This window comes from Pyrus communis, chromosome 2 (genome assembly GCF_963583255.1).
Source record: "Pyrus communis chromosome 2, drPyrComm1.1, whole genome shotgun sequence".
Taxonomy (NCBI): domain Eukaryota; kingdom Viridiplantae; phylum Streptophyta; class Magnoliopsida; order Rosales; family Rosaceae; genus Pyrus; species Pyrus communis.
Window position 1 is genome coordinate 12110715 of NC_084804.1, and position 60552 is coordinate 12171266.

The following is a 60552-nucleotide window of genomic DNA, read 5'->3' on the forward strand; positions in this document are numbered from 1 at the left end:
TAATTCACGTGTTTGGAAAAGTCTACCTGCGTGGTGGTGGAATGTGGGAGAAGGTGGGCAACACAATTGCTTCAGCCTGGACAAAAGAAGGCAGGGAAGCACTGATAAAGCAGATGCTCGGAGAACAACTCAAGGATGAAAAGACTGACGCTCAACTAATCGAATTGTAGTCCTGTGATCGTCACACAAATAAACCCTTAATCCAGCAAGAATTTATATATTACAACTCAATTAAATACACGACTTTATTAAAAAAAAAAATAGTAAATAAAAAACCAACACAGTCAAAACTAAATAACTTGGGCAATCACTAAAATTAAAAAGCTTCATTATAAAGAAGGGAGACGGGTACAGACCATGAAAAAATTTGGAAATACTGAAATTAAAACCCAAATTCCAGAAGGTCTAAATGTAAATTCACAGAAATCATTCAAACCAACTCCGTATAATTCGCATAAATTATTCTATAATTCAAGAAATTGAAATTGCTCACCTTGAATAAAAAGGCCCATAATCTTAAAACCACCGTCTCCGAAACCAAACAAATTGCTTCATCATTCACCTAAACCCTCAATGTTATAAATTCGAATAAAACCCAATGAATAAAAGTGGCTACTAATCAAAGCATCCTTTGATCAAATTAAAAAAATTCAAATAAAATTAAACACCAAAATCTGCAAAAATTTTCAGCAAAACAAAGAACACTTCTCTTTTAACACCTTCACCAACACTCTCAACAATGTTGTAAAAAAACAACCGTAGTGATTTGAAAACAAATTGCATGATGTGATTCGTGAAATTGGTCCTATAATATTTCTTCAGGTCCCTTCATGAAAACATATATACCAAAACATCACAAAAGCTTAAAATGCCCTCTTTTATTGAATCGAAAGAAAAAGAGAAATCATCTTGGCCAAACTGAAAAGAAAAAAAAAGATTAATTAAAGAAACATCCTGTATACAAAGTAATGTCTAAAACCTGAGAGGTGAGCACAAAAACATACCAAAATAGCTCAGCAGCTTATTAAGAGTCATGACAGAGAAAATAAGAAGAGAGGCATGGGTAAGAACAACATTACAGAAAAGGGCACATCTTTTGGGTGCATTGAAGGGGAGGAAAAAAGATAGACACAACGAAACAAAAGATTTGAAACCAACGAATAAAAAATTAATAAAACTTCAAACAGGGTAACAGTTAAAGAACTTGGAAAATACGAATCATTTAGAGATGCACTAACACCACAATTCATGATCATTATCCAAAATCTTCAAAGTAAACATACGTTCAAATATACACCTCTCTATTTTTCATCTCTTTCCCTATTATTTGGTATTGTGATAAGGTTTATGATAAGCAATGATTTTACCAAAATTTAATAATAAAAAACATCACTACTTAAACACAAACATGTTGATCCTACCATCAGAGAAGGAGTCGATCTCAACCTTTGATATGTTGATCCTACCATTCCCCTGCATACTTGATTCCTTTTAAGGCCACCTGTTGGGAAAAAAAATAAACACAAACATGTAACACTACTTAAACAAAAAGAGACTTCTCAATTAGAGACAGCTTCAGTTTCATGTAATTTATTTTGTTAACAATGCAATATTAGAACTTGCATTTGGTTCAAAGAAGTAAGGTAAATTGATAAAACAAAAGGAAACTAAAACTAGAATCTATACCGATTGGTTTAAAATTAGCAATCGTTATGGCAATGAAAAATTCATATTGAAACCTTGTGAAATTATCATGATATGTGTTCACTTCCTATTTTTTATCAGACCAGTTCTCAATCTATAGCTCTTGCGTTTAATTTTTCTTTGGACTCACTATGTACATCGGTTCAACCTCCTTTTGTTTTTCCTAGAATTTTTTTCACCGAAATACAAACCTGTGTGAGCATTAAAAAACCTGCATAGTTTATGCATATTAACAAACTGATAGAAAACTTGTTACAAAATATATAGGGTAAATTGCCAATTTAGTCCCTGAATTATCACCTTAGTGAAAATAAGTCCCTAAACTATTTTTTTCAGAAAAATTAGTCCTTGAATTATAAAAATCTGCCAATTACATTCCTAATGTTATATTCGAAGCTACTATATTCAAATTTCCATCAATTTAAGCCACGTTACTTGTAGAAGGACACATTGGAGGGTAGATTGATAGTTTTTCATAAAGAAATAGTGTATGGAGTTAACTTTGGAGGAGAAATATGTAGTTTTTCATAAAGAAATAGTGTAAGTTAACTTTTGAGGGTAAATTAGACGTTAAATTCGCAACCTATATGAAATGTTAAGCACTTATAGACGAGAAAATGATGGTATTACACTCTAAAGTGTGTCAAGTGACTTAAGTTGATGAAAAATTGGATAAAATAGCTTTGAATATAATAGTAGGGTTGAAATTAGCAATTTCTAATGAATTTAGGGACTTATTTTACCGAAAAAATAATTCAAGGACCTAATTTTCACTGAAATGACTAAATCGGCACTTCACCATCCTAATATATATATATATATAAACAGTTGATACAGCAATAGTACTTGTCATCAACATGAACTTTTCATCCAAATTGGCATTTAATTTCTTTAATTCTTCATCATCTATGATATAAGGTACTATTTGGTACGCAGATGAGACGGGACAGAACGGGATGGGATGGGACGGGACGAGACGAGACAAGACGCGACAGAACGAAGGTTTCGTGTTATGTTTGGTACGCGCAGGACGGAACGAGATGGTTGTTCCGTTCTGCATTTGGTACGCGCTGGACGGAACGGAACTAAAAGATTGAATGACTAACTTACTCCTATTCCGTCTGTTGTTTGGTACAATGTTTATGTGGGGGATGGGACATGATTTCTTTATTTTCTTTTTCTTTTTTTATTATTTTTATTTTTAAACTTGTTCATATTTGAACACATATATGCTTATCTATGATATATTTTTTATAGTAGTACATGGCTGAAGATATGTTATGCCATTTCTTGACTGAAGACATGGCAGAAGAAGCAAAACGAAAAACAATGGCAAATAATTTAGAGAGAGAAAGTGAATGACTAAAGATTGTATTCCTTGAACAATGAATGAATTACAAAGAGAGAGTTGTTTGTTATTTATACAAGTATTCTTTGCTTCACTTATGAGCTACTAACCAACTTCCTTATATCCCTACAAATCCCAACAGACTAACAGCCTTCCTACAATCTCAACAAACTAACTGCCTTGCTGATGTGTCTGTAGAGCCATATTGAGTTGTCACAATTCTAAAGAGAGCATCAATCATCGTATTCATCCTCTCTAGTGTCATCTTTGCTAGCGCTATCACAATGGGTAAAAACATGCATTCCCAAAATCAATGAATTTGCACTTCAGATCAATTGATGCCAACAACTTCTGCCTTATAGTGCGATTGCCTCTCTTACTACCCTAACTTCCTGGACGAGAGCTATTTGGCACACCAGCATCTGATGATCTATTTGCATTGACAGAACTAGTAGATTGGTCTTCGACAGAACGCACATTCAATCTTGTGTTAGGAGATACCTCTACCTCAGTGGATGTTTCTACATCAGCATCAGCTTCATCTCTATTCACACACTCTTGAACTGCACGCTTCGCCTTTCTTCTAATCTTTTTCTTCTGGTTCCGACTCATTTCCCCATTTAACGTTTTTGCTTACCCTGATTCCGATGCATCCTTGTCTTTACCACCTGCAAGAATAAGAGGTGCTCTTGATTTTGTCGGATCCTTGAGCGAGTCTATCATTGACATCAACAAGATATTCTCTGGCTTCAAGTCAGTGTGCATAATCGACAGCTGTTTCTGCAAATAATCCAATCTAACCAAAACATGATAACAAATCTCCTTAACCTTATGTAGTGGCACTCCCCGGTAATCACTATACTTAAGCGTCAACAGATTATCACCCAAGTACTCAAAAACCATACAAACTTGTTGCCCATTCGGACCCGAATGCTTAAAATGGTATAGATGCTTCACCATGCATTTTTTATCATCTGGGTCTCCCTCTGCAATCTGTTTCAAGATGGTTATCTCATCCATGGCCGCCTCGGTGTAGTGGTCATAACTCTTTTGCACTTTCAGAGCAACAAATCTCTAGCATTTTTGTGCAATTCAACACCCACCCAACAAAAAACAAAACACATTTGTCATTAATCCTCCATTAATTTACTTCAAACTAAGCATGTCAAAGATAAAAAATAAAAAATAAAACCAAGAACAAGATTAAAATTGCAATTACTTTCCCCCACATTCTCAAAGCCAAGCTCACAACCAAACCCACTAAATCTCACAGCTCGGAACCAGATCCAATCTTTACAAACCAAAAGCCATAATAAACCTTAATATTCAGACTTTGTTCTTTTTCCCCAACATAAGTTAAATCAAAGAAACCAAGAAAACTAACTTATTTTCTCATGATCATCCTATTTTCCATGGAAAAATCAAGAAAACGAAATTGGAGATGCAGCGGCTACGGGAGAAGATCGAGATCAAACCTGAAGATGCAGCGACTATAGAAGAAGATCAAGATCGAACCTAGAGATGCAGCTGTTACGGGAGAGGATGAGGAGGAAGGCTACGGGAACAGGCAGCAATAGGTAGAGAAAATGGAACGAAGAAGAGAATTTTAGGTTTGTTTTTTGGATGGTGTAAATATTGAAAAAGATAAGGGGTATTTTTGTCTTAAAAAGTTATAAATTTGTGTTCCACAGATGTGGAACGAGTCGTTCCTAGGGGTGAGGCGGAACCAAAATTCACCCAAAACTCGTCCCGTAGAACAGCGCGTTCCACCCGTTTTAGGCAGACCAACATCGCCACCAGTACCTACTTTCAACTTTAATGGCAATATTGTTGAAAGAATTAGAAATCCACCTCTGAGGTATAGGCCAAGGGTACCAAAACTCTCTTATAGGCAATAGGTTCTCTTAGATAATTTTTGGAATATCCAAATCAAACAGCCAAACATGAGGTTAGGTCATGAAAAACTAATTAGAGCCTTAGAACAAGAGTTTGATAGTTTCAATTTTAATTTCCATCAAAGACAGCATCATATTCATTCTCTTGAGCACAACCTTCAAGCCATTTCTAGAGACCATGAGTCATTACTTAGTAAGTTTACCAAAATGAACCAAGAACTCCAATCTCTTAGAATGCAGCAAAATGTAAATGACACCCTAAAAAGAGAATTGAAAATAGGTTTGGAAACTGATTAGCATAAGAATAAAGAAAAAAGGGTATTAAACCTATAGAACAAGAGGCTAATGAGCCCATAGAAGAGATTAAGATTAAGCTCTTAGAAGAAGACATTGAAATGGAGCAACATGAGCATCTGAGTGACAAAGAAAAACAAGAAAGATATGAAAGTTTTCTTAAGAATATGTCTTTAGACTTGATAATAGATGATATCCTATTAGAAGAAATTTCAAAAGCAAAATTAAGAATAATGCCACCAGATATGCAAAATGAGATCCTGAGCAGAGCATCATAATCCATGAAAAAGTTACAATTACAATTACAATGTGCTTTGTATCAATCCATCTTTGATCCAAAACCAGGGATGGATATTATTACAAAGATGTATCCACCATGTCTTTGTGATAGTAAAGAGAGTTGTATTTGTAAACCAAAAGTTAGCATAGCTGTAGCCAGGATTAACATGAGAGATTTTAGACCATGACATTTTAGTTATGAGCATCGAAAAAGGCATAATGTACTAGAAGTTACCCTAGCCTTACTATTAGAATTTGGCTATCTTGATAAAATATTCATCAACCATATTTCTCAATTAGAATTATTTCCTAAAAAACTTATAAAAGTAGCAAAAGATTATCAAGAAAAATGGAAGGAAATTTGCATAAGTTTTATTAGTAGTCCTCCAGATTGGTATGTACATATGCATAAGGAGAAAGCTAGGCATATAACTATGATTAATAAATAGTCGTTTAGACTATCTCATATCTCCCCACACAGGTGGACTCCTTTATTCAAAAATATTTTAAGATTTCGAGGGATCCAAATGTTAGCCTTAGATGAGTTTGTAGATTTTAGGTATGATATGATATTAGTAGCAGAAAAAGAAGAAATGTATATTTATAGCAAGTCAAAAACGCGTCATCAGCCATGCTAGAAGCCCTAAAATTTCAAAAAGGAAACATAAGATATGTATTACAAGGTGAAAGAAGATAGAGAAATAAATGCAGAGCTAGTAGAAGGTGATGGACAATACTGGAATAATTTGACAGAAGAATAGCTGCATAACATCGACAACATGATGGAAGTATGAAGAGCTGGCAGTAAATTAGCATAAGTTGAATAGCATCATGTAAAATAATGTATTTTCAGACAAAAATGTCAACATCATTGTGGACCTCTTTTAATGGCATAAGAGTAAATAAAGAAAAGAGCTTGACCCATTATAGACTTTTCATACACAAAATGTCCTTTTGATTAAGAATGTATAGTGCTATGCCCTTTTCATTAAAACTCCCTCTTTTTTTTTTTTGACAAAAAAAGTAAGCAGTCTTTTTTCCTTTCTCCTACCAGGTTTACCCTAAACTTAAGAGAGTAATTAAGTTAATACAATCCCTAAAGTTGAGGATTCTCTATTTCTCCCTAAAATTTAGGATTATCTATATCTTCAATTGGTATGATAGCATTTAAACTAAGTCCGAATGTGTGCACCACCTTAATGCAGTGTCACGTGCTAATTAACTTAACCATAATGATAATGCTAGGGAGACCAAATCTTTAAACCAAATTTACAAACCAAATGGAACAAAAAAAATTTTAGGCATATCAAGGACTTTGATAAAAAAAAAATTAAAAACCAATAAGATTCCAATCAAAGAACATTGGAAGCTTATTGGTTTTTAATTAGTATGATTCGAGCAGCGTTAATGGTATGTATCAAGATGCGTTGTGGTGCAGTGGATATTGAGTCTAATTCTCAAGTGATAATTAGTATGATTAATGGGGAGTAAGCTATAGATGCTACTTTGGTGTGTTTTATCCATGATATTGGTTATTTGGTGTCTCAATTAGGAGATGTGAGGTTTTTGTTTGTAAAGCGAAAAGGAAATATCGCTGCTCATGTTGTAATCTCATGTGTTACCTTGCATGAAGTTGCTTTTAGTTGGAATGCTTTCCTATTTAATATTCTTGCTGAAAATGCAAACGTTTCTATTAGAATTTAATAAAATTCTCCTTTGACCCAAAAAAAAAAAAAAAAATGAAGGCTAAGACTGCATCCAAAGTCTCGCATACAGAAAAGAAGCACAAGCACCATCATTCCTAACTGTAAAAAACCACAAGGACTCTGAACCTTAACCTAAGGGTCAAAAACTTTCAATGCATCCTTCTTCTTTCCAGTAAACTTGGCGGGATCCAACGGACAGATCTCGATGCCGACCTGTTCGCATGAGTAAAACATGTCACACGGGAATATCTTCTATATATTCTTTTGGACAAAAAGCCTTGCACGGCCAGTTCAAATCTTGCTTCTCCTCTTCATCCTTCTTGGCCATGTCAGTTCCTTGCATGTGATATGGAGTAACAGTTGTACAACTATGAGAAGCCGACACCATCAATCTTACTATGAGTTGTGAAACACCGCTCTTGATGTGGTTCCTGTTTGCTGCTTTAGCAACCCACAGGACTTTCGCCATTGTCACCGCCATGACACTATAACAGCGCTTCAACGAGAAACAGTGTTTAAAACCCTAACCTATGTAATTTCTAGGTCTTCTTTATATATGCGTGAGAGAGAGTTGGCAGGGGGAGGAAGAGGGTTAGGGTTTAAAGTTTTAGGGGTGCTCTAACTAGACCAATCAATGGATCCGGTGTAATTAGTAGGACATAGGTTTGTGATTTCCACCCAATTGTCCGTTTATGATCCAAATTCGATTACCTGTTAGTTAACAGATCAAATATGAATTAATGCTAATCCTATCCGACAAACTTACTTGAAAATACCCTCCAAATTCTCGGTCAGTGGATCTTCTTTGGTTTTTCCTTGCATGAACTCGATATCGTTAAAAGGGTTTTGACTGCCTATACTTCCTATTGGGTTTTGATTATGATTTTAGTTGGGCTTCAGTTACCTTCAATTGGGGTAATCATTGTGACTCAGAATTTTTAGAATTTTCTCATTAAAACTTCTTTGCTCTTCAGTTTCTTTCAATTGGGTTATCATTATTCAACTTGATTTCTTTAACTCTATTTTTTTAAGTTACAATTTTGTTTTGTTAGAAATATATGAGCGTGCAACATATATAAATACTCAAGATTTAGATATTATACATAGCGAAAAACCTTGAGTCGAACAACCGTCTTGTTCTTACAACCGTCCCGAGCAAGGAACTACGAACACACATGAATTGGGGCTTTCGTGTACAGGTTTGGGGCGTAAGGTGGTGAGTTAGCTACCTAGAGTTGGTTTGAAGAGTTATCCCTTGAGTCTCCGCCTCCATCTTGGTGAACCGAGCGTTTGCGATCGAGGGATTTGTAGTGATCGAAGAGGAAAATCCACTGAGGATTTTCGGATGTGGCTTGGAATTGGCTGGCTAGGGTTAGGTTGGAGGCTTTGGAGGCTACGCCAAAGCCACTATACCAAGCATATTCCATATCCTTCAATTAATAAATAATTAAAAAAATTTACCAAATACATATTATCATAATCGCCCTCCTATTTGAGTCGATTCTGTTGTTCTACTACGTCAAATAAAACTAACATCTCCCACTCACCCAAATATGAGTGGTATCCTCACATTCAGTCACTTTTCATCATCCCAACATTCTGACGTTCACAAAGAAAGGATTATGGCGCGACCCTACGAAAACATGTACATCATAGAACAGAAAACATCTTGCGTAGCCAATGAAGAGGTTATCTCGAAAGCGTTTCGTCTATACCCTAGACTGTTTTCATAAAACACCGACAGTACATTCTTAATCCCTCGTGAAAGAAATTTCTTTGTCCCTCAAGCGTTATATGTGCTCATGTTCTCATCTTTTATGTGAACGTTGGCCAATTAATGAGCTACCTTAAATGTGATGTAATGACAAACTGCTTTCCCTAAACATTCATACCAATCCTACTAGACTTGACCGCTTTCTTAAACACACTCCTTTAGATGATAATGATTGTTGATCACCATAAATAAGTTGCTAAAGTAGCAGTCGTCAAGTATCTTCTTTCTGACTTAGTCCCAAAGAGTACAAATATTGGATTCGAAAATCCAATGGCTCACACAGTAATGAAGAAGGGATTCATTCATTACTTCCACTATTTTGGTTGACTAAAGCACATATGTTGTAGTCTCCAACATGTATGCTATCATGTATTCTCTTACTTTCAATATGAGCATGTCACTTTGTCTGAAACAAACACTATTATGTCATAGGAATCTTAGTCTAGTTGCTATATAAACACTTGACCTAAGTCTCTCAGCATAAATGCCCTCCCGACGCCCACCTGAGACATGCATGATATAAAAGTTAGAATCCATATCCTTCGATTAATAAATAATTAAAAAAATTTACCAAATACATATTATCATAATCCACCTCCTATTTGAGTCGATTATATTGTTTAACTACGTCAAATAAAACTACCATCTCCCACTCACCCAAATAGGAAAGGTATCCACACATTCAGTCACTTTTCATCATCCCAACATTCTGACGTTCACAAAGAATGGATTATGGCGCGGCCCTACGAAAACATGTACATCATAGAACAGAAAACATTTAACTCTTGCATTGAAGAGGTTATCTCGAAAGCGTTTCGTCTATACCCTAGACTGTTTTCACAAAACACCGACAGTATATTCTTAATTCCTCATGAAAGAAATTTCTTTGTCCCTCAAGCGTTATATGTACTCATGTTGTCACGTCCCGATCCCAACATACGTCCAGAATCGACACATGACGTCATCAAGTATCCGTATATCTATCATACCCCGTCTCCGGGATATGTACAAAGCATAGCTCAAGATTCGAATTTCATAGTATTTTTCGTATACTTTATAACTGCATCTAACCTCCTCGTTAGACTGCCTACGTACCTTAAATAGGAATCAAGCCATTCATAGTTCATCATTTACTACACTCCGACACTTATTCCAATACTTTTTAATAGGAAAGCGTATCATTCTTCAATCAATTATTTGGACTTGACAAGCACGAATTCATTGATTCAAGCTACATAACGAACCCACATGACATTCAAGATTTCCATTCCATCAATCATAAAATCACTATGTTTTCAACATAATATCACAATCCAAAGCATGTAACATATCAAAGAATCAACCAAGCACAATATTTTCCTCTAGTCACATTCATTAACTAATTTAATCATATTACTAACAATTATATCCAACGTCATTCCACAATCCCGTCAATTAATCCATTCATGAATCAAAGATGCACGATTTTAGCTTTAACTATGTTAATCAATCAATATACTTGTGATAATCAATAAAAAGAAAGACCATCAATCACAGTTTATAAACCTCAAATATAAGTTTGTAATTATGAAAACATAGTCAAGTCGCCAAAAACTCTGAAGGAGTCACCCAGACATCCAACGACTTTTCCAATTTAAACCACAAAGATTCTTAAAAACTATCATTCACAAATATACTAAAATCTAGGGCTAAAGGGACGCAGTTCGGCCAAAGCCTACATAAGTAACCAAACAGGAAGTGTCCCCCTATCGCGGATTAACCAAGCAGAACCACCCCTGCAGTAACCAAGTAGGCAATGACCCCCTATCGCAGATTAACCAAGCAGAGTCACTCCTTCGCATATGTTAGGCAGTGATCACTTATCGTGGATTAACCAAGCATGATCACCCCTAAGTGTGTGTGTGTGTGTAGCTATACCAAAGATATAAGGATCGCCTATCGTAGATTAACCAAGCACGATCTATAGAAAATATGGTCCCCTATCGTGGATTAATCAAGCAGGACCAAGATAACCAAATAGGTAGTGACCCCCATCGCGGATTAACCAAGCAAAGTCACACCTACGGAACTGTTAGGCAGTGATCACACATTGCGGATTAACCAAGCGTGATCCATAAATAGTATAGTCCCCTATCGCTGATTAAACAAGCAGGACCATCCATGTACCATTGCTACATAGTGTAGACTCAAAGTCACCTAACCTCGTGACACTAGGGTTATGGTCCTTTACTAGCCCTCAGTTTAACAAACATTTCAATATGCACTTCGAATCACTTTTTCACAAATATTTCCAATCCATGAATCAAATCACATTTAATAAAAACACATCAATGGCCAATTATAAAAACCACATTATAACAGAAAACATATTTATAAAACCAAGTCATATCCACACAAGATACAAATATAGGAAAACAGGGTAATAACCATATCACGTATATTAAAGTCACTCACCGAGACAAGTAAGCCTCACTGAGTCTCTAGTAATATTAATTTTTTGTAATTCAAATGATTCAAGTCCTGTTCACCAAAAGTTAACTCTCAGTCAAAGGTGGGTTTCACAACCTAATAATTTAATCCGGAAGATTCGCACATCATATTTTGGACTCGTAACTTCCTAAGGACCACATTATGCTTGTAGAACAACATATTAAAATCTCATCACGATTTAACGGTCGAATCTCCGCTAATCTCAAATTCAAGTGGCGATCAACAAGTAGTTTTACAAACTTAAAGATTCGTACCTTGGATTCCCGATCCGTCAATTCCTAACATCCTCGAATATTATGTTCTATAACGCATTAAAGTTTAGTGCCGATCTAACACTCGGATCGTCAATTCATATAATAGTCAAACAACAATCAACTAGGCGGTCAATTATGAAACTATATTAAAACATCGAAATTTCACTACACGGATGTCAAATCTAGAATCGGGGTATCAAATTTGGCCTAGAATGGTCAGGTGGGATCTCGGCCCACGCGCCGCCACACGAGGCGGTGGCTGGCCGTCCCGACTTGTCGGAAAATTCAACTATTTCAAATTATTATCAAATTTTACAGGCATATAGATCTCAATGAGGGGAGTAATTTTCATACCTGGGACAAAGTCCAATTCGGCCGGGAAACGCCTGAAATCGCCCTCGATCCGCCGGGTGGCCGGAAATTTTCGAACCTCGCCGCTCCTCCGTCGAAGGTCCAATGACAGTGATTGTTGCCGGGTTTTACTTCTGCAAGGGAGGGCTACCAACCCCAGGTGGTGCGCCACCGTGATTGTTGCCGGAAAGGGAGCTAAGTGCTCTAGGGTTTCGGCGAGTCCGCGAGGTTCTCATGCTTCGTTTGTCAAACATGCTAATTCACAGGTGGAATTAAAGTAACAGGTTGATTGGGTTTGAAGTGAGGAGAATTTTGGCACCATTACCGTCGTCAAAGGTGGCCGGAATAGAGATCTAGAATCGGGTCGGGTCGGCGCGTCACATGGGATCTGGAATTGGCCCGTCCTTTCCTCTCTCCTTTCCCATCTTTTCCCTCGTTGTTCTCCTTCCTGATTGGCCATCCCTCCTCTCCTTTTCTCTCCCGCATCTCTTATCTTCCCCTCTCTTTTGCTGCCATCTGGCAGCATCCAGCCCTCTTTTTTTTTTCTTTTTTTTTTTTTTTTTAATTAAAACATCTCTAATTTCTTCGTTTCAACTCTGATTCGCGAACGGTTTTCGCCTACGAGCTCGTAGTATCGAACTCTATCCAATTATACTTAGTGTAACCCTGTAGAGTCCACGAATTTTAATGATTACTGAACCAAATTCAAACTTTGAAATTAGTTTAATTAAAATCTAGATTTAATTATAAATTCTCAAAAATAATATAAAATGATATCTCCTTAATACAAATACGTAGTTTGAAATAGTTAAATCCAGGAACGGGATTTCACACATGTTCTCGTCTTTTATGTGAACGTTGGCCAGCTAATGAGCTACCTTAAATGTGGTGTAATGACAAACTGCTTTCCCTAAGCATTCATGCCAATCCTACTAGACTTGACCGCTTTCTTAAACACACCCCTTTAGATGATAATGATTGTTGATCGCTATAGATAAGTTGCTAAATTAGCAGTTGTCAAGTATCCTCTTTCTGACATAGTCTCAAATAATACAAATATTGGATTCGAAAATCCAGTGGTTCACACAGTAATGAAGAAGGGATTCATTCCTTACTTCCACTATTTTGGTCAACCAAAGCACATATAGTTGTAGTCTCCAACATGTATGCTATCATGTATTCTCTTACTTCAAATATGAGCATGTCACTTTGTCTGAGACAAACACTATTCTGTCATAGGAATCTTAGTCTATTCGCCCGCGGCCCAACCCCACCGTGCTCAAATTTGTGTACAAACCTTAACCACTATGATTTTTTTCTATGTTTTGTCTATTGACATCAGAGGCAGGATCTTCATGTCTATGAACGAAATTTACAAAATTTTCGAAAAGATACAAAACTTCGTCAGGTCGAACATCATAACCCCATAAAATATCGGGATTGTGATCCTATGGGTGTGCAATGCAATACATGTTGGTGTGGAGATTTTGCACTTTGGACTATAATTTTATGTTTCAATTTGTATTTTCTGCAGGCTTTAGCTAGCAGTTTGCAGGGACAGGGAGAGGCTCCCAAACCATGTTAGGTTGACAAAATTTCCTTTGGCAGGCCATTCACCAACAGGGTCGGAAGCCATTCACTCCTTCACTCCAATTTACTTGCGCCTCATAATTCACTAGCAGTTGGAGAAGCCATTACCCTTGAGACCAAATCCTTGACTTGTAACTCGTAATCTTGCAATGATGTGTTCGTTCAACTTCTGTATCAGGTTTCACTTAGGAGCCACCGTTCTCAAAGCTTGACAAACGAGAGTCGGATAGAACAGTGAACATCTGCGTGTCCACAAATAACTGCACAAGCCGCAAATTGCAAATGAAATAAAAGACGGGTGACAAAATAATGGCTTCAGGGTACAAACAAAACATCCAAGAGAAGTTTAGAGAGGATTGCAAGTTACCTTGATAAATTGCCTGTCCTTGCTAGGAAAGGAATCGATAAAGCTCTCTTTAAGAAGTAAAGAAACCTGAAAGGACAGTAAAAGATTTACATGTCAAAAAGTTAACAAACCAGGTGCCCTGAGGACTTTTAGGAACATAGAAACTACGGTGTTAGTTTCTCTACCCTGTCACTGTTTGATTGTACACTTGTTATTGTGTAAGACCTTAGATCTGAACAAAGTGACTCCATGTAGTTCTTCATGACTTCCAAAAACTGACCTGCAGCTTCGACCTGAAACGTGTAGGAACAATATATATTTCGCATTCACAAGTAGTGAAAGTGTCGAACCGCTAATATGAAGTTTCCAAGTGTAAATCCAGCAGAATCACAAGCAGAAGCAGTAAGCATGCAAGTATGACAGTAAACCTGCACTTCGTTGCACCTATATACAGGATGCTTTTTAGCAAATGAACCTTCACGTGACAGTCTAGCATGGATGGGCCCTAATTCAGTGGCTAGATCTTTATGTCTTGGAAGTGACGGCAAATGACACATTTTCACCTGCACGAACAACAAAGTAACAGTAAGTACACTCGTTATTCTTAATATGACAAAGTGCGGGAAATTACTGAAAACTGTAAAAGACGACGTAATTCCTCCAAGGTGGCATCGAGAAAAACTGAGCATTCTGTAGTTCTGAAGAGATAACCCTAAAAGGAAAAAGGTATTCTAGAATTCATTGCTTGATTCAAACTCGAACATGCGGGAGTTCAAAGATCTTCCATAGTGTTCTAGAGACCATCTACCTCTTTATAAGCCATTGGCAAGGAAAAAATAGCGGAAAAAACTAAACGAGAATAAAAGAAACCTGATCCTTTTGCACATTAACTTGAACAGTATCCGATGTTTTCCTCTTCAGGTCTGCAGGAACCTGTTGTATCCCAGTCTGTCATATGATAAGAGCACAAAGAAAATTAAACTAGAACTAATGACGGTAGTTTTCTTACAACCCTCGAAATTTAAGCTAGAACTTGGAACATGAATTGTCTGGCAATAAAATTAGGATTTCCTATATATACCAGAAAGTAATAACATTTAGGCACAAAATAGAATTCCAAGAATTAAGACCATCATAAGAGTTCTACAGGGTAATACTTGACAGGATTACCGCTTCACTTAGAGCCTAGTTCATAAATAGTACATGCTGATCAAAAACAAACATTCAAGACTGACTGACTGAGTAATACGTAAACTAAACTAATTAAAGAGAAAAATTGTATGCAGAATGTTGTAACTGCCTAAGAAATATATGAATTTGGAGATGACATCCCATTTAGAATTCTGGCTTTGTGAATACAGAATTTGCATAGTTTTAGCACCTCACTTGGAAGAGAGAGTGAATCCTAGAATGTCGAACATTGGGTCCGAGAGAAAGTAATACGATGCAATACATTTATACAAATACAACTATAAAAATGAAACAAAACTCACAATAAATGGAACTGGGGCGTCAAGAAAGTCAAGCATTTTCCCTGGTAGAACCTGAAGATATTTAAGAAACTTAGAGAAAAAACATACATTTCAGGACATCATCAATGATATCGCTTAAATAATTAACAAGGTTATACCTATAAGCAAATATTTTACATTCAGCAATAATATCGAACTTACAGGAAGCATTAAACTCTGCCATTGAAATGGACGAATCATGGGAATGAGAGATAATACTGTAGCTGATAGCACACCCTGCATTGATTGAAGTGTCAAATGTTCAAACTCTGAAAATAAAAAGTGCTCTTAGGATTGATGCACGTAACTCCAACACAAACAATTACTCACCAGATTCGGACACACTATTACCACTTGTTTTTCCAGCAATACTCCCGTAAGCAATGATAAAATCTGGAAAAAACACCCCCAATGAATCACCAAGAGTAGACAACAATATTTACTATAAAGGGGGTGAGGGAGAAAAAGACTCTTTTTCCAAGGAGAAAAGTGAGCCCACATGGCAATATGCAGTTAGGTTAGAACTTTCAGTGGCGGTACAGGATTAAAACTTTCAGTCTCACAGTGGACTTGAATCAAAGGAAAAATGTAGAACCATTACGTCACATGATGTGAATAAATATTGCTTAAAATAAATCTGGACCAAATGGTAAAAGCCATTTACAATCTTAACACAGCTGGACTCAAGCCAAACAACTGAGCTTACACTTTCAAGGGAGAGAACTCGGCAGATTGTTGCAGTTGTCCATATTGATAGTGCAAGCGCTTCTTCAGCAGCAGCTAGCATAACATTGACCTTTAACCAAGTGAAGTAAGGTAGAGTCAATACTAAAGAATACAATAAAATTTAGGGAGAGAGAAAGAGGCCTAAGAAATACCCCAGGATCCTGAAATGAATCTAAACTATTCTCATCAAAACCAAGAGCAGCTACTGGAGGTCGCCTATAATCAGTAGCTTGAAGATGTTCAAGAGGTAGAAAGGATAATTCACTTCCTCGTTGTGGGAGAGGCAGAGCATGAAAACCACAAACAATCTGTAACAAATCGTTCTTGTTCTCCTATCATAGAGAGTTGATACAAAAATAACTGTCAAACGGAAATAAAATTATCACTTACGGGGAAAAATAAAATGAGTGAGATTGACAGTGTCGATAAACTCACCCTAGCCCATTCCATTATCAGTTCATCACCAAACTCTTTCTCACAAGTCGAGAAAAGGTCATCATCTTCATCCTCCGATACCATGCTTCTAGCTGGACTGCCAAAGATAATAATGGATTATTGAAGTTGTACATATATGGTAACAAGGGCGAGAACCATCAAGTAATTTTACGTGACATAAATAATTAAGAGAGAAACAATAACAGAGCTATTTCAAGTACTACTTAATCTCATATAACAGCGCATATTAAAAAAACCTATTAATTTATGTCTTAAGCATAAAATGATAAATCAAACGTAAGATAGCCATATATTTACCACCTGAATAAAGATTCAGAACTGCCAAGACGCTCCAATGTGCGGTTCCTGGATGAGAAAGATGTCCCAACCTCTGGAGAAGTATGGCCATTTCTGAAAAAAGAAATCAATTCATTTATGTTTTTAAGGCACAAAATGACAAATCAAATAATTAGCAATGTATTTACCACCTAAATAGAGATTGAGCACTCCCAGGACTCTCAAACGTGCGATTTCTGGAGGAGAAAGATGTCCCAACCTCTGAAAAAGTATGGTTATTTCCATAGCTTCCGCATATTCTTTCTGAAGTTTCCGAATGAGTTTCTGAGACCTCAAAACCATAGTCATCAGAACATTGTGAATCCTTTCTACCATCCTTGTCTAAATACCGTACTTGACTAAAATCTGAACTCTCGCTAGCAGAGACACTTTCAGGGGACTGCGGTTCCCATATCTTGAGTGAAGAAGGTGGAGTCTCATCATCTGGTCTAATTCCTGCACCAGCAGCTGTAAGGGCAATTGGACTGTCAACTGGTATTGCAGAGCCCATCCAATTATCAAAAGACTCCCTCTCAGGGGACTCATCATCATTATCTTGTACATTGGGCAATGTAGGGACAAAATCAGCAAGGGCCATTTCACTAGCAAATTGTGTTATTCGCTTCAGACGCTCCTGTTGAACGATACTGCATCCAAGTAAGTAAAAGCGGTGAAATGCATTGATTTTTACAAGGATAAAGAAGATTTTGAAATGTATATGAGATACTCACAAGTTAAAGAGAAACTAAAACTACATCTCACCTATTCAGCATCTCGTAGTGTAACTCAAAAAAAGGAACTCTGGATAGCACACAGTAGCATCGAGGCGCAGAAACCAAAAATCGGAAGAGTCCTCCCATCGAATGAGAATTAGGTGATGAGATGCCTAAGATAGCAGGAGGCCTCTGAACAATTTCTGACACGTGTAGGCAAACACCATAAAGTGTTGCATTGTCTGCCACCTGATCAAAGGGTATTACCTTTTTAGTGACCGTGTGTGCTACAAACATATGTAAATAGCACACTGAAGTAACAAAGGTAGTAAAAATCTTCAAGGGGGGTAAAAAAAAAAAAAGGCATAAGATACCTTGAGTGAGAAAATAAATGATAAATCATCTTTTCCTAAATGCTCCTGTCGAGAATACCCGTAATTAGAGTGCAATCTGTGTTTTATATTTATATATTTTATATAACATTAACAATAATGAGATGAAACATAAAGTGGCAAATCAATCTGCAAACTCTAAATGGAGATGGCTCCAATGATTTCCCCAGCCTACACATGACTGATTAAACTAATAAACTTAAAACACATTTTAAAACAAGATCGATCTTGTTTTATCTTCTGACTTTCAATGGTAATATCAGAGCTGTATCTCCCAGAGGTCTCATGTTCGAAACCTATATCCTTGTTACCATACTTCTTTATTAGTTTTAAAAGTGTAGGTTGGGGCTAAACCGACGTTTCTCCATCTACATATATGTTTGCCTTTCCACGTGCAAGATGGACATGGACTGCACGTTGTTGACTCATTTCCTAACCGTTTAGCTCTAGATGCTGGTATAAGAGTGAGGAAGAATAAAAAGGAAAAGGTAATTTTGTGGCACCTATTTCTCCGTTGGTCAATACCAGTTACACTTCGTATTCTTTTTTTTTTCACATGGTTATCTTTGTAGAAAAAGAAAATGCAGATAGCAAAGTATAACGAAAAGGCGATGAAAAGGCTAAAGGCTCTATTTTTCTCATATAGTATTTATGGTATTTTGTTATTAGTACCTAGATTGTGAACACAAACCCTGCTACGACAAAACTGTGAAAGAGGCAAGTTCAAACCATCCAACAAGCAAGAAGTTGTGTTAATTCACAAGATAAAACAAAGACAAATTGCAAACGTGAGAGGAATATATATGTCATAGATTACAAGAGACATTTCCATGTACCTGTCCGTAAACAACTTGATTTAAATCACTTAGTGATGGAGTCTTCTCCATTAACCGTGCCTGTAATGTGACAATCCACATATGAGAACCACATAGAATTACATCAATACAACAGAACTGTTAAATGAATACAAGTTTAATGATTGAACTTAGAATTGTGGAAAAGAAGCAACATCAAACCTTAACCCCTCCAGGAAAACAAAAGGAAGCTAAATCTTTCAAACGCATATCTAGACGCTTCCCAGGAGGATATTTGAAAAGTATCTGTAGGTCCAGTAAAACATTCAGGAAACATATAAATTATCATTGCATGCCAGAAGAGAAAACAAAGTCCCTGGGAACTTCTTATGCAGTTATACACTCAACCTGAGGTTCTAATGTAGGAATTGGAGGTCCCCGCTGCTGTAGCAATTTAAGGTCAACAATTCCAGAGTTTATCATCTCCATCTCCCATTTCTTTCTTTTAACAAATGCATCCTCCACAGTTTCAAGGTTAGCATCCGGATGAAGCCCCGCAATAATAAAATGCTCAAAGAGTGAAGTTGGCTCGGTATATCTTATATGGCCCTAGAATATCATAAACATAAACTTTAGTTAATTAGGCAGACAATTAAACCGATCAAGAACAGAGCTTTTTTAAGCAATAACATTCAAGCATCATCAGGGAAACCGGTTCCAAGATTTTCATATGGATCGATACATTTAATCATTTGCTTTTTCCAGTTTCGATGTCTAACTATGCAATCAAAAATCCTATATCTATATTCATGTACAAAGTATCCGAAAAAGGTAACTTTCTTACACAATAGTATAAACCCACTGAATTTACTATTACTCAATAGCATGAAATTCTCGAGCAATAAAGTTCGGTTTTCTCTTTTCTTTTTTGTGTAAGTAACAATGTATCAAGCAGTCCCATAGAAAGAGTACCTTTGATTTGGAGTGAAGCTGATACCACTGCCGTTTTTGGTTTGCCAAAACCTCAGGATTGAATGCCAACCGCAAATCATCCCGCGAATTTCCACCCCATCTCCACGCCCTCTGCATCTGATTTTTCAATTTCTGGAAGCTATTGCTCCGTCTGTGTCCCGTAGTTACAATTTCACTTCGGGAGCGCCTATGCCCCGGTGCCAAAGGTGGCATGCTCGAATTACCCGGGACCACATTTTGCAGTGTTTCCCCTGCCACTTCAAGTGCCTCCTCAGATATTTCCTGCAAAACCTGAATATGCGACGGAGGCTGCTCTTCGTATGCTTCAGCATCTTCTTTACCCTCCATTTTAAAACCCTTATCTCATCTTCGTAAAATGCTCATTTCACCGAATTAATACTCCATCGCTCCATTGCTTAAAAAATCCCAAACCAGCATACATTCAACCCATTTCACTACTTCTTCTAACTCCGAGAACATGCCAACACACAATAACAAGGCCCAGATGCAAAAAAAAACACAAAATCCGAAACGATTCTCTCCTTAAATGTGTTTGATCCTCGATTTCGCGAAAACCTGCATCACAGAAGCATTCAATCTACTCAAAAGATCCACAAATTTATGTCCTTGTGACATAAACTCCACTATTTTGCATGCAAGTTTTGAACTTTTTAATCAGGCAAACAATATGCACCCTGAAAAATCCCAACAGAATATGAAGCAAAACACAAAATTTGATATAAACACAATATCAATGCGGAGAAATGTAAGGGCAAAAAAATCAAGCATTTATGAATTCAAATGTATTTCAAAATTTGTGAAAATGGTATCATGGTTTCATTGATTTGTAACTGAAACAGAAGATGAAGGGGCATATTGGATGGTAACTGGCATGAGAAAATTAAATACAATGATGCAAATTAATAAGAAAAAATGAATAAATAAAAAATCATATCAGACTGGGATTTGAGAAATATTAGTACCTCTTTTTTCTTTGGTTTCAAATGTATTGTTCTTCAGATTGAGGAGGGAGGGAGGGGGAGAGAGAGAGAGAGTTGCTAAATTTGGAATGGGGTTGTATGAAAAGAGAGGAGTGGAATTATTTATTTAGGAAGAGGTCTGTGAGAGCAAGGGGCGGAAGTTAAGACACAAACACAAGGGAGAAGGACAACTCAGGTAGAAATCGAAACTCGGAGAATATCAGAAACCACCCCTTGATTTTTACATATTTCCCTATTGCACCATCCAGACATTTTAAATGGTATAAAAAAAAGGTATTGAAATTATGAACAATATTATAATTAACTATATATTATCCATGCTTTTGCATTCCTCACTTGCCACTTTCATGACATGTGGCACATGTTGCTAAAATGGAAGACTCGTGTCCTAGCTTTTTTTTCCTCTAAAAAAGGTAACAGTCTATGACGAGCTATCTATCGTTAAATTAATGATATATCATGTAAAATACAGATTTAATATTCGTCTTAAACTATTAAACATAGAAAAATGAATCATTCTTTAACTTTTCAAGTTACTTTTTAAGAAACTGTTTTATGTTCTCTTTTGTTTCTTTTTTGTTTGTACTTTGAAATTAATTTTAGAGAACGAGTCTTTTATTAAGATTATAGTTTTATTTATGATTTTCACATTTGAATTTGATTAATTATTTGGCTACCCGTTGTACCATTTATATATTATCTTATAGTAATTCAATAAAACTCTTTATTCCTATAAAACAAAGAAAAAGGTAGGTTGCTAAAATGGAATCGACCTAGTACAAATTATGCGAAACTAATATCGATGAGCAGTAGGCTTAGAAAATTATGTGTGGTTTTTTTCACTCTAATACATAGAGAAAAGTTACATGATTTATTCTTGGTAAGTTATGACTCTTACGAGACCACAAATACATAATATCAAGCAAATACTTTTAGCTACAATGAAAGAGAGCTGAATTCTTCACTTGACTTTATTCTAACTCATTTATTTATTTACTATCACTGCTTCGACTATATATATATATTTTTTTAGTACATCGATATTTTTACATTAAGAGGAGGGAGAGTTAAGCTAAGCCACATAATGGGGAGCCTGATTTGGTATTGAAATCGTCATCCATGAGATTCGAACCCAATACCTCTTACTTTATAGTAAAGAGGAATACCACCAGACCGTATACTGAGTGGCTGCTTCGACTATACTTAACTATAAAAAAAATGTGGCACAAGTACTTCCCAACTATCTATTTTATTGTAACAAGGGACAACTTTCAACGAAACAATAACCACAAAGAATGTTCTCTTAAATAATATTATACTAGCATACATTTTTTTTTAATAGAAGCAATATTTTTACTCTACACCATTTTAAAGGGAGATGAGAATTTGAACTGAGGACGCAATAAGTTGAAAAAGGAAGTTTTACACCATCTCTAAAGGAGATGTTAAATATGCCAAAGAAGATTAAAAGATATTCAAGTGTTCTCCAATGAATTTGTCATGTATGATGTGGCAGTTGAGTCATTTGACTCGTTGCCCTCTAGCTGTATTTTTTGGTAACAAACAAAGAAGGAGTCAAATATATTTAATTTAATTCTTTAATGCATAAGTCCCATTACAACCAATAGAATAAAAAATAAAATTAATTTTGATTATTTTTTCATAGCTAATGTAACTCTAGGCCCAACAAAATAATAATATAAATATTTGACATATCCTTGGAAAAAAGAAAATATAGCACTTGTATTCAATTTATAACATCAACCATCAAATAAAATTTTAATATATTATATTTAATATCTCCTTTAAAAATGCTCTTACTTTCTCATATGTCATACACATATATTTTCATGTCAAATCTAAATGCAAGTGTTGGATTGTCTTAATGGGTGTGTTTATGATATTATCAGAAACCTCAAGGCCTAAAACGCAATTATAAAAAAAAAGTGGAAAGTATCATAATTGCAATAATTTCCAATACCGAGAAAGTGTATTTTGACTTTGACATCCAACGTGTCGCATGCAGAAAGTACCCCACTTCCACCAGACAAAACTGTCAATGTAGTGGGTCCGGATATCGAAAAGCCGTTGCGATGCGATGGTGTTGTCCGATCCTGACCGTCGAATATGCCCCGATTTAAATAAAATATATTAATAATTAGTCGCGGGAAATCCTCCTAGGTTGTACAGATCAGCACGTGCCTTTTTCTCGGTACTTGTTTATTAAAATCGTCTTTTCGCGCGCGATTCCGGAACCTTTGATTACAAAGACAAGTGAGTCGAGGAGACTTTACGGGAAAGATCCTCATAAACAAAAGTTAATTAGTGATTAAAAAGAATGATTAAGCATTGAACCTACTACCTACGCGGATTAATTTTAATTTTAATTTTAATCATGCGTCGATCCCCACCCGATCCACCGCCCATGAACAATAAGGGGGTAGCTAAATATATTTTACTCATTTACATTTAGGTAGGTTTACGCATCGTAATCAAAATGATAAAAAGGAGTTTGATTTCAATTACGAATTATTTTTATGTATACTAAGATATTAAAAGAAGACTGTGTAGAGGCCACATGAAAAATGGAATCCAACTCTTTTTTTTGGAGAATTTTTTTTTTTTTTAACAAACGATGTTATTTACAGGGGTGGGAATGAACTAAGTTTCATAATGGAGCTAACAATAATGTGATTTAACTTCGCTTTAACTTCTATGGTTGGGAGATGGGAACTGAAAGTTCATGAATTGGGAGCAATTAGGAATCCATTATGCAGCCCAGCCCACCGATTGTCTACGCAATACACTCGTATCTTTGAGTTTTGTAGTAAATTTGTACGTAGAATAAACATAGATGTCGGACGTACGATTCACGTGTTTGTGCGGTCACACGTATACAAACCAGATCCCTCCAATTGGGCAACTTTAGCAGGCTTACAATCATACAATTCAAGCCCATCGTCATACCTTCCACGAACCACGACCACAAGGCCTGCATGACCCAACATCATCTACGACACTCCCTTCGTAGCCGTAAAAGTGGGCGAGACAAAATTCTGTACTTCCTTCTCAGTTCCAAAACATGCCCCCTCACAAGACCACAAATTCCAACAATATCCCTAACCTTCCTCATGGGGTCGATGTAAAACGACTTTTGAGGAGCTGAGTCACTTCTCACTCCTCATCAGTTTCTCTCTCTCTCTCCGCCAAAATCGACGATCCATTTTAAACCCTAACATTTTTCTCTGTCTCGCTCAATTCAAAACCCTAAATGCGCTTCCTCCACCCTTCAACTTTCCCATTACAGAAAATTTCCCGGGAAATTCTGGAAATTTTCCCGGAAATCCAAGGCTCGCCCATTTTCATGTGGTTCGAGCATTGGCTTCCATGATCCATTCTTTTGTTTCTTCACAACCATGCGTCGAATTTTCCAGTTCAAGAAAAAGTTCGAGATTTTCTTCAAACCCTAGTCTGTGAACTTCAATCAGCGATGGATCCGGGTCCAATCTACATAAGCTCCGATGACGAACTGGGTTGGACCGACCTGGATGAGGAGGACAACTTTGATTGGGTATCGGACCTTCTGGAATCTGCCGACAAGGTAACTGATGATGATGATGATGATTCCGATGACGTTGTGGTGATTAGTGAGGTCAACTCCAAGTCCAAGAAAAAGTCTTCCAAACGGACGGTTGCGGATGTGGACGATGATTGTGTCGTCTTGGACGGTGACCCGGATAAGCCGGTTTCGGTGGTGGAGGATTCGGGTAGCGGCTCCGACGAGTTGCTTGTGGTTGGGGAGAAGGGGCAGGTATAAATTCGACCCGGTTTATGTTTGAGTATGAATTGCGTTGTTTGGTTTGTTTAGTTTACTCTGAATTGGAAGTTAGAGAAAGAAAACTAAGATTCTGTTTGGTCTCTTATTTGAAATTTTTTATCATTTCTCAACATATTTCTGAAGAAAATTTCTTGAAAACAATTTTCTTTAAGACTCAAAAATTTGATTGGTTTACAATTTAAACTTGACAAAGAGATCTAAAAAGAGGCGATCACAGGAGAGGGAGAAAGAGGGGAGAGAGAGGAGGAAATAAAGTAAGAGATAATTGAAAGAAAGAGAAAGAAGGGAGATTATCGGACAAGATAGAAAGGAAGATGAGAGGGAGAGGAAAAATTGAGAGAATAAAGAGAACAGATTGGAGGAGAGACGAAAAAGGGTATAAAAAAAAAAAAGAGGAGGAAAGAGAAAGAAGAAAAGAGAGATAAATTTGGAGTGAGAATGGAGGAGGGAGAGAAAAGAAAATAGTGTGTTTAAGTTTAAAAATTCTAAAAACTCACTTTTTATGTTTTTAGATAATACACTATATTTTTGAGTTAGCTTTGGGTTCAGTTTTTTAAAATAGTCCTACCAAACAAGTTTTTAAGGTCTAAAACTTGAAAATAATTTTTGAGTTTAAAAAGTTGGATTCAATTGGAGTACCAAACATGCCCTAAATGCTTGGGAAGTTTTTTATTGTTGGTTTGATGAGAGGAGTTAAAGAAATTTAATTTAACCGAAGGGTTGCGGTTATCGCAGGTTAGTAATTTTTCGACTTGTGCTTAACTCTGTTTGGTTGCCAAGAAAATGTAGCAAACGGATTAGTTATGGCGTTATTTTTTGGGTTAGGCTAGTGATATTGTTGTCATATGAAAGAGGAACAATCCAAGCCTTGTTTATTCTACTTTTCGGGATTACCTTTCTTGTAAGGGAGAATTAATTGTGGATGCATCGGAATCGTTTAGACATATTTCGAATTTTGTCCCATTGTCTGTGAAGTACAAGCTTTGGTGTTTCTGCATGATATTGTTTCTCAGACATAGTTATCTTGATATTCTTGTTTTACGGTGAAAGCCCTTTTCTTGGTTTTTGGTGACCTTGATATTGAAGTTCAATGGGTTTAAAGTAGTTCCCCTTGGATCGTGGGTTTTTCTTGGCTTAGCTTGTATTTGGCGTTGTTTGCTTGCTTGGCCACTTCATCTTTCAGTCTGTTATTATTTTCTTATGTTAAAGTTGTTTCTCATGTACAGGACTGCAGCACCATACATTGTCTAATCCCTTAATTTTTGTATTATTTAGAAAGATGTACGCACCTTTTGCTTTTCCAGTTTTAATTTATCTTATTTCTTTGGTTGCAGGTAGCATGTAGAGACTACCCTCATCCACGACATCTTTGTGCCAAATTTCCTTTCAAAACTACTCGGCACGAGAACCACTGTGACCTTGTGAGTTTACTCTTACAAGCTGTTGCTTATAGAATTTCCATCAAATAGTATTTTCTTGCCTGAATTTGACAATATACCACATGATTTCTTTTGTTTTTTTTCCCTTCTACTGAACTGTAGTGTCACTGTTATGTCTGTGACTCACTGGCGCCATGTGTACATTGGAGCACTCAAGGCTCCAACTTTGATCATTGTCATGCCACGGATAAAGAAGAGACATGGAAAGTACTGAGGAAAAATTTCAAGACAGCGAAAACTGCACCATTATCAGCTTCAAACAATCTGGCACCGACTACACATAGTCCAGTTCCACCACTCAATATTATTCGGTTGGCACCTAATTCTTTACCACAGAGTCAGGTTTCTAGAACAGCTACAATCCACCCTTGCACCTCAGCTGGTCGTACCATGCCTGGAATCAGAATTCCAAGCAGAAGTCACCAACCAGAATATCTTTTCCCTAAGAACAAAGTCCAACCTTGTTCAGTTTCTAAGCAGTTGCTTGGTGCACGCACTAATGTTGTTGGGAGGAACAGAGGTCAAAATATTGGTCATTTAGGGCCTGTCTCTTCTCATTCAATGTTCAAAAGAGTAGGAGCTGTTGTGAACCGAACTACATTTGTTTCGTCAAATAACAGTAGTTGTACCACTCCATTAATATACAACAGTACTTCCACTCCCATGGCAACATCAAATGGCGGAAACCCCTTGTGGTTGCAGGGTGTTCATTCTAGTGTGCATCAGAACGCCTCCCAGCCCATGACCACTTTCATTGGAAATACAGTGCCCTCCCAAACCCAAACATATAGTCAGGCCATCCCCCAATCAATTTACGGCCAAACTTTTCAACAGCAAGGGAATCAAGGTCAAAATGATAGCCAATTTATTTCTCAGTACGCGATACCAAGTCCGGATTCCAGTCAAGGTATATATCAGTATGGGAATCAGAGTCAGAATTCTAGTATGCAAGGTAATCTAGGTGTAAGTGTCACAGATTTGGATTTTACGGATTGTAACTGGGTTCACACTTCCAGTCCAAACATTCAGCAGCCTCCAATTCAGCAACCTCCTATTCAGCAGCCTCCAATTCAGCAACCTCCTGTTCAGCAGCCTCCGCTTCAGCAGCCTCCATTTCAGCAACCTCCCATCCAGCAACCTCCCATTCAGCAACCTCCTGTTCAGCAGCCTACAATTCAGCAACCTCCTGTTCAGCAGCCTCCGCTTCAGCCTCCATTTCAGCAACCTCCCATTGAGCAACCTCAGTTTCAGCAGCCGCCTCCTATCCAGCAACAGCCTCCCATTGAACTTTCTGAAATTCAAAGCACCGAGCCTGTATATGAGCCAGCTCCCGTCAATGAGCAGTCTAACAAAGTCGCTAATTTCAATGGTTTGGAATTTGAAAGCTGGCTCTTGGAAACCCAGTATAGTCCAGCAGAATCAAATAATGCGATGGCATCTCATCTGAACATGTTGTCTCCCGAGCCGACTTTTATAGACTCACTCGTGTTTGATTTTGAAACCCCCTGGAATGGTCTGGCTCAGGTATAGTCGACTGTCACTGTTAGTCCTTCCCTAAAAGCGGGAAGCTTATATGTACGTAGGTGAAGTGACTCTCACTTGTCTAGCGTTTGAAACGAAAAAGTTGTTTGACACAAGTTGTGATTCCGCAAAACAAGGCTGGTTGTGAGGAGCTTTGGTAAGTGTATAGGTGTTTGAAGAAGTGGTGTGCAAAGTATCCCTAGGTTGGAGATGCTGTATAGAGGCTGGTTGTTTCCCAAAGCTTCTGCTAGTTTATTATTTCTGGGTTTCTCATATGCTTGAAATTATAGGCTACTTCGTTCCTTAATACTCGTTTTTTTTTTTTTTTCCCCCCCTACCCTTTTGGGTTGATGCTTCTTCAGAATACTTGAAGTGCTTTTTCAATAAGCATTTGAATTTTAATGATACATAAACAACTTTATACGAGCCATTGGGCCGTGCGTAAAGTAGTTCCAACCTCGGTGGCCACACCAAGATGATTCCGAAGAACAAACCGTACAGATGGTTTCACTCTGCAAGATTTTCGAATTATTCTCTTGAAACCCATCCTCTTCATCATAAATGATCCGCTTGCCCCCTAAAGACAGAAAAGAAAACAGAACAAAAATTCGATAAAAGCTATAAGCCACCAAATTTGATGAAAAAAAAAAAGAGCCAAAAACTATAATATGTATCTCTTGGCACATCATCCTGACGAAGTGTTGGTCGATCAGCTCAATGCAACCATCTACCAGCGTATAGGTGCCGATCGATCGCCCGTGAGACCCCAATATTCACCTTCCATCGAATAACTTGTAATGTTATGTGAAGGGAGAGAAACACACGAAATTATGTTGCACATGAGTGTACAAGTCTGCGGACATTAGAGTGAAGAACGCTCTGCTTCTCTCTCTGTGTAGTTGCCCATAGCAGCAGAACAACAAAGCATAGCAAAGAGGCGAATTTCAAGTAAGAAATGGCGCTACTGATGGAAAAGGGGTCCCAACCCCAAACCGAAGGCAAAAGGGCCGACCTTGACGCCATTGCCGCCCTCAAAGAAAGCTCTGCCATTGAACTCAAGGTCCTCGCTCTCTCTAGTACTACACAACAGTATCATATCCATTTCGTTTTTTCATATATTGGGTTTGGCAGGAAAAGGGAAACGAGGGTGTGAAAAAAAGGGAAAAAGCATTTTTCTGAAGCCATAGATTGCTACACGAGGGCAATCAATCAGCAAGCTTTGAGCAGTTCCGACACCTCAATTCTCTTCATCACATTGCGAAAACGGGCTTAAACATGACCCGGGTAACGAAGAGCTGAAGAAGCTGTTGAGGCAGATTGAGTTGAAGAAGACGGAACATGAGCAGCGTGATGCTCAAGTTTCAAAGGCAATTGCAGAGGCTAAGGTTTGATTACAATACTAATGGAGTAATGGGATGATATACTTATGATTCAACTGTTTGTGATTATTCTCAATCTTGTCTTTGTTTGTTTGTTGGAATAATGCAGGACCTTGTTTCCGCGATTGAAAGTCGAGGCATGAAGCTTGGGAAGGCAATGTATCGAGAGCTTACTGGATTACAAAAGCCTGTACTAGACAAAAATAATATGCTTCATTGGCCAGTTCTTCTGCTTTATGCAGAGGTTATGTCCAGTGACTTCATTGAGGATTTCTGCAGGACGGACATGTTGTCAGCTCATCTCGACGTGATATCCTTCTTTCACTCAAAGTAAAACGAAGTTGCTTTTTGAAGAGTCTTCTCAGTATTTTGTAACATTAAACTTCTGTAGAAGTTTATCTATATTTTGGGTTGCTTATATTGTGTTGGACTACTGAGAGGAATTGGCAAAGTCACTATATCCCAGGATTCTGACCTTACCAGTTACACCTTCGTGAAGTGATGTTAAATATTAAATTTGGCGAAGTGCATGTTGTGGCATTGATTGTTGTACCGATGGTTGATTCTAGGATGCTTCTATCCATTTGTTTGAGGTAATTTCTCATGGACATTGGGATGCATGTCGTATATAGGATTGTGATTAGATGTTAGGTTTGTCTAGTTCTCAATGGTTAGGACTTGAGATCTCAGCAGGCTTGTAGAATTGTTTGTTTTCCCCTGGGGTTAATTGAAGTCAAAGTGTAACTAGTAGAGCCTGCTGGGGATTCCTGTGGATGTCGGTGCATCAAAGAGCAGGATACGAGGCGTATGAGTGAACTTGTACAAAGTCATGTCCATTTTTTGTTCTTTCTCTGTAGATTGGTTGCATGTCCAAGTAATATCATTTTTTTGGGTATGCCCAAGTAATAGGTTTCTGTATCTTTGAGAATCCATTATTTATGATTTCTCCGTCATTGATTTTGACGGGCTGGTTCAGGAGTTTCTCTGTCAAAGACAGAGTTCCTTCGTTGTCTCCTAAAGGGCACTCCAGCTTCTAATGTGGAAAGCATCAGTGACAAGCAAAAGGATGCCAATGAGAATTCTATTGGTAGCAGCTCTGCAGGTAGGGTTCCGTACCATCATCTTTAGCTCATTTATCAGTAGTTCATTGATTATGCACTTCAAGTATTTGGCTATTAGGCCGGATATGATTTCCCAGTGCACTGAAGTAACTAATGACTGTTTCGGCGTGTGTGCGCTTGTGGAGTTTAAGCTATGAAAAGTCATATTATTGGTGGCCTCTGATAATATCCAATTTAAGCTTCTCCTCTTTGATGATTATTTTCCTTTTATCCTCTCCATGTCACTGTGTTGGGGTGTCCATCATTAGGTGTAATTATGCTTTCACTTGACTGCGATGGATATAATTTTCTTGGGTTTGTGGACTGGTAACCTTACGTGCTCATGCTCATACAAGATCAAAGACTGAACACAGGATTGGCCTTTTTGCCTAGTCTCTTTGAGATTAGTGTATACATTAATCTTGCTTTACCATGACAGCAAAGATGCACCGGGGAAAAGAAGAAAGTAGGAACGAACAGGCTATTCTGGATTAAGCATACAATTTGATAGTAATATACACAATCTCTCAGTTTCATTTGTTCTTTTACCAATTAAATTCACGTGACTTTATGAACTGGAAAATTTGTTTCAATTTTTTACCATTCAAATTGTTGCAGTCACCTATCTACTCACTAGTTACAAAGAAGCATTATCGACCCGCTTTCCCCAGGTTTTACTTCTCTCGGCAAGGTTCTGAACGCCCTTTATCTGATGTTCCTCAGGCAAAGGTTCCTTCTAAATGGGTCAAAGTAAACGAAAAGAGAACAGTTTATGACGTTCTGAGAGAACCTAACCTCATCGTTCCAAGGATCCCAGGTGTGTCTTTAATTTATCACAGTCACCTTCAATTCACATGGTATCTGTTTTGTTCCCTTGGATTTCTTACCAGTTGATAAATAGGGTGGTGAGCATACACCACACTAAATGGTGGTGAGCAAAAGTGCTCCCAAATTTGTAGATGAATCGAGAATTGTTAATTTTTTAAAATTGCTTCTTCAGTAATTAAAAACGTTTCATTTAACTTGGTTTAATTTTTGAAAATGTGTAATCTCCAATATAGGATATCAGTTATTTCTACAAGTACTTGATGCCCACTAGTCTTCTTTCCACTTGGAATTCTCTTAGAATCTCCAAAAAATTGGGATCTTTTTCCACAATAAATACCCCTTCACGTTCTCCACCCATCTCCCATATTTCCACCTCCCTCCTTCACCCTCCGTCATGGCGGCTGCAATTTCTTGCTCAGCCACCGACCTCCGACCCCTTTTGGGCGCAGCTGCCAACGCGAGTGCAGCTGCAGAATACATCTGCAGCCGCTTTGATGCTGTGTCAAACAAGTTTGTCGACACAGCCTATGCTGCGGACAACACCTATCTTCTGTTCTCTGCCTACCTTGTTTTTGCAATGCAGTTTGGGTTTGCCATGCTCTGCGCATGATCAGTTCGCGCGAAAAACACCATGAACATTATGCTCACCAACGTCCTTGACGCTGCAACGAGCAGCATCTTCTACTACCTCTTTGGATTTGCATTGGCCTTTGGCAAACCGTCAAACGGTTTCATAGGGCAGCACTTCTTCGGCCTCAACAAGTTTCCCTCTCAATCTTTCGATTACGGTTACTTCCTTTATCAATGGTCTTTTGCCATTGCAGCTGCTGGGATCACAAGTGGTTCCATTGCTGAACGAACCCAATTCGTCGCGTACTTGATCTGTTCGTCCTTCCTGACTGCTTTTGTCTACCCAATTGTGTCCCATTGGTTCTGGTCTGCTGACGGATGGGCTAGCCCGACACGTGCTGACAATCTCTTATTCGGGTCTGGGGTCATTGATTTCGCAGGCTCCGGCGTTGTTCACTTGGTTGGTGGCATTGCTGGCTTGTGGGGTGCCCTAATTGAAGGCCCCCGCATTGGACGTTTTGATCATGAAGGCAGGTCCGTGGCAATGCGTGGACACAACGGCACATTGGTTGTTTTGGGCACATTTCTTCTCTGGTTTGGTTGGTATGGCTTCAATGCTGGCTCTTTCCTCAACATCCTAAAGGCATACAGAGCAAGCGGATCATATTACGGGCAATGGAGTGCAATTGGAAGAACTGCGGTCACAACCACACTCGCTGGATGCTCAGCAGCACTCACTACTCTCTTCGGAAAGCGCTTGCTCTCCAGTCATTGGAACGTCACTGATGTCTGCAAGGGTTTGCTTGGTGGGTTTGCAGCAATCACTTCTGGCTGCTCGGTTGTCGATCCTTGGGCTGCAATCATTTGCGGGTTTGTGGTAGCTTGGGTTTTGATTGGGTGCAACAAGCTTGCTGAGAAGTTGAAGTATGATGATCCGCTTGAAGCAGCACAGCTCCATGGGGGGTGTGGCTCGTGGGGGATTATTTTCACGGCATTGTTTGCGAAAAAGGCTTATGTGAATGAGATATATGCAGGGCAGCCAAACAGGCCGTATGGGCTTCTGATGGGCGGTGGCGGAAAACTACAGGCGGCGCATTTGGTCCAGATTGTGGTGATTATAGGGTTTGTGAGTGTGACAATGGGGACATTGTTTTTCTTGCTTCACAAGTTAAAGCTCTTGAGGATTTCAACTGAGGTGGAGATGGCAGGAATGGATGTCACAAGTCATGGTGGATTGGCTTATGTGTATAACGATGAATTCAGCTATCCGGCAACACCAAAACTGGGCTCAAACACAGGCACTACTCAATCTGTTTGATTTGAATATTATATTGTTCCCGCACCTTATATTTTAGGCCTTAAATCTTCGGATGTAATATGTTGTTTGGTAAATTAGCTAGGTACTTAATGAAATATGCAGATTGCTGAGTGTTAATTTATAGTCTTCAAAATCCATGCACACCTTACATAACATTCAGGGATACACAATCATTCATTCACCGCTATTTTATCGACATGATTGATCGACGGCAACCGCGACGGTGGCACACACTATTACAATCTTCAACTGGCAGCCGGAAGTTCTAAGTTCAAGGTGATATAAACTGATAGGAGGCATACGAAAGAGCACCGAGCTCCCAGCTATCGTGGATTTGCCAAGCCTTCGCACCAGGACCAGAAGCCTCCACCGCCACATGCAGCGGGTAAATGTGATCCAGCCAAGGGTGCGCCATTTTCGCATGCGGCGCCTTCTCCACATACTTGTTTCACATCCTCGTACCTTCCTTCGGGAAGAGTGTCCTTGACCTACGTGTCTCCCTTTCCAACGCCTTTAAGTTGTGGGTGGCGCTGCACAACCCCACTATAAGGACGTCCTCGTCCTTGAGTGGAGCCAGCACCCTCCCCATGTTGTAATGGTAAGCGGCTTCCCTCTCTGTCTGAATCAATTACTGGCATACCGAGATATTTCTCTTTAGGTACATCAACATGAGCAATGTTGGAAATTTTGAGTAGAAATTTCATTGTCCCACATTGGCCATTCCCAAAAGGTTTCCTCACTTTATAAGGCTTTGTCCTTTATAGAAAGTGATTGGAGTGACAGGCCTTGGAGAATAAAATTGGGCTCACTCTTAGAGTTGGGCTTTGGGGTGTACTAATTAATTGGTAATTAATATATATCAATAGATGGGCCTTGAGGATATATTTCCTTACAAAGAGATGGAATCTGGTTCTAGTACAAAGAGGATTCATGATCATAGTCATGATGAAGCATCTTCTTATGGTGTCTAAGAAAATGGTGTAGAACAAAGAAGAGGAAAGAGAACCAAAGTTTCTAAAAACTTTGGACCAGATTTCATTGCTTACTTGTCCGAGAATTAACCTAGAACTTTTAAAGAAGCAATGTCTTCTTCCGAGGCTCCTTTATGGAAGGAAGCAAGCTCTTGGGGATATATTTCCTTACAAAAAAAAGGAATTTGGTTCTAATACAAAAAGGATTCATGATCATAGTCATGATGAAGCATCTTCTTCTAGTGTCTAAGAAAATGGTGTGGAACAAAGAAGAGGAAAAAGAACCAAAGTTTCTACAAACTTTGGACCAGATTTCATTGCTTCCGAGGCTCCTTTATGGAAGGAAGCAAGCTCTTGGGGATATATTTATTTGAGGATATATTTCCTTACAAAAAAAAGGAATTTGGTTCTAATACAAAAAGGATTCATGATCATAGTCATGATGAAGCATCTTCTTCTAGTGTCTAAGAAAATGGTGTGGAACAAAGAAGAGGAAAAAGAACCAAAGTTTCTACAAACTTTGGACCAGATTTCATTGCTTACTTGTCCGAGAATGAACCTAGAACTTTTAAAGAAGCAATGTCTTCTTCCGAGGCTTTTCTATGGAAAGAAGCAAGCTCTTAGGGATATATTTCCTTACAAAGAAAAGGAATCTAGTTCTAATACAAAGAGGATTCATGATCATAGTCATGACGAAGCATCTTTTTCTGGTGTCCAAGAAAATAATGTGGAACAAAGAAGAGGAAAAAGAACCAAAGTTTCTACAAACTGTGGACCAGATTTCATTGCTTACTTGTCTGAGAATGAACCTAGAACTTTTAAAGCAGCAATGTCTTCTTCTGAGGCTCCTTTATGGAAGGAAGCAAGCTCTTGGTGATATATTTCCTTACAAAGAAAAGGAATATGGTTCTAATACAAAAAGGATTCATGATCATAGTCATGATGAAGCATGTTTTTCTGGTGTCCAAGAAAATGGTGTGGAACAAAGAAGAGGAAAAAGAACCAAAGTTTCTAAAAACTTTGGACCAGATTTCATTGCTTACTTGTCCAAGAATGAACCTAGAACTCTTAAAGAAGCAATGTCTTCTTCCAAGGCTCTTCTATGGAAGGAAGCAAGCTCTTGGGATATATTTCTTTGAGGATATATTTCCTTACAAAGAAAAGGAATTTGGGTTTCCAAAAAAAAAAAAAAAAAAAAAAAAAAGAAAAGGAATTTGGTTCTAATACAAAGAGGATTCATGATCATAGTCAAGATGAAGCATCTTCTTCTAGTGTCCAAGAAAATAATGTGGAACAAAGAAGAGGAAAAAGAACCAAAGTTTCTAAAAAATTTGGACTAGATTTCATTGCTTACTTGTCCGAGAATGAACCTAGAACTTTTAAAGAAGCAATGTCTTCTTCCGAGGCTCCTTTATGGAAGGAAGCAAGCTCTTGGGGATATATTTCCTTACAAAGAAAAGGAATCTGGTTCTAATACAAAGAGGATTCATGATCATAGTCATGATGAAGCATCTTCTTCTGGTGTCCAAGAAAATGATGTGGAACAAAGAAGAGAAAAAAGAACCAAAGTTTCTAAAAACTTTGGACCAGATTTCATTGCTTACTTGTCCGAGAATGAACCTAGAACTTTTAAAGAAGCAATGTCTTCTTCCGAGGCTCATTTATGGAAGGAAGCAATTAAAAGTGAAATGGAATCCATTATGGAAAATAACACATGGAAATTGGTTGATTTACCTCCGGTAGTAAACCAATTGGTCATAAATGGATTTTCAAGAAGAAACTTAAGGCAGATGGAACCATTGACAAGTTCAAGGCACGTTTAGTAGCCAAGGGTTATCACCAAAAGGAAGGGTTGGATTATTTCGACACTTGTTCTCCAGTTTCTCGCATAACGTCAATTAGGACGTTAATAGCGATTGCGGCTGTGTACAACTTTGATATACATCAAATGGATGTAAAAACAACATTTTTAAATGGAGAACTTGATGAAGAAATATACATGGAACAACCTTAAGGGTTCGTGCTTAAAGGACAAGAAAGCAAAGTGTGCAAATTAGTTAGTCATTATATGGACTTAAACAAGCACCTAAAAAATGGCACAATTTGATCATACTTTGTTAACACATGGGTTCAAAATAAATGAATCTGATAAATGTGTCTACATTAAGAGTAATGATAAAATTTGTGTTATTGTCTAGTTGTATGTGGATGATATGCTCATAATGGGAAGCAATAAAGATGTAATAAACAAAACAAAGAAAATGTTGAATTCAAGCTTTGACATGAAAGACTTAGGTCAAGCCAAAGTCATTTTAGGAATTCAAATTAAGAGAAATAGTGAAGGGTATGTCCTTACACAGTCCCACTATGCAGAAAAAATATTACGCAGGTTTGGTCAAATTGATTGCAAACCTACTGCAACTCCTTTTGATTCTGGATGCAAGTTGGAGAAAAAAAAAGAAAAAGAGAAAAAGCAACGCCAAAAAGAGAAAAAGCAACGCCATATCTCAACTTGAATATTCCCAAGTGATTGGAAATCTAATGTACTTAATGAATTCAACTAGGCATGACTTAGCTTATGCAGTAAGTAGGTTCAGTATATATACAAGTAATCCAGCAAAAGAGCATTGAGATGCTTTAGTAAGAGTGTTAAGGTATTTGAAAAATACGTTTGACTACAGATTACACTACACAAAGTATCCACCTGTTGTAGAAGGCTTTAGTGATGCCAATTGCATTTTTGACACTACAGAATCCAAGTTGACAGCTGATTCTTAAACAAAAAGCCTACCAAGAGAGCAAATATTATTTACATCGAGAGGAATGGGTCTTAAGCCAATTCAATGAATCAAACTGGGCGGAAACCTAACCTAGTTAATTGGAGATCCCATGGTCTAGGTTCAATAGGCAAACTGGTTGAGTTTGATTCAAATGTTGAACACATAACTTACCCATTCTTACGATAAAATGTGTGTTGTCTGTTGAAGTTTGAGGGGTTACGTTTTATACATTTAATGACATTAATATCTTGTTATCAAGAGGAATATGACAGACTATTCTTAATTAATGTCACCTATATAAGAGTAAATGGGGCCGCATTTATGAAATGGCTAAATTCTCTAAGGCTCCTACAAAATCCAAGATATGTTCAGGGCCAAAATGAACACAACCGTATGAATTGATGTATGGCAGACATAATATATGTGTAGCATATTGTCTCGGTTTACTACTGCAGTGAACAGTTCAAGATCTTCCACGTCCACTGCGTCACCAAATAAACCCGATATGTTTTCATTAGGGTAAGTTCAAGTCCAAAAGACACTTCACCCGATGCATATCATGTCTATTCTCTCTCAGCTTTAGGCGGCCTAGTCATACATTTGCATTCAAATGTGGGGTATTATTGGAGTTTGAATGAAATTTCAACTCAAATGTGGGGTATTGTTGGAAATTTTGAGTAGAAATTTCATTGTCCCACATTGGTCATTCCTAAAAGGTTTCCTCACTTTATAAGACTTTATCCCTTATAAAAAGTAATTTGAGTGATAGGTCTTGGAGAATAAAATTGGGCTTACCCTTGGGGTTGGGCTTTGGGGTGTACTAATTAATTGGTAATTAATTATCAAAAGATGGGCCTTAGGCTCTAATAATTAAATTATTTTTTTATTTTTGGATTTAATTAATTTCGAATTTAATTAATTAATTAATTAATTTTTACTAACAAACTCATATTTTCAAATGAAGTCTGAGGTGTGGTGAAAGAACGCAGAAAAAAAACACACCTCTAAGAAGATGTCTCCCAACAGACGCATCCCTTCCTCATACTTGTTGCGAACAGGCATAATCATATTATATATACATCCATCTGCAAGGCATTTGGAACACAAAAAATATCAAATTCTTCTTTTACATTTCTAAACCTTCTTACTGAGAGAACCACACAAAAATTCTCTAGAAGTTAAGTTTTCCGATGTTGGAATTCTAATTTGATCGTTGAATCCTAGTGAAGCAAATGTCCGTAGAACTACAAGCATTAAGTAGAGACAAAATTTCTATTTTAAGGATATTGCAGTACGTAAGCCTCAATCTTCAAGTTGTCTGTTTTTATATTTTTGTTTGTTCATACTCTGTTAATTATTCTATTTGCTTTTATTATTTATTAGCATATATAATTTTACCACAGATTGTTGACATATATCCAACAAGCAGGACTAGACCTGGCAATTTCTTTCACGATTCGTTAAACGACACGAAAATCACAGGTTTCGGGTCAACACAATAACTAATCGGGTCATTATTGGGTCACACGATAATAACCCGTTAATAACGAGTCCTTAACATGTTTACACGAGAATGACACGTAGGTAACATGTTTCGACACGATAAGAAAAAAATTATTTTGATGATTTTAATTTTTTAAATTACTAAAAAAAAATTACTATAAAATACAATAGATATAATGAATATGTATATATTGTTTATTAATTATTATTCTATATAAATTTTAAAATTTAAGTTTTATTTATTTATTTATTTTTATAGTGTATTATAGGCAAAGATTGAGATTAAAAATCATAAAACACATTAAAAATAAAAATATTAAGTAATTTAAAAATATCAAACACATTAAAAAAATTATAATAATTAATTTACATGTACGAAAAATATGAAAAAAAAATATGTAAACGCTCGTAGTAGCATCCTTTACGCTTTGAGGATGGGTATATGATTGTTTGAATTTTTAAAACCATACAAACTCTCATGAATAGTATTTTTAAGGGAGTTCAAAATAAACAAAATTCATAATCATTAATGTACAAGTCTGAAAGATGTGAAAGCATAATAAACATTTATAATTGCATCTTTAATGCTGAGATGATGGTTATATGGTCGTTTAGATTTTTAAAACTCTCCAAATCTCATGAACAATGTTTTTTATTTGAGTGCAAAATTAATAATAATTATTGTAGAAGTGTGAAAAATGTAATCACTCGTAATGAAAAGCGTTACAACTTTCATCAACGAGTAATGGGTCGGGTTATATTACCTGATAATATTAACAGGTTGATTTCGGGTCGGGTCATATTACCGGTTTACTTTAACGGGTATTACACGACACGACCTGTTAAACTATTAGGTATGACACGAACATGAGAAACACGACACAAATGTCAGGTCTAAGCGGGACCCATGCGCCGTGGTCGATCCACTGCTTGCTGTTGACGTCCGCGGGGCAGAAGCAAACGACGTAAGCAGCTGCCTGACACGGTTGGCGAGGTGGGGGGAGCCGGGGGCAGGGTACTTGAGCTGGTACATCGATTTGGGGAAGCCGTAGAAGTCGTAGATGGAGTCGTGGCGGCCGGAAATGGAGTTGACAATGGGGACGGCGGTCTCCCAGTGTGCGGAGATGATGAGAATGGAGGTGGGTTTGTGAGGATAGACGGTTTGGTTCCAGGACTGGAGGAATTTTCTGGCCGGAATCGCATCGTCGATGCTGAGCGTGGGCGATCTGAGCGATAGGTAGAAAGTGTCCTTCACTGCCATAACAATCTTTTTCCTAATTCTTTGAAGATGGAATTACCAGAAAAACGAAAATCCAACAGCACGAAAATTTCTTTTGAGGATTAGTACTAGAACTCAAACAACGTTCCTGTCCATTAGAAGTTAAGTGACCAAATTGGAGGCCCTCCAATTGCTCTTTGTCGTGCGTTTTTTCCGTCCTTTGCACAGCGGAAGGAGAGATTTGCCCTTGCTGCCCACGTCCAACTTTGGTACCTGCGGTGATACAACTTTTGCTGCACTGCCAGGCCAAGTTGATGATGCTTCAGCCACTGACACGGCAAACTGTTCCTTTCAAGTCCAGGGGCTCGACATCCTATCAGTAGCGATAGTTCTGGCAGGAATGGAGGTCATCATCTATCGATCGTTCTACTACAATGAAAGCGATTATAAATTATCTTTTAAGTTCTTTATCGGTCATTTTATTTTTAGTCATTGAATTGAATAAATCAAACAGTTTCAACTGACAAAATTAAACAGGAGTGTGAAAGGTAAAAAAAATGTGTATTTATCATTTCTCTTCTGAAAATTCAGACAAGGGAAAAACAAAAACTGAAAAAAGGAGGAAGAATAAAGCTTCCTTTGCATTTAGGCTTCTCGACAGATAAACGCAGCAAGGCAACTCGACCGAGAACAAGATTCAACTAAGACAAAACACCGATAGAAATCTTATAATTCTGCAGGAAAACGTTCCGACAATACACATAAGATAGCAAAGCACAACTGCAAGACGTTTTAATAACACATAGCAAACCAGCCCGAAGTTCTATTTATAATCAAAGCAGAGCAGTGTCAAAGTTAAAAGGGATAAGGATAAAGAGAGTTCCATCACACAAGAAACTTGGAATAAGCCTAAATGGAATTCTTCGTGAATCCGTAGCAAGGACACCCCGAAGACATCCCACTTCATGCATCGGTAGAAAGCACACATCGGAGGCATCCCCCTTCATGCATCAGATCAAATGCTTTGTTGATCTCACCAAGTGTCAAAGTGTGGGTGATGTATTCATCAACTTTGATTTCCTGCAAAGACGATGACATAATGTTATACGCTATATAATTTGTTATAAAGGAATTCATATTGTTGAATATTTGTTAAAAATCATTTACCTTCTTCAAGTACTTTTCTACAAGCCATGGCACCTGTGAGCGGCTCTTGAAACCACCAAAGGCTGTTCCTTTCCACACACGACCGGTCACCAACTGAAAAGGACGAGTAGAGATCTCCTGCCCTGATGCCGCAACACCAACAATAACAGATGTTCCCCAGCCCTGCAAATAATTTCAGTGACCTCAATATGCGTTTTATGCACAAAAATTCGAGAAGCAGTCATAAAAGCACTCACCTTGTGGCAGCACTCCAAGGCAGCCCTCATCACCGAGACATTTCCAATGCACTCAAAACTGTAGTCAACACCACCATCAGTGAGATCAACAAGGACTTGTTGGATTGGCTTCTCGTGGTCCTTTGGATTCACAAATTCGGTAACTCCAAATTTCTTTGCTGCAAATAAGAAATTGCAATAGAATGTCAGCTTTAAACTGTTTATAAAAACCTTGCTGAATGAATCCGAGACACTGCTAATGAGAAAAGATATTAAAAACACAAGCTGAGGATCTTTTGATAGGCTTTGTTCCGTCTTTTATGACGAGTTAAATGACCTAAGAAAAAGAATCCAATGTGCAGGAAATAAAAGTATTAATACAGTAATACTACAAAAGACTGATTTCAGGTGCTTCAAGATTATGTGATGGATGAGCGTGAATGTGATCCATTCTGACTACCATGATCCACACGAACTAGTTTCCTAATGCTTTTCCTTCCTTATTCCCATAAAATTAGAAGTCAACTTTTTCTCTCGTTCACTAGGTGATACCAGCTTTGTCACCAAGCATGTAAAACCAGAGCTCTTCCATACATAAACAGTCGATTACAAGACACTATATAGTATAGTAAGGTTTTAATATGGAGAACTTAATATGTACCTGTATCAAACTTTTTGCTGTCAATATCAATGCCAATGATCCGCGATGCACCAGCTGTTTTGGCACCTTCTGCAACCTGTCAAGTTATGACAATTACTTCGTTACAGTTTAGAATTCAGCACAAGATTATTAACTTAAGGTTCGATTACAAACTTACAGCAAGACCAACAGTCCCAAGGCCAAAAATAGCAACGATTGATCCCGCTTCTACCTTTGCTGTGTTCCAAACAGCTCCAAGACCTAGTGTATGTCACACGCAGGGACACACATGAATAATCTAGATAGAAGCATAAGATAAGTCATACATTATACATGCCATAACCATAGAAAAAAAAAGAGAGTCATTACAATCTTCTTTCTTTTTCCAGATAAAAAGAAAGAGGCTATTTACTAGGAAAGCGGTGATGAAAATTCCACAACCTAATCTATCAATATAACCAGTTATAGAATTCAATATTAACAAACAATTATGATTAAGATGTATGCTTTAACAAAAGTTGAAATACATTCACCGGGCCTAGCTAAAAAAGTACTATTATCCTTACCAGTAGGAACACCACATCCAAGAAGACAAACTTTCTCCAATGGAGCTTTTGGGTCTATCTTTGCAACACTAACATCATGAACAACTGTGTACTGGCTAAACGTTGATGTTCCCATAAAATGATAGATAGGTTTTCCGTTTATAGAGAAACGGCTTTTGCGATCACTCATCATGACTCCAACTCCAGTGGCAGCACGTACTTTCCCACAAAGATTTGTCTTCCCTGATTTGCAAAACTTGCATTCTCCGCATTCTGCCTGGTAACAAGGGATGACATGGTCTCCTGGCTGAACTATAGTAACACCTTCACCCACACTCTCAACAATACTGCATCAAGATGAGTGGAGCCCTTTCAGCATCAAACACACAACAAACCATTGATACAAGACACTACATGGATAAGTAACATACCCTGCAGCCTCGTGACCAAGAATACAAGGGAAGAGACCTTCAGGATCCTACAAGGTAAATTAAGTAAACTCAGTGTACAGTTCCCTCTAAATAACAAAATTTTTAAAAAATGAACAAACGGAACTATCAACTAGATGCTGCAATTTAAAAAATTTCAACTTGGTACCACTATTAATAATTCAAGCTACTTCCAACCATCCCAAGAAACCTAATAAGTTTTCATAACTATTATGAAGTCAGTCCTATTAGAACGCGCACACTTTAAATATATTCATCGGTCAGAGTTGATTTCCAGATATTCTTTAGAACGCCTCCATTCGCAACTTGGTACAATAACTGCTACACAATATCTCTACACAACAGTAGGAAATTCTAAACTTCAAAAGTTCGATTAGATGTCTAAGGGCCAGTAATTTCAAGCTTCAAAACTGAAACAACAACAAAAACTCGATAAATAACCATCCCATTTGCTGAAACTCACAATAATCGCCGCCTAATCCACCGAATACTAGAAAAACTTAGACAATGCATTATCATTTCAACCAAACAAAGATAACAATTTATACAAACAATCCAAGCAAGTATAAATTTTATCGAACCGACTCAGGAGGAGAAATGAACGAAGCTTTTACCTTGCCGCCCCAGGTATAAGCGTCGGTGTGGCAGAGAGCAGTGTAGAGAATCTTGACGCGGACCTCTCCGGCCTGCGGCGGAGCCACCTGCACGTCTTCGATCACCAACGGCTTATTGGGTTCCCAGGCCACCGCCGCTTCGCATTCCCAATTTCAATTTCACCCAAAAAAGCATTACCCACAAAACTTATTCTCAATCACAACCAACCATTTCACTGTAAATACGTATAAAGAAAGATACATACACATATATACATATAAAAATCAAGATGAGAGAGAGTACCTTTGCAAGTGATCACTTGACCTTGAGTAGCCATGGATTAGACTGAAACCACAAAAGCGAAACGGAGAGAGAGAGAGAGAGAGAGAGAGAGAGAGAATGAGAGGATCGGAATATATCAACCTGAGTGTTTGTGGGGAGTGTACAAAACGATATCCAAAGAAATAGTAATTAATGAAAATTGGTCGCACAATATAAAGTGAACGATCTTGATTACGAAATCTTCAGAAACTGAATCTAGCGATGATCCTTTCCCCTAATGAACTACTGATCCGGGGTCAAACCAGGGCCTGGACTTAAACCGGTCTTTAGTATCCGGTTTATTTCTCCGGGGCTATACAACTTGTTGGGTTGCAAGAAAAACTAGGGAGTACTTTTGTGGGTTTAATGAAAGCTCAACGTCTTTGAGCTCATGGATACTTCATTGGGTCCATGAGATTTTTCTTCCAATTGACCAAACCCATAATTAAAAGAAAGAGAGGCTCGTTGTACTTTTAAGGTGTGTTTAATGAAAGCTCAACCTCTTTGAGCTCATGGATACTTCATTGGGTCCATGAGATTTTCCTTTCAATTGACCAAACCCATAATTAAAAGAAAGAGAGGCTCGTTGCACTTTTACAATGTGTTTGTTGTGCCATATTATCTCAGATTGAACTAATTTCTAGAACTAAGTTGGACTGACTTGGCTTGGAATAAGCAGGATAAGAATAGTGAAGTATTTGGTGCAATGCCAAACTAGGTCCTAAACTAAAATATATTTTTAGCTCAAAAAAATTAATTTCAATTTTCTTTTATTTTATTATTTCACTCTTTAACTGTTGCACCCCTCACTCAACAAAATGCAATACAAACACTGAACTTCACAAACAATCATCCACTCAATCAATTGTTCAAAATTGACGATCTGATAAAGAAGTAATATAATCTGATGCATGCTAAAAACTCTATATCAATTTATAGAAAAATATAAAAAGACGGTATTTGATTTACATTTTTTTTTTTTTTTTTGGTGAACTAGAAATTATATAACCAGGGCAAAGAAGCCAAAAATTACAACTAAAGCCCATAGCGAGGCAAGCAACCAAATTAACAAACCAGGAAGTGCAAGGGGAGAGAAGAAACCCAACGCTGCAAGCAAGCTATAAATGTCACCCCTTGCACAACCAGTACAAAGTTAAGGCGGGCAAGGTAATCCATCGTTGTTTAGGACATGAACAAGTGAAGATGAGGGTCTATCGACCCAAGAAAAGTCACACATCTCCATACTTCTTCGCAACGCCAATTGGTCAGCCGCCATATTGGCTGATCTTGGAATCCAAAACCAACGACAACCATGAAAGGATTCCCTGATTTTCTTGCACCTCGCAAAGGTTGGAAAAGCCTCTCATCTGCCATTTGTTATCTTTCCCTGCATGCAAGAAATGGAATCCAAGGAATCAAATTCAACAACAACGTGGTTCAAACCCAAGGATAAACCCAAGCCACACCCACGTAAAACAACCATCACCTCTGCAGCAGCGACGCTATTAGCATTGAAACAGTATCTTCGAGCAGCAATGAAACTGCCAGAAGAGTCCCTCACCACATCATCTGCAAATCCATCATTTGTGGCAGCCAACCAGCTCACGTCGACATTAATTTTTACAAAATGATGGCTCGACTTCATCCAACGTGCCTGCACAGGGTTGCCATGTCTGTTATGCACCATGCTCATAATGGGAGCCTACGAAGCCTATAAGAAAACACTGACATTTATGGATATTACCGCAAACACCTGGGACGAGTTGATTTGTTGTTGTTGGAAGAGGAGGCAGCGTATAGCTTTCCAAATATGCCAACATGAGAAAGCAACAAAAGACAGGATCCTTTCTATGTCGGGCTTCAAGTTTTCATTGGCCTTGATAATTGCAAGAAGCCAATTCGTCCACGTTGTAATCTCATTCATGTTTATCTTGTAGTTTAGAACTTGACCAAACCATATAGTTTCCACCGACGGACACAGGTGAAGAAGCATATTTCAGTCTATAGAAAGCCGGCATTGTGGCCAGGGCATTATGCATCATTGATAAGCTCATATTTATATATTTTTTACATCAAATTCATTTGTCTTTTCTTAGTTAATTCCTTATATTTTTGAGCTATTTACTTTGTTTTTATGTTTTGAAGGATTTGTTAAGCAAAGAAAAGAAAAATATCACAAGTGGGATTTTAAGTAACAAATTCGTCAAAAATGACTGTGCAGGTCAACTGACTTTGGAAGCAAGTTGCGGACAGCTCAGAATGAATTAGATAATGAGCCTTATATATTTGGAAAGCTATGGATGTCTATTTTCTGGAGCATTTCACGGATTGCTAATACCATTTTTCTAGAAGAAGTTATGGCCATTTTAACACTGAAAGGTTTCCAAGAGGCTGAGCAGTTTGTGACTGACAAGAAAGCATTGAAAGCAATAAATCCAATAAATCTAGCAGCCAAAACTTATGCAGCCAAGAACAAACCAGCTGACACCTATTCAAATATAAAAGGAAATGGAATTAAAGATGAAGATTAAGTGGGAGTAATTGGTATAAAGGCTACCCAAGGAGTTACAATTGTTTTACCATTTCCTCTCGCTTATTGTCATCACTAAATGGCTATTAGTGGGTGAGTTAAGGAGAAGAAAATGATGCAACAAGAATTGGTTTAAAAGTAGTGTTGGGAAGGAAGGAAAAAAGAGGCCTCAGTCGATTTCTTTCGGTTCTATTTTCTCAAACTCATGTCTATCTTTTGTTTTAACTTAAGGATTGTGTAACTAAATTTTTAGTAGTTAGGGGCTGTTTTGAAGCCCGGAATATGATTGCAAGTTTGTTATGACATTTCGTTTGAATTACTTTTATGAATGGATGAAAATTGGTTCACTACTTGTCTCATTGATGAATTCTTTATGTGTTTTCTACAGATGCATACTTAGTAAGCATATCTAAGATTCTAATGCTATGAATATGTGTGTCTGCCCTTGTCAAATGAGGACCTACATATATTCTAGAGTAGTACTTGTTAATTGCGATTAACATATGAATCAATTTCTAGGATAAGTAAGACAACGCCAGTATTTACGATGCCTTGTGATGACTCAAGCTCTTTTCGTTCTTAACGATTTCTACTTGTTAAATCTATCAACACGCCATTCTAGATTGCATGTTAAGGACTAAGTTAAGTTGAAAACGTCATTCTCTTAACATACTACACAAGAAAGAGTAATAGGTTGAGCTCTAACATTGAGCCAACTTGAGCATTTTCATCCAGAAATAAAAAGAATTTGAATGAAACATAACATGTTTGCATGATTATTTGGTGGTGGATAGCAATTCCCCTAACTCGTTTTTCTTAATTTGTGAACTACTTAAAATCTATTTTTGTCCTGTTTTTGTTCGATTTAATTTAAATAGAAAATCAGCTCCAAAAATCCCAAAAGTTTGTGTGAGTGTAGCTTTGTGTGTCTAGTATCTGCATATAAAATTTCGTAGACTTTAGATAAGTGTAAACCGGTCTAATAATTATTTTTCGGTGGGTGGCCAATAGGGACAGCAACCCAGTTTTTGTGACATTTTAAGTAGTTAGATAAAACAATTTTCTGCGGGAAAGACCCTTATTTTCATATGCTACAATTGATAAATCTTAGTTTTAATAAGGAAAATCAATAGGACATTGTGTACTACTTTGTGGTGTGCTTTTAATCCTATTAATCGTCTTCCACATGAAGCACGGGATTTTTTTGGGAGGTTTTCAGCTTCCACACCAACTTCCATAATGAATCCGGGATGGTTATAGATGATGAAGATCTGGGGTTGATCCTTGGAATCACCCGTGAATACGCCTAGTGGTAGCTCAACTTTACTGAGTATAGCCCTTTTTTATCTAGCGGCCATACCAACTTATCTTGGAGAATGGGGTCGCCAACATGAGTTTCAAGATTGTATCAAACTCTACTGTCGAAATGAACAATTTTAAAAATTCAATATCCCAATCCCCACTTGCTTGGTTAATTAAGGATTTCGATGTGGTGTTGCAGCCGACCTGCACCAACCCAGTAGGGAGAGGGTGTCCGACCGAAAAGGATGGCAGTCATCTATCGCTCTAAACCCGAATCTTCTTCCCATTCATGATCTGCCAATGGGTTCCCTTAAGCGGAAGGTCTCATCTCGTAAGAAAACTGGACCACGCCGACGATGCTTGGCTTCCACGCTTGGCATCCATAAATGAACAGTGAGGGAAGTACCGAGCCTTCAGAACCCTCGCCCATAGTGAATCAAGTTCTTGGATTAGACGTTAACATTGTTTCGCTAATAGGGCATCATTAAAATCCATGAAGCATATGAACCCAAGCCCCCATTTAGCCTTCGAGAGTCCGAGAGTATCCTTGGAGACCCAATGAATGTGTTTCTCCTCCCTATTATGCCCCAACCAGAAATTAAAGATCAGAGAGTCCATTTATTTGCAAATGGTGGCGGGAAATTTGAATAGGTTCATCGGACAGGGCGAGATAGCCTGAACCACAACCTTAATCAAAACCTCTCTACCCGCCTGCGATAAGGTTGCATGTTTCCATCCTTGAATTTTTCCCAAGATCCTCTCCTTGACATAAGCAAGTCCTTTGCTTTTGGACCTCCTCCACATGGCAGTCACTCCGAGGTAAGTCTTTGGCATCCCAAGAATACTACCAAGCTTATCCGATAAGGTCGAGACATTAACACTGAAGAACACACTAGACTTCTGGAGGTTCACATGCTGTCTAGAGGCCTCATAATACTTCTTAATTAAATTCACTAGGTTGTTGCACTTCTCCTTTTCTGCTTTTATAAAAAATAGGGTGTCATCCGCGAAGAAGATGTGGGAAATAACAGACCCGTATGGATTAATTTGAACCCCCGTAATCAGCTTTTTTTCACTAGTTCGCATAATAAGCAGGGAGATGACCTCACTTACCAACAGGAAAAGATATGGGGATAATGGATCACCTTGACGAAGGCCACGTGAAGGAGCAAACTTTTGTCTAGGTTAACCATTTAGTATAATGGCCAAATCAACCGATGAAATACATCTGAGGACAAGACTGCGCCAATTTTGACCAAACCATATCCTCTCCATGACTGCCATTAAGAAATCTCATTCCACCCTATCATAAGCCTTGTGCATGTCTAATTTGACTCCGAGTTCAAATTTTCTCCTTGTTCTTTGCATTTCGAGGAAATGGAAAAGTTTATGTGCCATGCCAATATTATCTTGAATCTGCCTTCCTACAACAAAGGCATTCTAGGAAGGGCCAATCAGCTCTAGCAACAATGATCTAAGGCGATTCGCCATGACCTTCAACAATATTTTGCAAGAATAGTTACAGTGGCTAATAGGTCGAAATTAAGAAACAGACTTTGGATTTGGGAATTTAGGGATGAGGACAACATGTGTGGAGTTAATTCGTTTAGGATTGTTGTTGCCCATCATAAGATCATCAACCAACCCATTGACCTCCTCCGCAATATTTCCCCATAATGACTAGTAAAAAAATGCCTTAGAAGCCATCAGGGCCGAGGGCCTTTAACCCCCTAATTTGTAATGCAGAAGCCTTGACCTCCTCCGTTGACATCAAGGCGATGAGGGAATAATTCATTTCAGCAGTTATCTTTGGCTAGATGCAATCCAAAATTGTTCCCCACTCTCGTTAGCCCGTCGACGTGAAGAGGTTGACAAAGTGTTTGTCAATGGTTTCCTTCACTTTCCTAGGACAATATGTCCACACCCCATTTTCATCCTTGATTTTGAGCACTACCTTATTCCTCATACGCGTCTGCAAGGTGGACTGATGGAAGAAGTTAGTGTTTGCATCCCCCTCTTGAAGCCACTTCACTATCGATCTTTGTTGCCAAAAGCTTTCCTTATGCCTCCACAACTTATCCACCTCCATAGAAAGTTCCTTAATCTGCTGTTTATTCCTTCCCCAATCTTCTTGCAATTTCCCTAAGTGTATCAACTTTTCCTCAATTTGCCGCCCCCTGAACTTGAATTTTTTCCTACTCCAACCGATCAATTTGGAGCAGCAGTCATTCACTTTTTTGTTCCATCTATCCATGCTACCTCCTAAGCATCGATTTTCCCAACAGTTCCTCACAATTTCTCTGCATTTGGCTTCTTTAGACCAATAAGCTTCAAACCTGAATAGACATATACCCTTTCCACAAATAGGATCCCCCTGGACAATAATCGGGCTATGCTTCGAACACAAAACAGTATCATAGGTAACAATGGTATTAAGCCATAAGTCCAGCCAATGCTTGTTCACTAAACCACGGTTCAATTAAGCCTCAACAAGTTGACCGTTGCAAGTTCCCCTCCATGTGAATTTTGGGCCACTAAACTCCAAATCCTTTAATTCCATACTATTCATGAATTCCCCCAAGTATCTATACATGTTGTGTCAGACCTCTGCTTCACCCAACTTCTCCCAATCCCATAGGAAATCATTGAAGTCACCTCCGCAAATCCAAGGGGTGGTAGATGGGTAGAAGTCATTATTCATTCCTTGCCAGAAGATTGTCTTTTCTGCTCTATAGGAAGTACCGTAGACCCCCGTTAGTCGAAAAGCATGTTGTGACTCAACAACTCTACAATGGGCATCAATGAAGAATTTAGATGAGTCCACAATGTCCACCTCTACCGATTCATCCCACCATAAACTCAAACATATAATTTCACAAATCTTCACAACAAAATCGAAGAAAGTGACGAGAAAATGGAAAAGAGGAAGCCACGCAAGACTTATGAGGACGCAGTAGTGGTCGAAGACATGGTTTGGCCAAGTCATGGAGCAGGACGAAGACGCTGCAGGGAGTGGGGGATGACTTCAAATTGGTTGAGACAGATAAGGAGTCAAGCAGGATGAGAGAATGGGCTTAGCAATCCGCTAGTTTCTAGGGGGAGTCTCGCTAAGACCCTCGAGCGAGCCCCATAGTCAGAGCGAGTGAACTCTAGTCCCACTAAAGCTAATTTCATCGGCCAACAAACATGGGACTAGCTAATTCTTAATCCAGTCCAACACAGTGAAACTTCAGGAAGGGAAACAAATGCACCCTTAGGGGCCGTTCAATGGCTAAGACTGGACAATATGAGAAATGAGTACGAGTGTTTCCTATAAAATTTTGACCTTTTAAGGAGACTTGGAAGACACAATTTGCTGGACTGTTATCCAATTTATTAAGTCTGGTTTCAATATTTTTAAGCTCATTAAATAATGATGAAGGCAATAGTTTAATTTAGTTAAAATAGTTCAATTCAAGTTGAACCACCAAGCGATCTCTTATTGTGTTGTCTTGGTGCATTGTAAACTTCCTCCTACTTGAACATAAGATGGCATTGGCATTCCCGAACCCGAGGTCGGCAGAAAAATTAACTCCATGGCTAGTCCGCAAATTAAGAAAAAATAGAAGAAAACAGATATCTCTTCATTCTATTTTGTTAACTACTTAACAAAATAACTCATTTCTCTTTCCATTAGTCATCTTGTCAAACTCTTAGTTCCCAAATCTAAAACCCAATTTCATCATTTTATCAGATCCTTACCGAAAGGACTTCATTCATTTTCTTGTGCAATTTAGGCTGATCCTAGATCTTGGTACCTCGAGAGTGGACTCAACTAATTTTAGTTCCATATTTTCATAAATCCGTAGTTACTTACTTTAGGACTTCAACAAATTAGCATAGTTATTTATTTATATTGATACTTTTCAAATGAATCCATAATCTATGAGATAACTATTGTTCATAATAATTATAAATAAATATCAACATAAGGCCATCTTCAGTCATGAAGGTTAAACATAGCCCTTAGCTATGTTTTAGCCCTTTAAAAGTTAATATTTAAATACTACTTCAGGGCTAAATTTTTCCACTTTCAACTATGCAGGGCTATATTTTATCCCCTTTCATGTTTTATTACTTTTAAAGCCAAACTTAGCCCTGTCCTAGGCTACATGTTGCTTGCCCTGGGTTTAGCCTATGCTGACGCTACATGTTGCTTGCCTTGAGACCAACTCAACCTAATTCTTTTATTTCGATTCCCCTTAGACCTTTGGTTGGAGACAAATTTTATCAATTTTTGAGCTAATTGTGGCCTATAGCCCTTGTTGGAGATCACCAAACATTCCAAATAAACAATATTATTCAAGAATCAAAGCTATATTCATAAACATTTGAATCATGTTGATCAAGTCATGCAGTTGAACCAATAACTCACATCACATCATCGTCATTTTTATGAAAGGATGTAAGATGAACGTCAACATACGTGCATACATAGTAACTAAACCTTATCCCCTTTAACAATTAAAATATACAAATACATAATCAACAATTAAAATACGTCAACATACGTGCATACATAGTAACTAAACTTTATCCCCTTTAACAATAATTCACTTCAAAAAGGACACTTCACTTAACAAAAATAATAATTCTCTCTTGGTTAAAATCTTTTAACATTTCAAATAGGTCTTTGAACTTTTGATAATTAAACTTTGGTGCCTGAATTTGGTAGCAATTACACAATTTTCCCAAAATTGAAACTATTTTTGCATTTAGGTCCATGGTATGAAACCAACGAGTTCCAGGTCAAAAAAAAAAATTTCTTCCGGAAATTCCTCTCCGACTTTCAAGCCAAACACAATCTATCAATACCGTTCCAGGTCCAATGGTAGAAAAATATCGTTCTTCAATCGGATTCTCGGATTGAAAAGTTATGAATTTCAGAAGATTGCAGGGTTTATATATTTTTCTTTTTCTCTCTATGATCTGCCCTTGTTGTTCTGCGTAGAGGAAGAAGGCATGGAGTTATCCCATGGTTATGAGAAATTTTTCATTATGATCGGAACATAGGTGGTATGCTCCACGGTTATACCACCTCACTCTTCCTTTCAGCAGTTGAAGGGGAGCTCGACATGTGGTACAACTTAATTCCATCTCACTCTATTCTAAATTCATTTAAAAATACATCCGACCTCAAAAAACTAATCTGAAAGAGGCTACGAACTCGTGATCTCGCCCAACTTCATCTTATAACCTTAAAAATAGTCCTTGAAAGAGGCTACTTTCTCACTTGTTCAAAATCAACCACAAATCGTACAATTCGAATACATCACAATTCTCCAAAAATAGTAACAACACTTTCTAAACAATTTAAAATTTGAGGAGGTCTCACAGATACAATACAAATACAATTTATTTGTACAAATCATCACGTCTAAGTTGGTGAGTACCAAATAGAAATTAAGAAGTGAGTGGTTGACTTTGATTGATGCACAATCTTTTTCTTTTCTTTTCTTGAGATGGCATTCAAAACGTGGAGATGTGATTTAAAATGGGCACGCCTCATCATTCACAAATGTATCTAAATGGAAGAATGATCTTCTCTCTTTTTTCCTCCGTCCCTTCTCTCCTCTTTTCTTTTATTTGAAATGTTATCTTTAAATCATGTCAACATTTTATATTAATTTTTTTTAAAAAGAGAAAAATAAAATAAAAAAATGTGAAAGGATGAGAAGAAAATAGAATGAAAGAGAATTATACTCCGTAAAAATGTGGAAGCAATAGTTAGTCAATACATCCCACCCACTATTTTTATATGTACATGCATAATTCCATATACACTAATAAGACCATTGCAATTTCAACTCAATTTAGAGGCAAAATTAAATGAATTTGATCATCACTTGTCTATTTTTATAATCCAAACGGGCAGCCAAAATTGAAAGACAAAAATATATGATAAAAAATGATTGATCGAGTCTCGTACATATCAAAGGACTAATTCTTTGTCTAACAGTACTTTTTGTTTTAATGTTTAGAGAAATTGAAGTTTAATTACTCTATTTGTCGTGTTAATATGTTTCATCCAGTAGTACTCTCTTTTTCTTTGTCGAAAGATTTTTTTTTTTTTTTTTTCTCTTTAAAAGAAGGATAACTAATAGTAAGTCATGGTTATCCACTTCTTTCGGGATCGGGAAGACTCACAGAGGCATTTTAGCCTCCCCTGACCACAAATTTGGCTTCCACACCAACAACCGGTTTTGAACCTGAGACCTCCCGTTTTTAATTTTAAGAAAACTTCATAATTCGTCATTTACCAATGGACCACCAGCTTATGATCTAAGGGTGTGTTTTTTTGCCTTCACCAATCTTAATTGGACTGGACTAGACTAGCAATGAATGTAGTTCCGTGTTTGTTTGATGGAATGATTAACTTTAGTGGGATTAAGAAGTACTTGCCTCGACTAACACCCTCACTAGAGGTTCTTAGCGAGTCCCTCCAAAAATAGTTGGATTGCTAAGACCGCCCCTCTAATCCTTTGCAGGCTTTCGTCAATCTCATCCTTTTGGCTAAGACTGGATTGTTGTAGCAGATCGATGACGTCCTCAGCAAAACGATCTCGTAATTTTGTGGGGGTGATTATGGGGTTTTAGAGGGATTGACCGACGACAACGACAAGCTTCTTGCTGTCTCCAGTCCAGCCTCACTTCCTCCTGCAAGCAGTGACTTAAGGTTATCTCTTCCACCTCCTCCTCGTTTTCTTTTTTATGATTTGAAACAAATTCAAAGTTGCAAACTTTGAAGAAGAAGAAATTGAATTGTTCTATTCTTCTTGTCTGCAAATTCTTGAAGTAGCAAAGAAAAAATGAGAGCTTTATGCTTTTTTCTTCTTTCTTTTTTTTTGCGATTATCAATTTTGGATGTGGTAGTCTGGTGGGTTTATGTGTTTTCATCAATTCAGAGCTTGAGGAAGTGAATGTAAAATCTTTTCTTATTTGAAGCTTTTGATTTTTGGGTTTTTGATATAGTGCAAGAATCTTTCAAGTGGAAATAATTCATGTGTTTTATGTTGTTGTTCATGGTGTGTGCTCAATTAATGGAGTATTTTGTGTTTAGAGATTTTTCATTAAACAATTCGTTGAACTTGCCGGTGTATTTGATTGCATTTAGTATCACCTGCATCTTATAAATTTAAGAATTCCAGACATCAAATAAAAAAAAATAAAAAATAAAAAATAAAGGGAATCTTCAATTCCAATTTCTATGATGTATTTGATTGCATTTAGTATCACATGCATCTTATGAATTTAAGAATTCCAGACACCAGAAAAAAAGAGGGGGAGGGGGAATTCTTCAATTCCAATTTCTATGTTAATTTGAATTTTAAGCTTGTATTTTTATTTAGTCTCACTCTCATTCAATATTATTATTCAATCTAACTTAATTCTTAAAATTATTCCAGTACGATACAAATGCACATAATACCTTTTTATCCCCTTATCAGAAAGAAATCTAAGTTTGAATATCTCATCTCACATCATGTGGCTCGTGACTAGGACCAGTAGAATGTTCCAGTATGGTTGCACGTGCAGAAATGGTTGTTTGATGGGGGTGATAAATAAAAGAGAATTTTAACGAAAAGCTCACGGTACTGTTTATTTTAATGAAAAATTATATTTTTACACTAAAAAGTTAATTCTGGTACTATTTACTTTACCTTTTATTTTATCTTTATCAATAAAACACAAAATTTTCAAATATTTTTCATTAATTTTTTTAAATAAAACCAAAAGATGCGAACATCATGGGACATGAAGGACATGGATGAAGCCAAGCGAAAAGGTCTGACAGAGCCATGTCGGTATCTTCAAGATCATGGTTCCCAGTCAAACTGTAATATGCTTCATCCGCTCATCTTTTGCCACGTACTCTATGTCAGTTGGAGTCACGGTCAAATTGTTTGACCAGTGACTGGATATTTTCCCACACTTAGCTTTAGATGCATCGACGGTAATGGATTAAACATCAAAATTACATGACACCAAATGTATGACGTCTCGTTAATTGTGTTTGACAGCAATTCATCGCATTTGTGACGTCGAACAATAAAAAACTATGATATTTTATGTCAAATGTACAAATATGAGAGAAAATGAATGAGTATAGAATCACTACAGTCCTTAATAAATCTAGTTTAAAGTGTTTCAGGTATCGATTTACGAATTGTAATGTAAAATTCATATACCTTTCGATTTGCATATATATTTTTAAACATAGAGAAGATTCAGAAGTCCGAATTATTCCAATACTCATTTCAGATAACTAATTAGACTAAAAAAATTATTCTTTGTACTTTTACCCAAATGGTAGAGCCAAAAGGAAAGTGTTGACAGGCACCATGTTGATGAACGCACATTGTTCTTGGCATGACTTGATTTCTAGATTCGAGTTGTAACTGTGGTTCCTTGTCATGATTGAAGGTATTTTGAGTTGAAGAGTTTTCAGTCTCCATGGTTTTCTTTTTTGAATGAGAAATAGAATTGCACATGATGCTGGATGAGACGAATTTTATGTTTGTATTTCACATGGTATGTCTTAGATTTAATTTCTAGTGCTGATGAATTACACGATGATGGTCAGAAAGATGCTGAAATGTCTCTGCAAGTCTTGACGGCTCCCAAAAATGTAGATTGCTATGGCAAAACTACCAACTGATCTTTTCTAAAATGATAAAAATTATTTGAGTGGACAACATTGTGCATAAAATTCTCCTTCTAACACCGTCTAATAAATTGCACATGTAAACTTCCTTGTGCACAAAGGAGTTGGTCACATGGGTTGGCCCTCTACCCCATTTGCCATAACTAAATATAGTGTAGCTAACCACCTACCATATAATTAAATTTGTGCATTAACGTAATACTAGATACACATTTTTTTTTTTTTTGTATTAATACATAAAAAGGAAAAAGAATTGACCTTCTTTTATAAAATATAATAAAGTCGAATTTTTATCGTGAATACATAATACATCACAGCTAAGATATTATGATTCTCAGCATATGAGAAATAAAATTTTGTTGACTGTGACATGATCATGGGATAAGTCAACGGTAAATAATGAGGAGGGAATAATGTGTATACCAATATCTTGTCCCTCTCTCTATATATGGTGAGGTTTCTTATCCTCTACTGCCTTGTAAAGATGCCCTTTCCTAGAGCTTCTCAAGAACCCTCACAATACATATAGCCCAACAATTCAACCAAAAATAAAAGAAGATATATTCCATCCTTCCAACTTAGTAATTTTCATGGCTGCAGAACCCTGCTCATCATCACCATCAAGTTCCTCATCATCTTCAAACCTGAGAATCACAGTTGAAAGAAACCCTTCTGAATCTCGCTTATCCCAACTGGACATCAAGTGCTGGCCCAAGTAAGTCTCTCACCTCCCCTCCTCTCACTCTCTCTCACTCAGTAAATCGAGGATTAAGCGAGATTAGCTCTTCAGTGCCCCCGAAGGCACAAGGTTTGCCACTCTCAACCCCCAAGACGAGAGGACCCCTCCACTCTCTCTCTCTCTCTTTCTCACTTCCTATAGAGGATTAAGCGTGATTAGCTCCTCAGTGCGGTCAAAGGCACAGAGTTTCCATCTCTCTCTCTCTCTCTCTACAAAATATAACGTGGTATTTATTTTTGTTTTTGTTTTTGTTTTTGTTTTGGGATTATGAATTCACAGATGGGGTTGCTCGCCTGGGAAGTACCAGCTGAAGTTTGATGCGGAGGAGACGTGTTATTTGTTGAAGGGAAGAGTGAAGGCGTATTATCCAAAAGGGTCTTCGGAATATGTCGAGTTCGGAGCTGGAGATCTTGTCACCATCCCAAAGGGACTCACCTGCACTTGGGATGTTTCTCTTGCTGTTGATAAACACTACAAATTCGAATCCTCTTCTTAACCATTATTATCATGAATTAATCATGATTATTGTCTTCATTTGCTCATAAATTTCAGATTTTTTATTTTGTTTTGTTTTTATTTTTTCTAGGGTTTGTGAATTTTTAGAGAGAGATCGATATGTTCGAGTAGTAGTCAAAAGGAAGGAAAATAATTCGTCAATGCATGTCCCATTGGAACCAACCCTCTTTTACGTATTGGCTATTAGCTTTTAATGCTCCTTTGACTGGTCAAATAGGATTTGTTAAAAAAAATAAAAAAAAATCCTCTTTTGTGGGCAATGATTTAGATCTTCTCTGTTCTTCCAGTTTTCATACTCTTATCATCTTGTATAACGTTAACATTTTATATCACTATAATTTTGTCTTATTATCTTTATAAAAAAATTAATATAAAATGTTGACATGATTTAACCGTGATCACACAAAATAAGAAGGAATGAAAATGTATAAAAACTGAAAGGGCAGAAAAGCCGGGTCCATGATTTAGACACCCGCCTGTTCTTTTGAGTTGGTATGATCAACGAGTTCAAATCAAACTTAGACAAATCAAACTTAGAATCTCGGATGCAGCCATGCATGGTTAAAATGCTTTAAAGCATTGTCTTACAAACAAAAGCAATTAGGAAATTGGTTAAGATTCTTATTTGCATGTGCGACCACAATTAACAATCTCGACAAACAGTCTGACAACACAATGTATCAACTCACCTAGCAAGAATACATCACCTTAATTCACCAAATAAAAAAAAAAAAAAAAATTAGAAATGACGGATCAATGCAAATACGTATGATTTCATTAACAACCTGACAACCTAACATCTAGCTAATCAATACAAACCACTAATCTTAGTTTTGATAAAGCATTAGACTTCGGATCCCATTCCTTTGTCTGTTTAGCCGGACATGATGCTGTTTTGTGCTACTTTCCACTGTGAGCAGGTCTAGTATAACTAGCTGGTGACGCAAAATAATCATACAGGATTTTTGGGCTTCTTTCTTTGAATTCTAGACATACAAAAGCAGTCCCCATATCAAAATTGCACTTCACAATTTGATACGGTTACAGGAACACAAAATCGGCTTAACGGTCTCTTAATTGATCAAACATGGTTTTATGTACAAGCACGAAACTTCAATCTCGCTTCGCCATCACCCCTAAATGCATAAACTCTGCCATCAGCCTCAATGAAGCTGGTTGTGCCATCTTTCAGGACCCCCGACGCCAGCCTCCGCTGCTTATTAGATCTATGATTTGAGATAAGCACGCATAGGGTTAGAACCATGTGGCTCCAACTGCAGAAGCTGTTTTATGGATTTGCTTTCCCAATATCTACATTGTCATGGATCCTGCAACCAAAACACCATTCAAACAAAAGGTGTAAGGTGGACGGTTCTCCCAAAACACGGAATGTGCACTGCTCATAAAATCTGGATTGCACCAAGTTTACTAAAAACAATCTCGGTAAAATGCATTTTGTATGGTCCGTAGAGTACTCAAAGCAAGAATTCAAGTCATGCAGGGAGGCGAAAATGAGATGGTACACGTTCTAGTCTAGTTTTTAGAACTTAGCATCTTCTGAATTACCAGACATGGAAAATATAGAACAAAAACAAATACCAGTACTCAAACCCTAATGTATTACAAGCCAAACAAACGCAAATACATGTCTAATTTTTAAGCCAATTTATACGATCCAAAACCATCTCCATACAAAATGTTGACCAAATCCAGAACTCTAACCAGTTAAATAAATAAATAACCCTCAATCTATCACAATTTATCATACCAGTTATACCTCCCCTCCCCCACCCTCCAAAAATAAACAAAAGAGATCAAAAACCGATAAACACCCAAACCCAAGTTTGCAAATGAATATAAAGATAAGCATGCAAACATTGAAAATATAGGAAAATACATCTACCTGAAGGAAAAAGGCTAGGCTTCTGGAGTTTATAAAAGATGCTCAGCAAGCAATTCTCTGAACCATTTCCCTCAACATCTGAACAGAGAATAGGGATTCAATTCTAGCGAGATTATTATTATTATTATTATTGAGACACAGAGAGAGAGAGAGAGAGAGAGAGATGTCAAAGTGAAGTTATAAAAATAGATTGCATGCAGTGAATAATTGGGTCCAAATAGGTCATTTTGTTTGTTCTTGTTTTCCTTTTTTGGGGTAATAAAGATTCCATATGGTACGACCATACAGCCCATTTGATTTCAGGCTTAAATCATCCTTTTACGCATTTATATCCAAGGTCGTAAATGGATGACCCAACACCCATTTATTCAGAGCAGGTAACTGGTACGGGCATATATATCAACACGACAATTGACAACAAACATTATATTTTTTTTCAACCAACACATAAACACCAACTTTTATCATGTAACAAATGTAAAGATCTTCAAATGGTAACATTACGACCTGCCAAACCCGGCAACCCAACTAATGACTTTATTGACCCCTTATAATGACACAAGGTAAACTCAACAAGAAGCATGAAAGGAAGAATATGCTACAACCTTGCTGACTATACCGCAACAGCCGTATTTTCCTCTGTAAAGTAATTTGGTCCAACGAAGTTTTCATCTCGAGCACCATGAAACTGGAGTACCCTAAGCTTCCCTTCCTGCAATTCATGAAAATTAGCATCGTAAATGGGCAAACAAAACCTTCCAAAAAAGAACAAAGGGGCAGTAGATTGATCATTGCAAGATTTCTGAAACATCAGAAGCACACCTTGGTCCCATAAACCAGACCTCCACCAGCAAAGGGATGAAAGCAAGCAACATTAACCTCATCCTCTGCACTGGGAAGTACTCTCACAAGTTCCATATCTGAAACTCTGTAAACCTAAATAAAGAAAGAAATGTCGGTAATTTAAGAGTCCAACAAAGTAAAACTTTAACAACAGTAGTAAACAACATGCCAACTGAGAGAGTGCTGACATATTAATTAAGCACAAAAATCTATCTAAAACCCTGTAGACCTAAATAAAGAAATATATGTGGTAACTAAGAGTCCAACAAAGTAAAACTTTGATAATAGTAGTAATGATCACTCAATTTTGAATTTTTATAATGAATCCAGTCCATCACTCTTTGTCATAAACACAGAATAAGAAGTCCAACCATTGTTCCTTCACAATATCACCAAATAGGCATACTATTACATTCCCTAAAGGAAGACTATTCAACTTTTTATGCTTTCTAACTTATATGTCTAAAAAAATAAAGCATATCTCAACGAATAGTACTTTTTGCTAACTAATACTTTCCCAAAGAACAAACACGAAGCAGAAAGTGAGATAAAACATTTTCTACTCAGTTGCAGGACAAGAAGGAAGACTCTGGAAGCTCACCTCAAGAACAGTGTAAATAGGTACAGTTGTATCCCCATCAACGACAATACTTTTAAGAAGAGAACCATGGCGGCGACCATAGGCCAGTAATATGTGCTCAGACGTG

General features: G+C 37.5%; 6 protein-coding genes and 3 pseudogenes across 8 annotated transcripts in view; 4 read left to right on the forward strand and 5 right to left on the reverse strand.

The window, feature by feature from the left end:
* Positions 1-3054: 3054 nt before the first annotated feature.
* Positions 3055-7707, reverse strand: LOC137724769 (uncharacterized). Its single transcript, XM_068463468.1, has 5 exons — positions 7504-7707; positions 7374-7439; positions 3690-4126; positions 3554-3632; positions 3055-3436 (listed from the first exon to the last, which is right to left on the reverse strand). The coding sequence occupies exons 1-5, from the start codon at positions 7705-7707 to the stop codon at positions 3332-3334; spliced, it is 891 nt and encodes a 296-aa protein (XP_068319569.1). The 3' UTR covers positions 3055-3331.
* A 5777-nt stretch (positions 7708-13484) lies between these two features.
* Positions 13485-21127, reverse strand: LOC137726174 (uncharacterized). 2 transcript variants are annotated; one of them, XM_068465053.1, is made up of 20 exons: positions 20894-21126; positions 19911-20605; positions 19347-19547; positions 19161-19244; positions 18981-19040; positions 18127-18171; positions 17802-18001; positions 17192-17686; positions 17025-17114; positions 16704-16800; positions 16421-16600; positions 16249-16338; positions 15873-15935; positions 15705-15779; positions 15525-15575; positions 14902-14979; positions 14460-14594; positions 14217-14324; positions 14053-14118; positions 13485-13945 (listed from the first exon to the last, which is right to left on the reverse strand). In XM_068465053.1, the coding sequence occupies exons 2-20, from the start codon at positions 20256-20258 to the stop codon at positions 13871-13873; spliced, it is 2541 nt and encodes an 846-aa protein (XP_068321154.1). In that variant the 5' UTR covers positions 20259-20605; positions 20894-21126; the 3' UTR covers positions 13485-13870. The 2 variants fall into 2 exon arrangements, 1 of the variants encoding a protein (XP_068321154.1); XR_011067601.1 differs by lacking the exon at positions 13485-13945 and having other exon boundaries at positions 14476-14594; positions 20894-21127.
* A 2901-nt stretch (positions 21128-24028) lies between these two features.
* LOC137725459 (uncharacterized) lies at positions 24029-27984 on the forward strand. Its single transcript, XM_068464147.1, has 3 exons — positions 24029-24722; positions 26084-26170; positions 26291-27984. Exons 1-3 carry the CDS (start codon positions 24402-24404, stop codon positions 27716-27718), a joined length of 1836 nt encoding a protein of 611 aa, XP_068320248.1. The 5' UTR covers positions 24029-24401; the 3' UTR covers positions 27719-27984.
* Positions 27985-28664: 680 nt separating this feature from the next.
* LOC137724770 (uncharacterized) lies at positions 28665-29422 on the forward strand (annotated as a pseudogene).
* Positions 29423-31373: 1951 nt separating this feature from the next.
* Positions 31374-33163, forward strand: LOC137721479 (ammonium transporter 1 member 4-like; annotated as a pseudogene).
* A 12-nt stretch (positions 33164-33175) lies between these two features.
* Positions 33176-39958, reverse strand: LOC137721498 (extradiol ring-cleavage dioxygenase-like; annotated as a pseudogene).
* A 121-nt stretch (positions 39959-40079) lies between these two features.
* Positions 40080-43457, reverse strand: LOC137721486 (alcohol dehydrogenase class-3-like). The gene is made up of 9 exons (XM_068460587.1): positions 43291-43457; positions 43008-43144; positions 42376-42422; positions 41966-42291; positions 41578-41660; positions 41421-41496; positions 40781-40938; positions 40545-40706; positions 40080-40457 (listed from the first exon to the last, which is right to left on the reverse strand). The coding sequence occupies exons 1-9, from the start codon at positions 43322-43324 to the stop codon at positions 40341-40343; spliced, it is 1140 nt and encodes a 379-aa protein (XP_068316688.1). The 5' UTR covers positions 43325-43457; the 3' UTR covers positions 40080-40340.
* Positions 43458-56330: 12873 nt separating this feature from the next.
* On the forward strand, positions 56331-57261 carry LOC137726911 (uncharacterized). The gene is made up of 2 exons (XM_068465862.1): positions 56331-56559; positions 56863-57261. The coding sequence occupies exons 1-2, from the start codon at positions 56435-56437 to the stop codon at positions 57077-57079; spliced, it is 342 nt and encodes a 113-aa protein (XP_068321963.1). The 5' UTR covers positions 56331-56434; the 3' UTR covers positions 57080-57261.
* A 790-nt stretch (positions 57262-58051) lies between these two features.
* The window catches only part of LOC137726839 (uncharacterized), a 7046-nt gene continuing 4545 nt past the window's right edge, over positions 58052-60552 (reverse strand). For both annotated transcript variants that reach the window (XM_068465795.1, XM_068465794.1), the window contains exons 11-15: positions 60447-60552; positions 59825-59938; positions 59608-59714; positions 59003-59080; positions 58052-58427 (exon numbers count right to left, since the gene is read on the reverse strand). The exon at positions 60447-60552 is cut by the window's right edge and continues 8 nt beyond it. In XM_068465795.1, coding sequence (XP_068321896.1) covers positions 59616-59714; positions 59825-59938; positions 60447-60552 — 319 coding nt within the window. In that variant the 3' untranslated portion in view covers positions 58052-58427; positions 59003-59080; positions 59608-59615. The remainder of the gene's footprint in view (positions 58428-59002; positions 59081-59607; positions 59715-59824; positions 59939-60446) is intronic.

What these genes read in the sequence shown, in the direction of transcription:
- LOC137724769 (XM_068463468.1), bottom strand. Translation starts at nt 7,707, where the DNA reads ATGGCGGTGACAATGGCGAAAGTCCTGTGGGTTGCTAAAGCAGCAAAC. An exon ending in ATTTGAACTGGCCGTGCAAG is followed by an intron (nt 7,440 to 7,503) that starts GCTTTTTGTCCA and finishes TCATGCGAACAG; the next exon opens with GTCGGCATCGAGATCTGTCC. An exon ending in AAACATCCACTGAGGTAGAG is followed by an intron (nt 3,437 to 3,553) that starts GTATCTCCTAAC and finishes CCAGGAAGTTAG; the next exon opens with GGTAGTAAGAGAGGCAATCG.
- LOC137726174 (XM_068465053.1), bottom strand. Translation starts at nt 20,258, where the DNA reads ATGGAGGGTAAAGAAGATGCTGAAGCATACGAAGAGCAGCCTCCGTCG. An exon ending in TTCCTACATTAGAACCTCAG is followed by an intron (nt 19,245 to 19,346) that starts GTTGAGTGTATA and finishes CTGGACCTACAG; the next exon opens with ATACTTTTCAAATATCCTCC. An exon ending in ATTCATTTCAGGATCCTGGG is followed by an intron (nt 16,339 to 16,420) that starts GTATTTCTTAGG and finishes ACTTGGTTAAAG; the next exon opens with GTCAATGTTATGCTAGCTGC.
- LOC137725459 (XM_068464147.1), top strand. Translation starts at nt 24,402, where the DNA reads ATGGATCCGGGTCCAATCTACATAAGCTCCGATGACGAACTGGGTTGG. An exon ending in TGGTTGGGGAGAAGGGGCAG is followed by an intron (nt 24,723 to 26,083) that starts GTATAAATTCGA and finishes CTTTGGTTGCAG; the next exon opens with GTAGCATGTAGAGACTACCC. An exon ending in ACGAGAACCACTGTGACCTT is followed by an intron (nt 26,171 to 26,290) that starts GTGAGTTTACTC and finishes ACTGAACTGTAG; the next exon opens with TGTCACTGTTATGTCTGTGA.
- LOC137721486 (XM_068460587.1), bottom strand. Translation starts at nt 43,324, where the DNA reads ATGGCTACTCAAGGTCAAGTGATCACTTGCAAAG. An exon ending in TCAAGTGATCACTTGCAAAG is followed by an intron (nt 43,145 to 43,290) that starts GTACTCTCTCTC and finishes GGGAATGCGAAG; the next exon opens with CGGCGGTGGCCTGGGAACCC. An exon ending in TGGATGTGGTGTTCCTACTG is followed by an intron (nt 41,661 to 41,965) that starts GTAAGGATAATA and finishes GACATACACTAG; the next exon opens with GTCTTGGAGCTGTTTGGAAC.
- LOC137726911 (XM_068465862.1), top strand. Translation starts at nt 56,435, where the DNA reads ATGGCTGCAGAACCCTGCTCATCATCACCATCAAGTTCCTCATCATCT. An exon ending in GACATCAAGTGCTGGCCCAA is followed by an intron (nt 56,560 to 56,862) that starts GTAAGTCTCTCA and finishes ATGAATTCACAG; the next exon opens with ATGGGGTTGCTCGCCTGGGA.